General features: G+C 52.3%; 5 protein-coding genes across 7 annotated transcripts in view; 3 read left to right on the forward strand and 2 right to left on the reverse strand.

Moving 5' to 3' along the window:
* The window catches only part of LOC115384731 (zinc finger protein Rlf-like), a 14600-nt gene extending 2019 nt beyond the window's left edge, over nt 1-12581 (reverse strand). Inside the window, 8 exon segments of the mRNA XM_030086977.1 lie at nt 1-2937; nt 3713-3854; nt 6630-6766; nt 7451-7653; nt 7740-7875; nt 7972-8053; nt 9628-9782; nt 12375-12581. The exon segment at nt 1-2937 is cut by the window's left edge and continues 627 nt beyond it. Of these exon segments, the coding sequence (XP_029942837.1) occupies nt 1-2937; nt 3713-3854; nt 6630-6766; nt 7451-7653; nt 7740-7875; nt 7972-8053; nt 9628-9782; nt 12375-12557 (3975 nt within the window). The 5' untranslated portion in view covers nt 12558-12581.
* A 4073-nt stretch (nt 12582-16654) lies between these two features.
* On the forward strand, nt 16655-19332 carry LOC115384730 (zinc finger protein 593-like). 2 transcript variants are annotated; one of them, XM_030086975.1, is made up of 4 exons: nt 16655-16691; nt 16890-17104; nt 18239-18301; nt 19094-19332. In XM_030086975.1, exons 2-4 carry the CDS (start codon nt 16905-16907, stop codon nt 19218-19220), a joined length of 390 nt encoding a protein of 129 aa, XP_029942835.1. In that variant the 5' UTR covers nt 16655-16691; nt 16890-16904; the 3' UTR covers nt 19221-19332. The 2 variants fall into 2 exon arrangements, with proteins under 2 accessions (XP_029942835.1, XP_029942836.1); XM_030086976.1 differs by lacking the exon at nt 16655-16691 and adding an exon at nt 16694-16759.
* A 2492-nt stretch (nt 19333-21824) lies between these two features.
* On the forward strand, nt 21825-26203 carry LOC115384727 (selenoprotein N-like). The gene is made up of 12 exons (XM_030086973.1): nt 21825-22230; nt 22922-23039; nt 23122-23252; nt 23666-23878; nt 23964-24088; nt 24285-24422; nt 24515-24596; nt 24830-25015; nt 25093-25198; nt 25292-25404; nt 25501-25602; nt 25710-26203. The coding sequence occupies exons 1-12, from the start codon at nt 22042-22044 to the stop codon at nt 25878-25880; spliced, it is 1674 nt and encodes a 557-aa protein (XP_029942833.1). The 5' UTR covers nt 21825-22041; the 3' UTR covers nt 25881-26203.
* Nucleotides 26204-29832: 3629 nt separating this feature from the next.
* On the reverse strand, nt 29833-46009 carry LOC115384726 (nuclear receptor coactivator 7-like). Of its 2 annotated transcripts, XM_030086972.1 has the most exons (15): nt 45907-46009; nt 42226-42403; nt 41852-42009; nt 40111-40178; nt 36599-36745; nt 34771-34902; nt 34486-34670; nt 34191-34408; nt 33917-34121; nt 32850-33006; nt 32626-32742; nt 31705-31857; nt 31527-31622; nt 31336-31409; nt 29833-30068 (listed from the first exon to the last, which is right to left on the reverse strand). In XM_030086972.1, the coding sequence occupies exons 2-15, from the start codon at nt 42282-42284 to the stop codon at nt 29933-29935; spliced, it is 1905 nt and encodes a 634-aa protein (XP_029942832.1). In that variant the 5' UTR covers nt 42285-42403; nt 45907-46009; the 3' UTR covers nt 29833-29932. The 2 variants fall into 2 exon arrangements, with proteins under 2 accessions (XP_029942832.1, XP_029942831.1); XM_030086971.1 differs by lacking the exon at nt 45907-46009 and having other exon boundaries at nt 42226-42459.
* A 1086-nt stretch (nt 46010-47095) lies between these two features.
* LOC115384729 (mitochondrial fission regulator 1-like) lies at nt 47096-51478 on the forward strand. The gene is made up of 8 exons (XM_030086974.1): nt 47096-47327; nt 48432-48488; nt 48669-48776; nt 48860-48969; nt 49565-49776; nt 50207-50612; nt 50681-50800; nt 50922-51478. Exons 2-7 carry the CDS (start codon nt 48453-48455, stop codon nt 50796-50798), a joined length of 990 nt encoding a protein of 329 aa, XP_029942834.1. The 5' UTR covers nt 47096-47327; nt 48432-48452; the 3' UTR covers nt 50799-50800; nt 50922-51478.
* The last annotated feature ends 10118 nt before the right edge of the window (nt 51479-61596 follow it).

Consider the following 61596-nt stretch of genomic DNA (forward strand, 5'->3'; position numbering starts at 1 on the left):
GAAGTGGCATTTGAACCGGGGCTGAGGCTCGTCGGAGCTCGGAGCGGGCCTCTTCTTGGCCGGCTCCTTGCGGACCTCGGAGGTGCACTGCACGTCCACGTCCTGCTCCAGCAGCAGCTGCGAGCGGTTGTAGTGGTGGACCAGCTGCAGGTGGCGCACCAGGCCCCCCTGGGTGGAGAACGCTGCGTCGCAGTTCTTTGCCACGCAGTGGAAGGGCTTGCTGAACTTGTCCAGGATGTAGCACAGGTTACCTTTGGCTACCAAACGCCTCGCCCTCACCTGGGACGTCTGGTGGTCTTTCTTCCCCTCCTGCTGGCCGTCTTCAGGCCTGCGCTCCTCGTCCTCTCTGGACGCAGGACTCTCAAACTTCTGTCCATTCTCACTGACGGCCTTGACGCTCTTGGCCTTGTGCAGGCGCGGTGCCTTGATGTCTTTCTTCTTCAGCTTCAGGCTGTGCCGTGCCATGGACGCTTGTGTTTTCAGAGACGAGGCTGCTCTGCTGCCCTCCTGCACCGACGTGCAGATCATGGACTCCACGGAGGCGGGGCTGAGCTTATGGACCTGGATGTAATGAGAGCGCAGCACGTTTTTCTGCCGGTGGCTGTTGGAGCAGAGCTGGCAGACGTAAGGCTTGAAGGAGGTGGTTTTCAGGGAGGTCAGTCTCTTGGCCTGCTCCAGCGTGCGGCCGTGCCTGGTGTTGTAGTGACGCTGTAAGCTGTAGCTCTGCGCCGTCCTGAAGCCGCAGCCCTTCGCCTGGCAGACGTACGGCTTGGCGGTGCTCAGCAGCTCCAGGCCGTCTTCTTCTTTGACCGAGACCGTCGCGGCGGACAGATGTGGTCTCTTCTGAAGCAGCACCACTGGAGGCTTGGCCATGATCGCCCGATGAAGAGCCACCTGAGACGAATTTGAGTCGGTGTCGGACGCTGAAGACTCCTTTGGTAAACAGTGAGAAGACGTAGAATTGAGATCCAGGCGACTGAGCCCCATCAGGATTTCTCTGAGAGGGTCATTCTTTGTTGCTTCGGTGCTTTTGGACACAGCGAATGCTTTTCTTTCTTGGTTTGCTTCTCCGGCAGCGGAGGGCAGATTGTGCCCGGGGCCGACGGGGTCCGGCTCGGGTTCGGTCTTGATGGCTTTGGACTTGGAGCCGTGCTCTTTTTCATGCTTGTGTTCTTTGTTCTCCAGCTTCAGGTGTTCTGGGTGAGCACATTTCAGATGCCTCTGCACGTCTCTGGCTCTGGAGAAAGTCATGCCGCACTTCTCAAAGCCGCAGGTGAACTTGCTCCCGTCGAAACACACGGCCACCAGGGTCATTGTTGCTTTAGGTTCCGCGACCTCTGACCTGTGCGGCGGCGCGTCGCAGCCGGCCGGGTGGAGGTCGTCCCCGTTGGTCAGCCCCTCCGGCTCCACGGACCTGAGGCGGGCCGCCGCTTCGGGAAGCGTCTTGAAGAGTTTCCGCTTGGCTCTGCGCTGAGCTTCGAAGTCGGACTCGGAGAAGGTGATGTCGTGCGAGGCTAAGTGCTTGACGAAGTCCTTCTTGGAGAAGTGGTACTGGCGGCAGTCCGGGCCGCTGCAGGTGAACGCCGCGTCCCGGAAGTGCTGCGCCTCGTGGTGGTAGATCTGGCCCAGGTCGGAGTACGTCACGTAGCAGCCCTGCAGCTCGCACTGGTAGTTGAGCAGGTAGCCGTGGGTCTGTTTGTGCGTGACCAGCTCGTTGGACGTGGTGAAGCGAGCGCCGCAGCCCATCACCACGCACATGTAGGGCCGCTCGCCGTAGTGGACCCTGCGGTGTTTGCGGTGATGGTACGCCGAGACGAAGTGGCGTCTGCAGAAGACGCACTTCTCCCTCTTGTCCCTCATCTGGTGGAAATACTTGACGTTGTCGTCGCCGATGTGCTCGGACTTCAGGTGCACGTACAGGTACTTTGAGTGCTTGAAGACTCGGGTGCAGCCGGTCCCCGGACACGGGTACTCGTCTCTGTTCTGCAGCTTGTAGTGCCGGTCGATGTACTCGAAGGTGACGTGCTCGTCGTCGTCCACGTGCTTCTCCGCGGCCGTGCCGACCTGCTCCACGATGTGGTGCAGCACGTCCGGGTCGTGGGTGGACTTGTAGTACAGCATCAACGAGGGGTCCACGGTGATCTCGCCCGGCTCGATGTCATCGTCGTCGTCCAGGCGCTTCTGCACGTCCTCTTTCTTCACGTCCGCCGCCGTCCTGCCCTCAACGTGTTCTCTCAAGTGAGGAACCAGATCCTTCCTGCTCCTGAACGCGTCCTTGCAGACGGGACACGGGTGGTGGTTTTCCGCCGCGTGTCTCTTGGAGTGGTGGACGATCTGCGAGTCGGACACAGACCTCCTGCAGAGCCGACAGCACAGCTTGGGTTTCTGAGCCTCCGACTCTCCGCTGGGCTCTTTCTGCTCGCCGCTGGGCGGTTTGTGGTGCTGCTCGGGACCGAGTCCTCCGTTTACTACACTGTGCTGTTGGGGTTCTGCTTTGACGGCGGCTCCTTGTGGCTCCGGGCTCTCCCGTCTGTCTGCCGCCTCCTCCTCCTCAGCGTCCGACTCGGGCTTCAGCCCCAGCAGAGACGCGCAGTGGTACTTCAGCGTTTTCCAGTCCCAGAACTCGGGGTCAAAAGGCCAGTAAGCTTTCAGCGCTAGAAGCAACTCGCAGCGCAGCGAGTTGGGAATCGACCCGCTTTCCTGGTCGTACTTTTGGTCCGGGCGTAGGTAGAGCTCCTCCAGACGCCTGAAGGAGTCCTGGCAGGGGCCGAGCAGAAACTCCGTCAGCTGGCAGGCTCGCCACACTTCCAGGTCGTCCTGCAGGAGGCAGGACATCGTCTTACAGATGGAGATCCTCGTTTCGGAGTCGTCTCCCCTTGGAAGTTGCAGAGCTTTGACACAGAGTTCAACCGAAGCAGAAGTCCCAAGTTCCTCTGCCTGAGGGGGGAAAAAAACATTTTTAATATCAAACAGGGACAGAAAGCATTTTGTGTCTCATGAAAACGAGGAGACTTCAAATTCAGTATTGACAACCAGTCCAGGGCAGGTCGGAGCGGAGCGTCTATCTACACACTGCAGCTCGCTGCTAATGAGTGGATCACTTAGACTTTAATCATGGTTAGCATGTAGCATGTAGCATCACTAGTGTGTGAGTCCTGAAGCTCTTTAGCATGTAGCATGTAGCCCGGCTCAGAGCTACGTAGCGGCTCCTGATTGGACAGAATCATCTCGGGCTCTGTCTGCTCCTGGAGGTCAAACTGGACCAAGATGGCGGCTCGGTCACAAACTTTGTCCTTTTTTTACTGAAACATGAGGATAGGAAGCAGCTGGTTCTGGTTCTGGTTCTGGTTCTGCTGCAGCTGCTTTAGACCTTTAACCAAAGGTTCTCCATACATCACACCTCTGCTATCTGCGCCTCAATTGCATAAATTAGCAAGATTCTACTTTATGCAAATGAGCTGAGAGCAGTTCTGGGCGCCGCAGCAGTCCCAGCATGCAGTGCGTTTCGCATAAACAGTGAATGGGATGCTGGAAACCGAGGGATCCTGAGGACACTAGCCTCCAGCAGCGTTGACTCCGATCCACATCGATATCGGCACTGGCAACATTCTAAAATATCAGCATGTTGGCACAGAGATTGGGCCATGGTACATGAAACTACAATGCTTTAACCTCCCTGTGACCAGCAGGTGGCGCTAGTGCTCCCACTCACCTCTGTCTGAATGACCCGAACCAGGTAGAGTAAGTGATGGACCGTTTTGGCGATGGCGCCCAGCTGAAGGCATCGCTCCAGGAGGGACAGCAGCGACGGGTCCAGCCTCCTCTGAAGCTTACTCCACAGCAGAGTCAGCTCCCTGCGACGACAGGACAACAGCTCAGCACAGGCCCTGCAGCCGGGCGCCAGCAGGGGGCGCCGCCAGGCCGGCCGGGCGCCAGCAGGGGGCGCCGCCAGGCCGGCCGGGCGCCAGCAGGGGGCGCCGCCAGGCCGGCCGGGCGCCAGCAGGGGGCGACGCCAGGCCGGCCGGGCGCCAGCAGGGGGCGCCGCCAGGCCGGCCGGGCGCCAGCAGGGGGCGCCGCCAGGCCGGCCGGGCGCCAGCAGGGGGCGCCGCCAGGCCGGCCGGGCGCCAGCAGGCCAGCCGGGCGTCACCAATGCCGTATATTGTACAGCTACACACTCGCTGCCCCCTGAGAGACGGCAAATCGGAGCTGACTTCCGGTGGTGGCAAGAAGCGGATTCAGAGTGCCAGATCCAGATTCAGATTCCAGATTCAGATCCGCACATTCACTACGCTGTGGAACACCAACAAATAATATTGTAGCGTTACGACACTGAAGCAAATACTGGGAACTACTTTTTCTTTTGAGATCACTACGCCCAGACGCCATGTTTAGTAAGTAGTTCCGTCTCAACAATCTTCCATAAACAACTCAATCTGGTCATTTTGCATTAATATTCCACAGCGTAGTGAATATGTGGATTATAACGTGTCCTCCAAAGTGTTTTGGGGTTGTTGGATTGTGTATTTGATGAGTTTGACGACGGGGAACAAAAATACCATCCACTTCCATTGTGTCCGTCCAGAAAACCTTCCCCGACTCACCTCTGGATAAACAACAGCTCGCCCTCACAGAAACAGTCAGTCTGCTGTTCTAATGACTGAGGAGTTGTGCTAAATGGGCCAATTTGCCAAAATGTTGAAGTATCCCCTTAATTGTTAATGGTTGCTCATTATTTTAATTTAGTACTTTTCTTGTCGTGTGTGCGGCTATGAAAATGATTGAGGATGGGTTTTTGGCTTTCATAGTGATTTGCAGCCATTCATTGTGAGAATGTTTTCTTCCAGGGATTGTTGAAACAGAGACAAATCTTTTGGAAATTTGCCATGTTAATTCTTTTATCAAATGTTTTAGATCGCAGTGAGGACAACCCAGACCAGCCTGGCAGCAGGGGCATTACACCAGCACTGAGCCTGAACAAGAGCCTGAAGAGGGCAGTCCTGCTGTGAGCCAAGACCATCCATACTGTACAGACAGCGACCACCCGAAGAGGAAATACGACCATCTCACTGTACATCATGACAAGCTGAGGCAGGACTTCAACCATGCCCAGCGTAGAGAGAAGCGCTGCAGACTGACGCTGGAGGCCATGCTATCCAAAAGCAAGGAAAGACAAGAAGCCCTGTCCGATGATGCTCATGCAATGCTTGAAGCACATAAAGATATTTCTTGTTTAGAAGTACATATGAGTGACATGCAGCCTATTTAAATATAATAATTATGTAACCGCACACCGCACACCCACACAGTGCACTAGAATCGAGATCTTCATGAGATGATGACTGGTTCACAGATAACTGTCACCTTTTTCACTGACTGTAAATAAACTTCTATTTTTTGTTGCAATTACTGTGTTTCATGCTTACATACATTTTATACTGTAGTTATATTGTAATTATTTTATTATATAGTATATATTTATGGGGATAGCTATATGGTATGTGTGGGTATACATTATGTATTTATATGCATATATATGTCATATTATATGATGTTCTAGGATGTATGATTTTAAAACTTGGTAATAGTTAAAAAGGCGTAGGAATATTAAAGTCTTTACTTCTTCCTTCTCCTTTCGAACTATGCTGTGTTATGTTGTTTTTTCTTTTTCTTTGATTTGCATTAACTTTCTTTTTTATCATTTTTTCTTCTGTATGTACAAATTAGCTACATACCTTATACATGTTCAAAAAATACATTCATTCATTTTTTCCATGTCTTGTCTTCCTTTGGCTGTTTCACTCAGTCAGTTTTAATTATTCTAGAAATGAGTGTCCATTGTATTCAATGAAGCTCTTCTGATTAAATTGACTTCATTTTTTATTACACTACTGACTTTATTTTTTACATTTTATTCTGAAAACCCTCTGTGTATGTTAAGGTATTACATAAATAATGTGCTGTTCTGACTGCAAGAATTGCTCCTCCAGAAACTTTTTATGGCCATTTTAGTGGGAGGAAAAGAGCAACCAGTCCAAGGTCTGTGGGTCTGAGCAGCTGTGAAGACCTACTGAATCATTTGAATTGGAGAAAAGTTGTTTAAAACACGAACTTTCTTATTTGGCAGTGGTTGAAATATTTTCTCGAGCCCATGCAGTGAAACGCTCCTGCTCCAGAAAGTATGAAACATTTATTATCGACACAGTCACTGCATCAGCATGCAGCAGTGGTGACTGAGCGGTCTCTGTCTGCTGTCGCCTCATGGAGGCAGAACGTGAGACGAGGCTCAATATGAAGGATACTGGAATGGAGGCTCCGGGGTTGTTGTCATATGAGTGTGATTACTGTAGAAACAGGCTTTGTTTTTTCCTGTCTGTGAGGGCTAAACAACGCTGTGGTCGCCATGACAACGTGCCTAGGACAGAGATTTACTGTCTGCTAACAGTCAGAGCCATAACATAACACATATTGTCCCATCAGTGATGACCAGCAGCCTTGAAGTCTGTATTTACCCAGGATTCCACAGCGTCCACAGCTTCTGCCACTACCGGGAGTCAGCGCCGGTTTGCCGCTGCTGTCCGCCGAGCAGCGAGCGGTCTACTACTATACACGTCAATGGGCATCACACTCACCAGGAGCTGTACAGGCTCTGCTGCTGCAGCTGCTGGGTGAGGAAGGTGGTGCACAGGATGAAGGCGGTGTTCTCCTCCCCCTCCGTCTCCAGGTTGCAGGTGATCTCCAGCACGTCCTTGCAGTCCAGTCTGGAGATCTGTCAGGCAGGAAATCACAGAGCTGTGTCTGAACAGAGCCCGACAACACGCTGCAGCTCGCCTGCCAGGCCACTAGTGGGAGCTGTGCTGTTTAATACCATGAGCTCCACCAAACAGACCAGGCAGGACAGGCAGGACCCGCAGGAACCCGGTCTCCATGACGACAGTGGCTTAAACAGACAGAACTCTTCTAAAAAGCTGCTCTGAACAAGCAGCTAAAACAAAGCTTCGTCTTCTGAGGGGATGAAAATCTCTGTGGCGTTCCTCAGGGCTCCATCCTGAAGCCTCTTTTATTGAACACCAGGAAGAGGTTCTCTCAGTGATCCAGACTCTGAGGTCCTCAGGAAGAGGTCCTGTCAGTCTTCTTCTCTCCTCACCTGTGGACCAGACCTCCTGCTGGCACCAACTTCTTCTACTACAGGTTGTACTTCGTTTCCCACCTCTGTGTGAATAAAGTTAGTATTTTAACTTCCCCATCAGGAGGTTTGCACGCTCAGGCTTCAGATTAATTAACTTCATATCACCAGCTGAACACGCTCTGTGGTTCAGGTTTAAACTCTCAGTATTTCAAGGATCTGAAAGGGAATGAGGGATATAAACTTGAGCATCTTCAGGGTGCGTGTGACCTTTGACCTGCAGTGACCCTGACGGTCTGCAGAGGGCAGCGGACCCGGCCGGGTTACCTCCATGATGGCCTCTTCGTTGGGCAGCAGGTGGCAGAGCAGCGAGATGTAGGTCTGCCGGAACATGGCCTGGTTGGAGATGCAGCTGCACTCCGTGCACGCTTTGGCCAGAACCACGGCTTTGGCAACCTCCCCCATCTTCTCCAGGTGCTTCACCCGCATCTCCATGAAGCCCTCACCCTCCAGGCTGATGTACGTATTAACTGAAGACACAGTGAAGCAACACGTGAGGCGCCGGCGTGGAGAGCGGCGAGCAGCAGAGCCTGGGCGGGGTCGGAGGTCAGCTCACCCTCCTCGGGGCTGGTGGTCTGTCCGGTCAGCAGCGAGGTCAGGACGGGGTTGCTCCAGGCGCCGCCCTCCCCCGTGATCTGCAGCAAGGCCTGCAGGTCGGTGCTCCCGTAGCGCAGCAGGGTATCATGGGCGATCTGCGAGGAGGAAACCCGGTCAGCTCAGCGAAAAGACTCATCAGGGACCGGGTCCCGGTCCGGGTTGGACCCGGAGCCTCCCCGGGCGGGGCGTACCTGGACGGAGTGGTGGAACTGAACCCAGGCCTCGTACGGGATCTCATTCTCTGGCACCGACAGCAGCAGCTCGAAGCAGCTCCTGGAGGACAGAAACAGCTGATCAGAGCTCCAGACACACACCTGGTGGGCGGGGCCAGGGAGCAGCAGGGCTCTCCTGATTGGTCACATTTATGAGGGAGCAGCAGACGGTGTAGCTGGATGCTGATGGACCAGGGGAACGTGTGAGGAGGGTTCCTCGCCTCCAAACAGAGTGAGGTACCGGAGCAGAACCCGACCGTGAAGCCTGGTCTCAGCCCCGGACCGGGACGTTTCAGCTTCAGACCCACTGAGCGAAGCGAGCCGTCGCCACGGCGTCAGAGCTGAGGCAACGCCACAAACTGTCCTCTTTCCTGACCCAGGTCCCCGGCTGATCCAGAACCTTCCGACAGGCCGCTCCCCCAGACCAGGGCTCCACGGAGCCACTCCAATGATGCAGCAATGAGAGACGGGGCGACGGGTCTTCCAGATGTTTGCATTAGCAGCTCACAGCGTGTCACGTCACTAATCAGTCTATTTTCAGCCCGACTCGTCTGCACTTCAATAGAGAGGAGGTAAAAATAGCCTCAGCCTGCTGCATCCTGCAGGCTCCTCCTCAGTCCTGCTTCACATCAGACAGGTGTGAACAGCAGACCTGTGGTTCCTACCAGAACACGTTCCGGATCCAGGCAGACCGGTCATCATTACTTCATGTCTGACATTCAAACCAAGAGTCAAATAACATCAGAAAGTCAGGAAACAGCTCAAACGAGGGGTTTCGCCTCCAAACACACAAAACCTGCTGTTTGAAAGCAAGAGAGGGGGCTTCATGTCAGAGCCAGGAGAACCCTCACTCCTGGGATGAACGGATGAAAAATCCAGCAAAACCACATGTGTGGCTCCACAGACTGCCCTGAGACGGCCCTGGGGGGGGAGCCTCCAGCCCCAGAGGACAAGGACCCGACGGTGCACCGTGTGAGGAGACAGCAGAGAAACTGCACCTGAGAGAGCAAACCTCTGAGCCTCCAGCACACCGCAAACACCTGGAGGAGGAGGCCCAGCTCCTGCATCAGCTGGACAGCTGTAGAGCCGCTACAGAGGAGCTGTAGAGCCGCTATAGAGGAGCTGTAGAGCCGCTACAGAGCAGCTGTAGAGCCGCTACAGAGCAGCTGTAGAGCCGCTACAGAGGAGCTGTAGAGCCGCTACAGAGCAGCTGTAGAGCCGCTACAGAGGAGCTGCAGAGCCGCTACAGAGCAGCTGTAGAGCCACTATAGAGGAGCTGTAGAGTCACTATAGAGGAGCTGTAGAGTCTCACAGAGCGAACAGAGGACCGTCGCTGCTCTCAGCTGCAGAGTGGAGATAAGGACTGAGGCCTGCAGAGTTCACATCTCTGCAGCTGGAGATAAAGAGTTTCCTCTACAGGCAGTGAAGATGAGTAAAAGCATTTTGACAACCATCAGCTGAATTCTAATTTCACTCAGTTTGCAGTTACTGTTGGAATCAAAGCTGAAATATACACATTAGTGTTTGATGACATTTTGTTGAGAGCTAAAAACTGGTTGGAGATGAACTGATCTGACAGTAGATCCATCTGGTGTTGAGGACCGACAGGGACGCTGTGCTGGCCCCGGTACTCACAGAGCCAGCCTCTTCAGGACCAGGGCCACTCTGTCGGAGTCTGCAGTCAGGTGTGAGCGGGCCGCAGCGAAGCAGTTTATGGACAGGCAGTAGACCTCCAGCAGGGGAAGACCGTGCTCCATGGAGTTCCTGCTCCCGGCATAGTGCATCAGCGCCTGCAAACAACACACACACCGGCATTAGACACTGGGAGGAAGCATGTGATCACACACACCGACATCAGGTGGGAGGAGATGATTAAATGAAGAGCAGGAGGTCTAGCCGAGCGATCCCAGCTGACTCTACGGTGTGAGGCACACCTGATTGGGCCGGGGGGGACTGCGGAGCGTCTGGTCGCCCCAGACCCGCCCCGCAGCACCCGCAGGAGCGCCACGGCTTCCTGACCGAGGTGTGTGAAGCCCGTGTTGGTGGATGACGGGGTGTTTCGGTCCCGGTCACCTGTCTGCAGGTATCACGGGCTGCAGCGCTCCGTCGGACCGAACGTCCCGGGAGTCTCATTTAGCAGACAGCAGGAGCCTGGCAGGGCGGCGGCGTCCACAGAGACGCCAAATTAATCCCCCTCTGCCTCAATATACCAAGCCTGTGGAGGGGAGCAGAGAACGCAGCCCTGGCCCCAGGGACCTATGGCAGGGTGCTAATTACATCTGGACGACTTCCGAGAGGATCGACTGCTGTCTGCGTGTGTTTGGAATCAACCTGAAACAAAGAGACCAGAAACTAAACCCGACCAGACATGAAGCAGTCCTCACTGCAGGGACAACCTGCTGTTCATCCTATAGCGGGGATTTTAACCATCGACTCCAGCGTCAGAGACAGGAGAGGAAACAGACGCGCTTTAACGCCTCAGACAGAGCAAAAGGAGAGAGTCCAGTTTAACTGAGGAAGCCGTCCGTCAGGTTGGACTCCGGCTGCAGGTCGGCTTGTTAAAGACACATCTGAGTGCAGAACAAGCAGGAGGAGCTGCAGGATTCTCTCTTTAAAAACACTTTCATCATAAACAAATTTCACAGGCAGCTTCATTTGTAATTCAAATACCTGCACCGAGGAAACGAACACGACCGTCAGCTTCTATATTCAGGAAGTACCACATCACGGCTATGCTTGAGGCCTGCTATTAACGTCACATTTCTCCGTCATCGCTACAACATGTTGATTTGCAGATTCAAAACAGCAGTAAACTGCATTTTAATATGGGTGGGAATGCTAAGTTATGGAGTATTATTAATAATAATGTGTACCTTAACACTAATGTTAACACTGAACACGTTTTGGACAACATGATCAGTAACAATGACTGGAGTTTGAAATGTCAGCGATTTAAGGGAATGGCGTTTAGAAGAAAGAAAAACATGAGCTATGTAAATATAACAGATTCTAAAAGTGCCAGTGTGACGAAGGTTTAATCCAGAACAGAAAGACCGTCCACTGTTGGGGTCTGGTCACAGCTTTACATCTGAGCCAACCTGATCTGGTCCATTTCAAGAGCTCATAGCAGGAACTGGTAAAAACCCGAGCTGTGAGCTCAGGGCCGATACAGCGAAGCTTCCCTGCCTTCAGCCTTTAAAGCTACAAGTTACAGAAAACACCTGTGTCTGAAAACTTGTGCCCCAGTGCAGATTTGAGAAATCGGCCTGAGACGGGAGAAGAGTTTAGAGACAGCATGAGACAGAAGCATCATCTGAAACGTGTGCGTTTGCAAGGAAACACGTAACACTGAAACGTGTGTGTTTGCAGTCCTCCAGGATTCTGACCGGCCAGCACCAACCCTAACCCCCCCATAGGTGTGGCGTGTTCAGTCGCTCTGAACGAGGTTCAGCTGAGGGACTGTGTTAATGGATCCTCATCAGAAAATGTAGAAAGGGGAAAAGTCTGCTGTAGTAAACACTGCTGTGTTTTTACGTTTCCTCTGAGGCTCGCTGTCACGATTAAAGGTGAATTCATGTTTGTGGCGCCCGGAATATTTGCTTTTATTGAGTAACGGACCATCCAGCCCTGCTTAACTCTGTGTGTGTGTGTGTGTGTGTGTGTGTATCATGCCTGTTATCAGATCTGACCCCTGTCACCAGCGTTTAAAGGCTCACTCACACACCCACACACACACACACACACACACACACACACACACACACAGAGGAAGGGCCAGGTCTTTACCTGTGTGTGTGTTGCTGAACACAGGTTGAACTTCCTCAGTGGCCTGTCACACACATCCAGACATGGTGAACAGCAGTGTGTGGACTGCAGCTGCAGAGTGTGTGTGTGTGTGTGTGTGTGTGTGTGTGTGTGTGTGTGTGTGTCGCTGAGCAGGACTGACAGTCATCCTCGGATCAATCACCCCGGATGTCTCCCTCATAAACACTCCGGACACACAGAGGCTCCCGCAGCCCCGCCCAGGTGCATGCAGTCTGACCAGGTGTGTGTGTGTGTGTGTGTGTGTGTGTGTGTGTCCTGGACATGTGAACGCCATGAAGAGTTGCCGACATGAACTTCAGAGCAGATGAATGAGTGAACGCGGCTCCGTGGGAACTTGTCATTAGCATGGCTCGGCTCGGCTCCGCTCGCCGGCCGGACCCGGGCGGAGCGCACCCTGCGAGCGGGAGCGGGACGCGGCTGGAGCGGGGCTAAAGAGAGGCGGAGAGCCGGCAAACGCCGCGGATCGGAGCCGCGTGGAGGCCGGGGCCGGGGCCCGAGCCCCGGGACCGGCTAACGGTGCTAGCCGAGCCGCGGCGCCCGCCGCTTGGACACACTACCTGGCAGAAGTTGTCGCAGTACTCCGTGGAGGACGCCGTGGACACGTCCTGCTGCCTGAGGACGTCTTCGAAAGCTCTCAGCGTAGCCAGCAGGGTCTCCATCGCCACCAGGGTGTCCTCGGCCGTGTCCAGGGCCCAGTCGCTCCATTCGTGCTCCGCTTCCACATTATTCTCCGCCGCCATCTTCGTCCTCCTGCACGGCGCGTATGCAGCAGCCGGCGGTGCGTTCACGGACCGTGGGAGCTTTTAATGCTGGGCACCTGAGGAGGGGAACGGGGGAGGGGGGAGGGGGAGGGGACAGGGAGGGAGGGACGGGAGGCAGAGAGACGGGGGACATGAGACAGATGGAGGGAATGGGGGACAAGGGACGACAGGGGAGCAGAGGAGTGGGTTTGAGGTCAGGGGGCAGAGGGGGGACAGGAGGGCAGATGGAGGGACAGGAGAGCAGAGAGGGGAAATGTGGACAAGGGGCAGAGGGGTGAATGGGGAGGTTCAGAGAGGGGACAGGGAGGAGGATGGAGGAGGATATAAGAGGACAAGGGAGGACAGAGGGGGGGATAGGGGAGCAGAAGGGGGAAATGGGGTCAGGAGGGCTGAGAGGTGATGGGGGGACAGTGAGGTGGATGGAGGAAGACATGGGGGGGTCAACGAGGACAGGGTGGGGGGGTGGAGCGAGGAAGGTGAGGGTAGACAGGGGTGAAGGAGGTGGGTGGGGGAGCAGGGGGAGGACAGAGGGTGGCTGGGGAGAAGGGGGGTAGATGGGGGGGCAGACACGGTAGAGGGGGTGGGGGGGCAGGGAGGACAGGGGGTGGATGGGGGGACAGTGGAGCAGTGGGGGACACGGATGGCTATCAGGTCCTCGTCTCTCATTCAGCCAGTCATATGGAAACATTTAGTCTTTATTGACTCTTCTGTCCCAGCTGAAGGTCCAACCTGGACACCTCTGTTCTGGAGAGTTAAAATATTTTAAAAGTAATTAATTACGAGGCAAAGTAAGAATTGCATTACTTAAATTCTGTTTAAATATGTCAAAGTATTTGGATCTCCTCTCAATAGAACTTTAAGACACATGTTCAATTTTTGATCATAAAACTTAGAAACAAATGGACACTTGACTTCAATAAAACACGACATTCATCTAAATTATTCAAATGTTACTGTGTGATAATATAAGAAAATGTAAATAAATTTCATTTGTAACTGTAGATAGCATTGTAAAAGAATAATAAAAGAATAGAAATATGCCAATAGATGTCTGTACTTCCATTTAAAAGCTGCCTTGATTTTGGCTGTATCTCTATCACTGTGCTCCAGTGCTGTTCCTTCTTTCTGTATGACGTCATTTAGAACTTTCCTCACTGAGGAATTGCAACAAAGAATCAGTTTAAACCGACACTAAGGAACTTTTCAACCTTAAAAAAACATTTTAATATCTTGTGTGATGATACATCGACTTCCAGCCAGTTGAATGACCCTCTGTCAGCCTGAGGGCGTCAGTGTTGCTTCACTTGGACTGAGCAGCTGTGAGGAGGGTGGTAGGAACCCTGCACACTAAAAAGCTCCAGATGTGCGGACTGCTTTACGGCATGCGTCACTTCATGATAGAACATTGTTTATCCATTAGATTCATTACCTCGTCGCTATCCATCCTTCACACAGACACTGGAAACAAATGAAGGCGAGTTCAGTCCGACAGCACGCCACCGGGAGCAGCATTTTACCACGCCACGCGCTAGGCCTCATGGGAACTGTAGTATTCCTTCAGGCAAAACACTACCGCTTTGTCCACTGGCGCCGCCAAAATCAACGAAAACTGACAGTTCCTTGTGTTGCTTTAAATTCCATCATCATCTAATTTGACCCATGCATGCAAATGAGCAGTTATGCAAATGAGCTGATGACATCATTTAGAACTTTCCTGACTAAGGAGTTGAAACAATGTATGGTTTTCACGGCCTTTTGTTTTTTAAAAAAACAGAATAAAGTGCATCATGTCATACAGCAAAGTGTCTGGATCCCCTCCTGCCCTGCCGGTTTGTGGCCATTTCGTCTACTACCTTTTTGGCAAACATTCCCATTTTGTCTACTTTTGTCTACTTCAGTATTACACCACCAAAATGACATTAATTATGAAAGTTATTTAAGAAACAGATATTTTTTATGAAAACTGCTACAACAGCTATTTATTTCCCTAACCCTAACCCTAAATCCTAACCCTTTCAATGCCCTAATCCTAAATCTAACCCTTGAAGTTTAGTATTTAAAAGGGTAAGAATAGGTCAAAATATAGTATTACAGCAAAATCTGTGGAAAAGTAGTGAAACGTTGGAAAAATACGCAGTAGACGAAAGTAGACAAAATGGGAATATATGTCAAAAACAGAGTAGACGAAATGGGATGTTACCAGCCTGTCAGACCCCGGGTGTCCTGGAGATCATCAGGTTTAGGTACAGAGGAAAAACAACAGCACATGTATTTTTTTCCTAAAAGGCCACGTGTCCACGGTCTGTGGGTCTGATTGTTTAATTCCACAACATCATTGCTTAAATGTGACTATAGGTCTGGCCAAGAGGCCAGAAAAGGAGCTGTATTACGAAGTACAGTCATTAAATGTGATTTTGAGCATGTTATGTGTGTGTTGCGGCTGTACAGCATTGGGTGTGTGAAGAGCAAACACTGAAGCTGCAGCTTGATGTTCCATGAGGACGCTGCTCTTCTGTGAACAGCTGAGTCTGTTCCTGTTCTCTGGGTTTCGTTGTTTTCCCAGCCAGAACAAGCCAGCCCAGCTTGTTGCATTTGTAAAGGCAGAAACAGGTTCTGCGTGTCTCCGGGGAGGCCGGCTGCATTTTTCAGGGGCAGATGACAAAGTTCAGGACGGTGGGGTGTGATGATCCCTACTGGGATGATAAGTGGAGAGAATAATGGGCTACTGTGTGAATCTGGTTGAATGAATAAGTGCGAGGACGATGTACGTATTTGAATGGAAACTATTTTTTCTGGAGACGACAGCTACTCATTCACATGTGTGACGAACAGACACATTTATTTATTCTACTTTATTCTCATTTATGCCACCAGGAGAGCTGTTCTCTGCAGGATGTGACTGAGATAGGCGCTTTGAGATAGATAGTCTCTGAATGCTCAGAGGGAACTTTGTCATTTCTCAGCTTTGTAAATACAGCTTCTCTCTGATTATTGTTTTATTTTTTCTTTAATAGATGGGAACAAAAGTGTGACTGTTTGTGCTTCTTATTCATGATATTGACTGTTATTGGGCAACACTGGTTCTCACCTCTGCAAATGACCCTCTGGCTCTTCTGCATTTGTTCAAACAACAGAAACTCTGCTCTTCATATTACATCATGTCATAAAAACTCACTGAAACATATTTTTGGGGGAAACTCTTCTCTTTCCCAGTCAGAGGTTCCCTGAAGCTTCATATAAGAGAGAAAAAAAAGTCTATAATTCTGCACCCTCTAATGCAGACTTCAGACAACATGTCCTTAAAACCTTACAAATACATAAACACATTGAAAACACTTTCATTTGTGCTTTAGAATCCCCCACAACAGCATCTCTGAGGTGAAAAAATGATTTGCACACTTATTTCTTTCTATATTTGGGTTTCATAAGGTTAATAGAACTTCATTGATTCTAAAACTGAATATAGCCTATAATTAATTAAATAAATCGACACTAAACAGAATAAATCAAAATCAGGAAACATTAATCTAAATTATTCAAATGTTGCTGAGTCACAATATGACACAAAACACCTAATGTGATTTGTAGCCGTAGATCCATTAGTACCGTAGAAGAGCTGGATGTCAGTAGATGTCTGTTCTTCCAGTTCTAGCTTCTCTCCAGTGGTTTGGCTCGTTTCTGGAAACAGAAACTACATTCTCAGTTCAGCTCAACACCACAGTTCCATCTCTCTCCAGAGCGGTTCTCTCAGGTTCCACAGCTTCATTTCTCTCCCATATAAACAGTCAGAGCCTCCAGAATGGAAAGATCCTCCTGAACAGACCGGACGTTCTCCGTTCTCCTGGACGGTTCAGCAGAACCACGGTTCTCCTGTCACAGATCAGATTTCTTTCAAACATTTCACTCAGGAGGAAAAACTGCATTTATTTCTCAAACCGTGGCTCTGTGCGGCTCTGACAGTCAGCATGTTCACAGGTTTAGTGGTTGATGGTTCTGATCCAGGATTCCACAGCACTGAAGCTGTCGGCTCGTGGCGCCCTCTGCAGGCCCCCCGCGGTACTGACCCGCTGCTGACCCGGAAGAACACGTGACTTCTCTCGGCTCCACGTGCAGGTGAGTTGTTGTTGTGTCGCTTCGTGCTGACTTTAGAGTCAGATCTGTGATCTGGACTGACAAGTCGGGTGAGCTCCGGGTTCTTGTGGGGTGGGGGGGGGGTGGGGTAGGGGTGGGGGGGGGGTCGCTGTTAAACCACGAGCACGTGACGGTGGTTCACAGTGTCCCTACTGTCCTGACGGGTCCTGCTTTCTGCAGGGCTGCTGGGAGACCATGGGGAAGTCCAAGCAGACCGGAAACCACAAGAGTGACAAGAAGAAGAACATTTCGAAGACCTGGAAGACCAAGCGCAGGACCAAGGACCTGGACCAGATCCACTGCGACATGCGGCCTGACACTGCAGCCAAGCTGCTGCACCAGGACCTGGACTACGACGTGACCGGATGTGCCCAGCACTACTGTTTACACTGCGCGTAGGTGTTCCAGACCCCAGACCCGGACCTGAGGGACCAGGTTTTTCTCACTGTGGTTGGTTCTCTTTGAAAGAAACATATTGAGGCAGAAATGGACTTTAATTAGAATTTTTAAAGATCCTAATTTGAATATGTGGTTGAAATGTGCTGGAAAGAACTTTATTCTGTAGAACCTTTCATCTGGTGGTGTCTGTGACCTGCTGAGGCGGGTGGAGGATGATGGAGGCGGGTGGAGGATGATGGAGGCTGGTGGAGGATGATGGAGGCTGGTGGAGGATGATGGAGGCGGGTGGAGGATGATGGAGGCTGGTGGAGGATGATGGAGGCTGGTGGAGGATGATGGAGGCGGGTGGAGGATGATGGAGGCTGGTGGAGGATGATGGAGGCTGGTGGAGGATGATGGAGGATGGTGGAGGATGATGGAGGCTGGTGGAGGCGGGTGGAGGATGATGGAGGCAGGTGGAGGATGATGGAGGCAGGTGGAGGATGATGGAGGCTGGTGGAGGCTGGTGGAGGATGATGGAGGCTGGTGGAGGCGGGTGGAGGATGATCGAGGCAGGTGGAGGATGATGGAGGCAGGTGGAGGATGATGGAGGCAGGTGGAGGATGATGGAGGCGGGTGGAGGATGATGGAGGCGGGTGGAGGATGGTGGAGGATGATGGAGGCAGGTGGAGGATGGTGGAGGATGATGGAGGCGGGTGGAGGCTGATGGAGGCGGGTGGAGGCTGGTGGGGGTGGGTGGAGGCAGGTGGAGGATGATGGAGGCAGGTGGAGGATGATGGAGGCAGGTGGAGGATGATGGAGGCAGGTGGAGGATGATGGAGGCGGGTGGAGGATGATGGAGGCGGGTGGAGGCTGGTGGGGGTGGGTGGAGGCTGGTGGAGGCCTGCAGGCCGTACCTGGGATCCATGGTGGATTCAGGATGAAAACATCAGTGATGGAACAAAGTGTGTTTTGAAGAGAGGAGAACGTAGAACCTTTACTGGAGACGTCCAGCAGAACTCCAGGAACCAGCTGGCTCTGGTCAGAGTGGTGGAGCGGCGTGAGGAGACGGTGTGAACGTTACATTTCACACAGCGCGGATTCATCCAGACTGGACCGCTGGTTTCATTCTGTCACTTCATGTCTTCCAGGAGATACTTTGTGGACATGAAGGCTTTGAAAGACCACTTTAAAAGTAAAGTGCACAAGAAGCGGTAAGACACTCTGACCCCCTGACCCCCTGACCCTGAACCCCGATGCACATTGGCCGTGGTCCGGCTCGGCTCCGGAGCCTCTGCGGAGCTCCGGTCTCTTTCCGCAAAGATCCTATTTTTCCGAACGCCGCAGCCCTACCGCATCAATCCAGACAGAAGCAGGTCGGCGCCGGAAGGAAACGCGATACGTGTTCCAAAATAAGTGACTTCAAAGTAAAATCTGTCGTGTTTTTGCCTTAATATTCTATTTTTTTACTTCTTCTGGTAGAATACAGAACAAACAACGTCACGTAGTCATTATAGCTTTAGAAGAATGAAAGGTTTTGCATTTCGTCACTGCAGGAAAGTCAAATGACTCCAAAATGGCTCAAAACAGCTCTGTGACCGGAGCAGCTCCGTGTTGCCAGATTGGGCGGGTTTCTGCCAAGTCAAGCGTCTTTTTTGAACACGTCGGACGGGTCGATGAAATGATTATGTGTTTATGACGTGTTTGTTATCATACAAATACAGTTTTAACGTGCATTTTCAACCCAGACGGGGGTTTGGGCTGCTTTCTATCGAGTTAAACGGGTTTCATACTGTCTACGGGGGATAGCGACAGATCTGGCAACCTCCTCCAGCGGACTGCAGAGACACCGCAGGCAGTGGATCACAGTGCTGCGGTGTACCGGACCGGAGCCGGACTGCAGCCGAACGCAGCCGGACCGCATCCAGTGTGCATGGGGGGTGACCCCTGACCTCTCCAGTGTGTAGTGCTGTGCAGTGTGCCTCACCCTGCTGTGTGCTGTGCAGGCTGAAGCAGCTGAGGGAGGAGCCGTACAGCCAGGCGGAGGCGGAGCGGGCGGCGGGGATGGGCTCCTACGTGGCCCCCAGAGCCGTGGAGGTGAAGACTCAGCCGCTGGACGAAGACATGGACTGACCGAGTCCTGCGCTCACTCTGGACCTCTGCCGTGTTCATGGTTCTTCAGAACGCCTCCTCCCTCAGGAAGCATGGAACGTGCTGATTGATGTAAATAAAGTGTGAAACTGAAAGACGGTACTTGTGGTCTCGGTGACTGGAGGGAGACGAGCTGCTCAGCTTCCTGTTCCCAGCATTCACTGCAGATTCATTCCCTGATTTATTACCTCAATGAACGACGCCCCAAAGAAACACCTGGATGTGCTTAAAAATGTGTTGAGTGTCACGGTGGAGCAGTGGTTAGCACTGTTCATGGTTAGATCTCAGTTCAGTCCTGTGTGTGTGTGTGTGTGTGTGTGTGTGTGTGTGTGTGTGTGTGTGTTCTCGTATTTCTATCCTTGTTGGGGCCAAATGTCCCCACAAGGATAGCAAAACGTGGAACGACGTGCCTTGTGGGGACCTTTTTCCGGTCCTAAGTAGGAGAAACAGTGTTTTCTTGACCATGTTGTTGTTACTGAAAAAAGTAAAAGTGCAAAAACATTTCTTTAGGGTTAGGCTTTGTTGTGGTGTGGGTTAGGGTTAGGGTAAGGGTCAGGGTTAGGGGCTAGACATGAATGGGAGTCAATGGACGGTCCCCACAAGGATAGAAATACGAGACTGAGCGTGTGTGTGTGTGTGTGTGTGTGTTAGTCTGGGGAAACCCGTCCTCCCCTGTCCAGATGGAGCCGTCTCGGTGTCCCAGTCCTGGTCCAGGTGGGCCCGGTGACCCTGGTCAGGATGAAGTGGTTCAGAAGACGACCGGCTGATAGAACCCTTCAGCACTGAGCTGTCACACACTCTTTATGCTTTTCCTCAAATCAATATGAATTATTGGTTTAAACATGCCTCCAAATGTTGACTCTGGTCAAAGTTTGGATGTTTTCCTGCCCTAAAGAGCTCATCCATAAAAGAGTGTAATACTGGTTTATTGAAGGTCCAGAGTGGGGAACAGACCAGCCTCTGGGGCAAAATAGATTTTCTTTCATCACAGAATTCAGACTTTGTGAATGAGAACTGCAGGCATGTTCACGTTTTCTGGTTCTGGCGTTCAGAGCAGATCTTCTGTTGGCGGGAGACTCCCTGCTGAGGTTCTGGGCTGGACCGTCCACAGTGGAGCAGAGAGAGAAGGTGTGGGTCTGATTCCAGGCTGGGAGGCTTTCCTGAGGAATCATCCAGTCCTGTGACAGAACCACGACTTCCTGTTCACTCTTCACTACTGAGCAGCTGAGAGGGGAAGAGAGGAAAAGTCAAAACTGTTTCAATAAAACAGCTTTAAAAGGGAAAATGGCCAAATTGTCAAACACCGTGTTGTGACTCCAGATTAAGTGGAAAGTGGTGAAAACTCCTTTTTAAATCTTTCTAAACAGCTTCTTTTTCAGATGAAAACAGTCATGTTTGAATTACTTGATGTACAGCAGGACTATTTGTGTTTGTAATGATGTGGCTGGTGTATTGTGGCCCAGTGTTGCTTGTTTTGGTCCAAAAAATGAACTATTTAGTACATTTTGTTCCAGAATTTCAGCTGGTCTAGAAAAGGATTTGTCTTTTATGTTTTAGTCTTGAAAATGACTGTTTTTTCTGTTTTGGTCCAGAAAACGAGCTATCTTTTTATGTTTTGTACTACAAAAGTAGCTGTTTTGTAATTTTTGGTCTACAATACAGCCTTTTTTTTTTATGTTTTGGACCAGAAAAGGAACTTCCTTGTATGATTTGTTCTACAAAAGTAGCTGTATTGTATGTTTTAGTCTAGAAAAGTCTTGAGAAGGAGCTGTTTTTTTAGATTTTGGTCCAGTAAGTGAGCTGTTTTGTATGTTTTGATATACAAAAGAAGTTGTTATGCATGCTTTAGTCTGGAAAAGGAGCTGATTTTTACGTTTTGGTCTTCAAAACAACCTGCTTTTTATGTTTTGGTCCAGAAAAGTAGCTTCTATGCATATTTTGTTCTACAAAAGGAGCTGATTTTATTTTTTGGTCTTAAAACGGGGCTGTTTTTTTTTTTTTTTTTTTTTGATTATAGTTGAGAAAGTGAGCAGTTTTGTATGTTTTGGTATACAGAAGGAGCTGTTCTTTAATGTTTTAGTCTTGAAGAGTCCTGGGAAGGAGCTCTTTTGTATGTTTTTAGTCTAGAAAATGAGCTGTTCTGTATGCTTTAGTCTGGAAAAGTAGTTGGTTTTTATTTTTTGGTCTAGAAAACAGCTGTTTTTTTTTATGTTTTTGTCTTGAAAAGTCGAGAAGGAGGAGCAGTTTTTCTATGCTTTAGTCCAGAAAAGAAGCCATTTTTGTATGTTTTAGCGTGTAAAAGGAGCTGGTTTTGTTCTGGAAAATCAACTGTTCTTTCCGTTTTGTTCTGCAGAAGCGGCTGTTTTTTTTACATTTTGGCCTCGAAAAGTCTAGAAAAGGGGCTGTTTAGTATGTTTTATTCCAGAAAGGGGGCTGTTTAGTATGTTTTATTCCAGAAAGGGGGCTGTTTAGTATGTTTTATTCCAGAAAGGGGGCTGTTTTGTGAGACAAACTGGTCCTTCTTCACTGTGTCGCTGGTGTGAATGTGAGCGCTCAGAATTCCGAGCTGTCCCTGAACGTCTCTGGCGGCGGTCGGGCAGCGGTGAGGAGGCTCCGGTCCGGGGAGGAGGCTCCGGTCCGGGGAGGAGGCTCCAGTCCGGGGAGGAGGCTCCAGTCCCGGCCACAGACCAGCCCGGCCTCGGTACATTTTACAGCCTGTTTGCAGAGGAGCCAGCTGGGGACGGTTTCCGGCCGTTGTCTGGCGGCCATGCAGCGGTCTGAGTAGCCGCGGCGGACGTCCAGGATGGCCGCGGACGTGGATCAGAGAGGGACCGATGGGGGGAGCCGCAGCGCGCCGCAGGATGAGCTCCGAGCCCCGGGCGCGGGGTCGTGGATGTCCCGGGGGACGTGGAGCCTGCTGCTGGTCGCCGCTGTGCCTCTGCTGGCCTTCGGGATCAGATCGTATCAGGATGCTCAGCTCGCCAGGCGCCACGTGAGACCCGCTCCGACATCTCTCATATCTGTGGCGTTTGGAGCCTCTTCCTGCGTTTTCGTGTGATTTGACAGGGTGTGTTCCGGGACCGGAGCCAGACATGAGGCTGCTCCCCCCGGGGAGCTGGGAGGAGGGGGGGGCGGCCCTCTGTCTGTCCTCCCCCCGTCCCGCCCTCCATTATACCCCGGCTGGCACACACGCTCTGCCCCAGAGGGGCCGGAGGGGTCGGGGGGCCGAGGAGGGGGCAGCTGTGGAGCCATGTGGGTCTACGGCTCTGCAGTGGCTCCACTGCTGGAGCCTCAGCTGGCAGTCTGCCTTCAGAGGTCCAGGAGTGAATCCAGTCCAGGAATGGATCCAGTAATGAATCCAGTCCAGGAATGGATCCAGTAATGAATCCAGTCCAGGAATGGATCCAGTCAGCGGAACGCTGAGAGGATTCCTCAGTGAAGGAGAACCTGGAGCTCTGAGCAGCAGAACCAGGGGAACAGCCCAAACAAACACGAGACAACTGAAACTGAGTGAGGTTAAAGTGACAGAGTCCTGAAAGCTGCTCAATAGGTGGCTCCTGATGTCTGGAGGGGTCGCTGAGAGGTCATCAGGCACTGAGCCCGATCCCCATGGAGTCCTTCTCCTGCAGAGCCCGATCAGAGCCTCGTCGCCGTGGTAACGCTCTTCCTCTGGTGTCCCACAGGAGGAGAGCGTCCGCACCCTGGGACCCGAGGGCGTCCTCCTCTTCTCGTCCCTGGACAGCGACCAGGACTGCTTCCTGAGCCCCGAGGAGTTCCGGCCCATCGCCCAGAGGCTGACCGGTAGGCCCCGCCTCCCGCCCGGCCCCGCCCCGCCCCGGGGCTGACCCCCCCCGCTGACCCCGCCCGCTCTGCTTCCCCGCAGGGGTCACGGCTCCCGCGGACCCGGAGGAGGACCTGGTCCACGACCCCGACGGAGAGACGCTGACGGTGGAGGCCCACATGCAGCCGCTGCTGCTGGACTCCATGACCAAGAGCCGGGACGGTTTCCTGGGGGTGAGGGGGGGGCAGGGGGCTTCCTGGGGGGGCAGGGGGCTTCCTGGAGGCCAGGCGGGGGTCTGTGGGTCCTGGTTTAGCCCCGGGGGTCTGTGGGTCCTGGTTTAGCCCCGGGGGTCTGTGGGTCCTGGTTTAACCCCGGGGGTCTGTGGGTCCTGGTTTAGCCCCGGGGGTCTGTGGGTCCTGGTTTAACCCCGGGGGTCTGTGGGTCCTGGTTTAGCCCCGGGGGTCTGTGGGTCCTGGTTTAGCCCCGGGGGTCTGTGGGTCCTGGTTTAGCCCCGGGGGTCTGTGGGTCCTGGTTTAACCCCGGGGGTCTGTGGGTCCTGGTTTAGCCCCGGGGGTCTGTGGGTCCTGGTTTAACCCCGGGGGTCTGTGGGTCCTGGTTTAACCCCGGGGGTCTGTGGGTCCTGCAGGTGTCTCACAGCTCTCTCAGTGGTCTTCGGTCCTGGAGGTCTCCGGCGGTTCCGTCCTCCTCGTTCCCCGCCTCTCGGTTCCGGGCCTTCCTGCCGCCGGGTTCCGGGCTGGCGGTGGGAGACACGTGGTGGCTGATCCCCAGCGAGCTCAGCGTCTTCACCGGGTACCTGCCCAACAACCGCTACCACCCCCCCCCTCCCCGGGGCAAGGAGGTGAGTGGAGGGGCGGCCGGGGTCCGGGGGGAGACCGCCCCCCCGTCCCTGTCCCCTGACTCACGCCCCTCCCCTCCGCCCGCAGGTCCTCATCCACGCCCTGCTCAGCATGCTCCACCCGCGGCCCTTCGTCAAGTCGCGCTTCGCCCCCCAGGGGGCCGTGGCCTGCCTCCGCGCCGCCAGCGACGCCTACTACGACATCGTGTTCCGGTGAGCCTGGTACTAGTACTGACCCTGGTCCTGGTCCCGGTGCTGACCCCGGTACTGGCCCTGGTCCTGGTCCCGGTCCTGGTCCTGGTCCTGGTCCTGGCCAGGCTGTGGCAGTGTGTGTGTTCAGGAGCTGCATGTTCTCCCTCAGTCCGCCTCCTGTGACCTGGACTGACTGACGGTTCGATTCCCGCTGCAGGATCCACGCTGAGTTCCAGCTGAACGAGGTGCCAGACTTCCCGTTCTGGTTCACGCCGGGCCAGTTCACCGGGAACATCGTCCTCTCCAGAGACGCCTCGCACGTCCGCCACTTCCACCTCTACGTCCCCAACGACCGGTGTGTGGGTGTGTGTGTCTGTGTCTGTGTGTGTCTCTGTCTCTGTGTCTGTGTCTGTGTCTGTGTGTGTCTCACCCTGTCCTCTGCCTCAGGTCTCTCAACGTGGACATGGAGTGGCTCTATGGAGCCAGTGAGAGCAGCAACATGGAGGTGGACATCGGATACCTGCCGCAGGTACGCTGTCCGCCGCCGCGGTGTCTCCTCGGGTTGCCGTCGGGACGCCGCCGCGGTGTCTCCTCGGGTTGCCGTCGGGACGCCGCCGCGGTGTCTCCTCGGGTTGCCGTCGGGACGCCGCCGCGGTGTCTCCTCGGGTTGCCGTCGGGACGCCGCCGCGGTGTCTCCTCGGGTTGCCGTCGGGACGCCGCCCGCCGGGCTCGTCCGTTACAATGTGTTTGTCCCGGTTCCAGATGGAGCTGCGGTCCTCCGGTCCGTCCTTGCCCTCCGTCATCACGGACGAGCGGGGGGACGTGGTGGACGTCCGGGACGCCGCCGAGCCCGTCCACTTCGTCTTCGAGGACATCGTGTGGAGCGCGGAGCTGAGCCGGCAGGAAGCGGCGCGGCGCCTGGAGCTGGCCCTCTACCCTTTCAAGAAGGTGGAGCCGTCTGACCCCCGGGCCGTGTGGCTCCGCCCCCTGGAGGACTCACCCTGTCCCCTGTCCCCCGTCCTCAGGTGTCCTACCTGCCCTTCTCCCAGGCCTTCCAGCGAGCCGAGGCGGAGAAGAAGCTGGTGCACTCCATCCTGCTGTGGGGGGCGCTGGACGACCAGTCCTGCTGAGGTGAGGCTCCGCCGGGGGGAGGGGGGCTCCGGGTGGAGGGGGGGGGCTCCGGGTGTCCTCCAGTGTCGCAGTCCTCTCTTGTCCCTGCTGCAGGTTCGGGGCGGACTCTCCGGGAGACGGTCCTGGAAAGTTCGCCCGTCTTGACGCTGCTGAACCAGAGCTTCATCAGCAGCTGGTCTCTGGTCCGAGAGCTGGAGGGCCTGCAGGTGGGCTGGGTGGAGGGAGGGGGGTTTCTCTGGTCGGGTGGGGTTCTCGGTGGGTGGGGTTCTCGGTGCCTGGTGTGACCTGTGCGTCTCCTGCAGGCTGATGAGCAGAACCCGGCTCTGGCAGAGAAAGCCAGCCTCCACCTGGCGGACTACACCTTCCCCGTGGAGATGATGGTGGCTCTGCCCAACGGGACCATCGTGAGTCCTCCTCCTCCTCCTCCTCCTCCTCTTCCTCCTCCTCCTCCTCCTCCTCCTCCTCTTCCTGAAGCCTCCGGTTCTCCTCCGGTTCTCCTCTGGTGTTTCAGCTCCACCACATCAACGCCAACGTCTTCCTGGACCAGACGGCCATGAGGCCGGAGGACGAGGCGTCCTTCAGCTTCTCCGCCGGCTTCGAGGACCCGTCCACCTCCACCTACATCCGCTTCCTGAGGGAAGGGCTGGAGCGGGCCCGGGCCCACCGGACCCCCCCCGAGTGAGACGGCGCCTCCTGCTGCTCCCCGCTGGTGGTGAAGGCTCCACCTGAAGCTCCGTCTGAGTGGGTGGAGCCTGATGTCCAGCCGGGGCTGCTGCAGGACCTCGTCCTCGTCCTGGTCCTCCTCCAGGCTCCTCTGTGGTTCTGACTGGAGGTTTCGAATCAGATCCCATCATGATCCTCATCCCGACTCTTCCTTTTGCCTATTTCCTTATTTTTATGTCCGAAGCTTTGTTCGGTTATCGATCCTGTGCTCCTGGTACCTTTTGTTTATTTCTATCTTCAGATGTTGGAGTATTTTGGAATAATTAAACTCTGGGAACTCGGTGTGTTCGGGTCTCCGTCATGTTTGCACCTTGAGGGGAATCTTCAGGTTAACCAGACGACCGGCCGGCGTCTCGGCAGTAGATCTGCTGAGGTGCTTCGTCTCCTCGCAGAACGCCTCCGGGTCAGAGGTGACCAGGAGTAGAGCCTGTTCAGTGGGCGTGGCTTAATGCGTGACCTCTACCACACGTTCCAGTCAGGGTTTCGTACACACCACTCTACAGAGACTGCTCTACTGAACGAGTCCAGCGACATCCTGATGTCTGCCGCTCGGGGGGACGGACAGTGCTGGTCCTGGTGGACCTGTCCTCAGCCTTTGACACAGTCGGACAGCAGATCCTGATAAACAGGCTGCAGGACCTGGTTGGTCTGGCGGGTCAGAGCTCCAGTGGTTCTCCTACCTGGCTGCTAGGAGCTTCAGTGTCGGCAGCCTGCAGTGTGGCGTGCCTCAGGGCTCAGTCCTGGGACCCCTCCTGTTCCTGCTGCATCTCCTTCCTCTGGGCCAGATAATCCAGCAGTTCAGGGTCTCCTACCACCTGTTTGCCGACGACCTGCAGCTGTTCTGCTCATTCAAGCCCTCGGAAACCCACAACCCGAGCTCCTTAATGACCTGCTGGTCCCAAACCAGCAGTGTTTCAGTGGCAACAGCCTCCAACTCAACTCAGGAAAAACCGAGTCCCTCACCATCGGCCCGGACGGAACCATCCCCACTATCAGCAGCACCTCGGGGACCCGAGCCCCTCAACCAAAACCGAACTGAGGAACCCTGCGGTGATTTGACAGCACCATGTCACTGGACCACCACTCAAGGCAGCTGGTTAGAACCTGTTTCTTCCAGCTGGTTAGAACCTGTTTCTTCCAGCTGGTTAGAACCTGTTTCTTCCAGCTGGTTAGAACCTGTTTCTTCCAGCTGCGCAACATCGCTCAGCTCAGACGCATGGCGTCAAAAAACCAGCTGGAAATGATCCTTCATGCATTCATACCCTCACAGCTGGACGACTGCAGCAGCCTGTTCACTGCCTCACCAGAAAGAGCTGCTGGTCTCAGAACATCCAGAACTCAGCTGCCAGGCTGCTGACCAGCGCCACCTGGAGGTCCCACTTCACTCCTGTGTTAAAATCCCTCCACCGGCTCCCTGTTCTGCTCCGTGTCCGGTTTAAAAACCTTCCGAGCCCTACATGGCTCCCATGTACATCAGAGACCTAATCAACCCATACAGCTCGGCCCGAAGCCTGAGGTCCGCTCACCAGAGCCTGCTGGGAGTCCCCTGGACTCACTTTAAACCAGGGGGGACCGCCTGTGGAACCAGCTCCCCCTAGACCTGCTCCCTGGACATCTAAAACACGTGTTCCAGAAGGCGTCCAGGCCTCTGACAGTGTGTCGTGGCGTACCAGATACTGCCTGTATGATTTCTATCACCCTGCTTTTATGTCAGAGCAGTGTTTTACGATCTCCTGTCTATATCTTACACGATCTTTTCAATGTTCTTTTGTCTTCATATTTTGCTTTTTTGGCTGTGAAGCACTTTGTGACTCCGGTCTGTAAAAAGCGCTGTAGAAATACATTTTACTAACTTAACAGCTCCAACCAATCAAGCTGGAAGCAGTTAACCTGGTGGGTGGAGGCTCCACCGGGCCGGGCTGAGCCCCAGAGCCCACCCGCCTCTCAGGCAGCGGGCCCTGACCATGCCCAGGAGAACCGGCCCCACGGCCACCGCTCTGCGCCGCGTCGACGCAACTCTCAGCACGGCATGGAAACCCGTGTGGAATACATCCCAGCCCTGCAGGGATCCGGGTCTTTCCAGAGCGGTTCAGGCTAGGCCTCGTTCACACATCCGCGGCTGTGCGGCGCGGACCTGTCCGGTTTGCACGGTGTCTGCGTAGAAAAGTCAGAACGTCATGCAAACAGATCAGTCCTTTCACACTCCACATGCGTGGCCCGTTCAAATCCGCGCCGCGGTTTCTAAATAGAGATCAGGTCTATTTCTCTGCGCGGACTTGAGCGGGCTGTGCGCGGCGTCCCGTTGAAACCAACGGCATAAACACACACCTCGTGTCAGCTCGGCTTTCTATGCAGCACTGAGCTCATGTCTATCACAAACCGGTCTCACCAGAGGCTTCCAGGGTTCTGCTCCGTCTGTTTTTCCGCGGCTTGGAGCGAGTCCCACTGGAAACAACGACAAAGTTCATGAAGGTGACAGAAATGAAACTTAACTGGAAGGGTGCATCTATAAACTCAAAACACTTGAGGTCACCACAACTTTATTTATTTCAACCGATATGCATCCTAAAGACAGGGCCCAGCAGCCCGTTGCCGCGGACAACCCGCTCACGCAGACCAGGGACGCCTGAACACGCCGCTCCAGCGCCGCGGTGACCGCGGACCTGGGACTGAGACGTGAAAGGGACTCAGAGAAATGAGCAGTCTGAGGTTTAACTGCCCACTGTGGGATTTTTATTAGTGGAGGGTTTCCTCCTCAGCAGCACACACACACACACACACACACACACACCTGAGGGAGCAAATGCTTTGAGGAGTTGGGAGAAAGAAGGAGCTGATGAGGCCAGAGGTTCCAGGAACTGAAGACCGGCGTTGGAGAGGGGGACAGAGGGGGACGGACGCAGCGTAGACCTGCTGTCAGCCACAGTCAGTCTCTAAACTCTGAACGAGGAAACGAGGCCACAGCAGGTCCAGAGGTCCAGGAGGTCCAGGAGGCCCAGAGGTCCAGGAGGTCCAGGAGGTCCAGGAGGTCCAGAGGTCCAGGAGGTCCAGAGGTCCAGGAGGTCCAGGAGGTCCAGGAGGTCCAGAGGTCCAGGAGGTCCAGGAGGTCCAGGAGGTCCAGAGGTCCAGGAGGTCCAGGAGGTCCAGAGGTCCAGGAGGTCCAGGAGGTCCAGAGGTCCAGGAGGTCCAGGAGGTCCAGAGGTCCAGGAGGTCCAGGAGGTCCAGGAGGTCCAGGAGGTCCAGGAGGTCCAGAGGTCCAGGAGGTCCAGAGGTCCAGGAGGTCCAGGAGGTCCAGAGGTCCAGGAGGTCCAGGAGGTCCAGGAGGTCCAGAGGTCCAGGAGGCCCAAACTATCCAGTTTCTTCTTCACTTGCCAAAAATCCACGGTAAGGAGACCCCATGGACCCCCCCCATGGACCCACTGTGGAGCCCCTATGAACGCACTGAGCCCCCCCAGGTAACCCCCCTCCTGTAACAGCCCCAGGCTGAGGCTGGACCGGCTGCAGGTCTCTGGTGGGTCTGGTTGGTGCTGAGATGAGAGGTCCTGCTCTGAGCTGAATGTGAGACGAAGAGCGACTGGAGGAGAGGGGGAGAGAGGGGGTGGAGAGGAGAGGTGGAGGAGAGGAGAGGTGGAGGAAGAGGAGGAGGAGGAGAGGAGGAGGAGAGGTGGAGGAGAGGAGGAGAGGTGGAGGAGAGGAGGAGGAGAGGAGGAGGAGAGGAGGAGAGGAGGAGGAGAGGAGGAGGAGAGGAGGAGGAGAGGTGGAGGAGAGGAGGAGGAGAGGTGGAGAGGTGGAGGAAGAGGAGGAGGAGGAGAGGAGGAGAGGAGGAGAGGAGGAGGAGAGGAGGAGGAGAGGTGGAGGAGAGGAGGAGGAGAGGAGGAGGAGAGGTGGAGGAGAGGAGGAGGAGAGGTGGAGGAGAGGAGGAGGAGAGGAGGAGGAGAGGAGGAGGAGAGGAGGAGAGGAGGAGGAGAGGAGGAGGAGAGGAGGAGGAGAGGAGGAGAGGTGGCGCTCCCCTCAGCTGAACGTCCACACCTCCAGCTCCGTCACCCGGAAGTCGCTGGTCTCCGACAGGCAGCAGTTGTTGAAGGTGTAGCAGGGACTGCTGTGGCCCAGGTACAGGTCCTCGTCCAGCCACAGGCCGAAGTGTCCACTGCACACAGGACAGGACGCTGAGGACAGGACGCTGAGGACAGGACACTGAGGACAGGACGCTGAGGACAGGACGCTGAGGATAGGACACTGAGGACAGGACACTGAGGACAGGACGCTGAGGACAGGATGCTGAGGGACAGGACACTGAGGACAGGACACTGAGGGACAGGACACTGAGGGACAGGACACTGAGGACAGGACACTGAGGGACAGGATGCTGAGGACAGGACACTGAGGACAGGACACTGAGGACAGGACACTGAGGGACAGGATGCTGAGGACAGGACACTGAGGACAGGACACTGAGGGACAGGACGCTGAGGGACAGGACACTGAGGGACAGGACGCTGAGGACAGGACACTGAGGGACAGGACACTGAGGGACAGGACACTGAGGACAGGACACTGAGGGACAGGACACTGAGGGACAGGACACTGAGGACAGGACGCTGAGGACAGAATGCTGAGGGACAGGACACTGAGGGACAGGATGCTGAGGACAGGACACTGAGGGACAGGATGCTGAGGACAGGACACTGAGGACAGGACACTGAGGGACAGGACGCTGAGGGACAGGACGCTGAGGGACAGGACACTGAGGGACAGGACGCTGAGGACAGGACACTGAGGGACAGGACGCTGAGGGACAGGACACTGAGGGACAGGACACTGAGGGACAGGACACTGAGGACAGGACACTGAGGACAGGACGCTGAGGGACAGGACGCTGAGGGACAGGACGCTGAGGGACAGGACGCTGAGGGACAGGACGCTGAGGACAGGACACTGAGGGACAGGACACTGAGGGACAGGACACTGAGGACAGGACGCTGAGGACAGGACACTGAGGGACAGGACACTGAGGGACAGGATGCTGAGGACAGGACACTGAGGGACAGGATGCTGAGGACAGGACACTGAGGACAGGACACTGAGGGACAGGACGCTGAGGGACAGGACACTGAGGGACAGGACGCTGAGGGACAGGACACTGAGGGACAGGACGCTGAGGACAGGACACTGAGGGACAGGACACTGAGGGACAGGACACTGAGGACAGAGGGAGGACGGGCTCTGCAGGGACAGGGGGGACGGGCTCTGCAGGGACAGGGGGGACGGGCTTTGCAGGGACAGCGGGGGACGGGCTCTGCAGTGACAGCGGGGGACGGGCTCTGCAGGGACAGCGGGGGACGGGCTCTGCAGGGACAGGGGGGACGGGCTCTGCAGGGACAGGGGGGACGGGCTCTGCAGGGCAGCAGACTCACCTGCCCCCCCCGATGGCGAAGGCGTCCCGGTAGCCTTTGATGAAGAAGCAGTTGTCTCCGGTCCACCTGAAGCACTGGAAGACAAACACAGAGACAGTCTGATCAACACCGTCAGCACCGCCGCCAGGACGGAGCGGCAGGACGCCGGCCGCCGTGACAGCAGCAGGGGTCAGAGGTCAGAGGTCAGGGACCTTGAAGCGAGGGTGCAGCATGAAGAGGAAGGTCTCTCCGGTGCCGTAGAACTCCTCGCTGGGCCTCAGAGGGTGAGACAGGAAGGCTCCGAAGACCTGCGGACAGCCAGGCGCAGTCAGACACGGCGGGGCGGCGCCCGGGGCCGCCGCCGCCGCCGCCGCCGCCGCCGGTCCGTACCTCATCCAGGGCGTCTCTGATGACCAGCAGCACCGGGGAGTCGGCGGCCCGGAGCCTCCGGTACAGGGACTGCAGGCTGGCGCCGTGCCGGGACGTGCTGTAGGACAGCGTCCACGCCCGGCCCTCCGTCCACGCAGGGAGCTCCCGGGACAGCTGAGGACGGAGACCCACAGGCCGTGAGGGCCGGGACCCGGGACACACAGTGGGACACACCCCGGGACACACAGTGGGACACACCCCGGGACACACAGTGGGACACACAGTGGGACACACAGCTGCTCCACAGACAGAATCCGTCCTCAGGAACAGGCCTGGTGAGCCTTGTGTCCAGTGTGTCCGCCATCTTGGATGAGGACACGCTTCCTCATGTTGAGTGTGTGTGTGTGTGTGTGTGTGTGTGTGTGTTCTTGTATTTCTATCCTTGTCGGGGCCAAATGTCCCCACAAGGATAGCAAAACGTGGAACGACGTGCCTTGTGGGACCTTTTTCCGGTCCTAAGTAGGAGAAACAGGGTTTTCTTGACCATGTTGTTGTTACTGAAAAAAGTAAAAGTGCAAAAACATTTCTTTAGGGTTAGGCTTTGTTGTGGTGTGGGTTAGGGTTAGGGTAAGGGTCAGGGTTAGGGGCTAGACATGAATGGGAGTCAATGGACGGTCCACACAAGGATAGAAATACAAGACTGTGTGTGTGTGTGTGTGTGTGTGTGTCTGAGGTTTGCATGCTGATGAGCCCTCAGGTCCGGGGTGTGGCTCTCCAGATGGAAGAACCATCGAGTGTGACGGAGAGAAAACTTGGAGTGAGGCTTCCAGCAGCCAAATACACACACACACACACACACACACACACACACACACACACACACACACACACACACACACACACACACACATACACACACACACACACACACTCACAGCTCACCTCTCGGACGTGTTCAGCCTGGAGGATGTGGCTGGTCTCCAGGACCTGCTGGAGTCCCTCAGGGTCTGGCTCGGGGCCCTGCGCCGGTCTGTCCCCGCTGTCCTCCATGGACACCATCTGTAAGGCGGAGAGGGCGGAGCCGGCCGTCAGGCTGCTGTGATTCAAATGAAGGCGTGCGGCCGCGGGACAGGATGGCTGATTTGACTGCGCCCGGCCTGACTCGCCTCCCAGTCGTCTCCCGAGCCGCCGGGCTTCTGGGACGCGTCCTCCGCCTCCCTGTCCTCCAGCAGGACGAAGTCCTCGTGGTCGGGGTCGGCGTCCCCCTGCAGGGTGTCCAGGTGGGGCCGGCAGAGCTGGAGGTGGGCCTGCAGCCGCTCGGCGCTGCAGCGGAGAGCAGGAAGCAGGAAGCAGCCTCATTAGTCTCAGGACCGGCGCCCGGTTAGGCAGTAACTCCAGCATCAATGAGTGACCAGCTCACTCTGAGTGGGAGTGAGGAACAGGACACACACCGACCAGCTCACTCTGAGTGGGAGTGAGGAACAGGACACACACCGACCAGCTCACTCTGAGTGGGAGTGAGGAACAGGACACACACCGACCAGCTCACTCTGAGTGGGAGTGAGGAACAGGACACACACCGGAGCAGCTCACTCTGAGTGGGAGTGAGGAACAGGACACACACCGGAGCAGCTCACTCTCACTCACTGAGCTCTACCACACTGGAATCTCTCAGTCCTCAGGCTTCTCTGGAGACATCGCCAGAGAACATCACAGAAATATCTGATGGGACTAGATACTATTTTGAAACGCATAAAATTAAATATGTGACTTTGAATGAAAGCGGCTGTCACTCACTGCTGAGGACTGGCTGCTCCTCCTTTTAAGAATACCAGTAACAAAGTGTGAGACAGCTCCTCTTCCCAGCCCGCTCTCTGGGGAGTTTGCATGCGCGGGTTTTCCTATCCTTGTGGGGACATTTGGTCCCCACAAGGATAGGAAAACCAGCCCGATGTGCCTTGTGGGACCTTCTTCCGGTCCTAATGAGGGAAACAGTGTTTTCTTGACCATGTTGTTGTTACTGGAAAAAGTCAAAGGTCAAAAACATTTCTTTAGGGTTAGGCTGTGTTGTGGTCTGGGTCTGGGTCAGGGTCAGGGTCAGGGTCAGGGTCAGGGTCAGGGTCAGGGGCTAGTAAATGCATTATGTCAATGAGTGTCCTCACAAGGATAGAAATACAAACCTGTGTGTTTTCCCTGTGTGTGTGTTCCCTCAAGCCTGATCTGAAGTGGTTACCTCTCCTGGGACAGCGCCAGCCAGGCGTCCCTCCTGGAGCAGTGCTGGTCCGGGCCCAAGTGAAGACCTGCTCCGGGCCGCCCCCTTCCCGAGCCGGGCCGAACCCGCAGACGCACAAACCTGAGCGCCGCCGGTCCGCCCGCCGCCGGTCCGCCCGCCGCCGGTCCGCCCGCCGCCGGTCCACCCGCCGCCGGCCTCGGAGGAGCTGTGGAGTCAAACGGACCCCCGTTAACAGCAGGAAGCCTGACAGCAGCCTGCAGGAGCTGGTCTCCACCTGGGCCCCCTGGCTGGCCGGCCTGCTGCAGCTCCGCCTGCACTGCACCGCCAGCGTCTGGACCTCCACAGCAGAAGGCCAGAGGACTGCGCTCCAGCTCCACCTCCACCTCCCGCTCCAGCTCCGCCTCCTCCTGCTTCAGGCTCCGCCCAGCTGGGATTGTACTGCTGCTGCTTCTGGGAGATTTCAACCTCTGGAAAAGGTTCCTGTGTCTTCTCCTGAAGTCAAAGGCAGAGAGTGTGTGTGCATCAGGGTCGGACGGAGTGTGTGCTGTGTGAAGGGGAGCTGCGCTGACCTCTGCTGGCAGGGGTTGAAGTGGACATGAGAGATGTCCGAGAAGAAGCAGACGGACTGCAGACTGTCCACAGAGCAGGACAGCAGGTAGTCCTCACAGCCGTGCTCCCTCACCAGAGGATGAGTCTTACACGGGTCAAAGAAGAGCTTATTAGAGGTCACCAGCAGGATCCCTGAAATGACACCCTGACACACACACACACACACACACACAGACACACACACACAGTGTGTGGTGAGTACCGCGGCCGGACAGGGTGGAGTTGTGTGTTATGCTGAGCTCCACCTTGCGGTCGGTGATGTAGCTGCAGAACAGCTTCAGGTAGGGTGTGGCCTCTGGCCCCTCCCCCTGGCAGCACTCGGGTGGGAGGGCCAATAAGCACAGCTGTCCATCAGGCATGGGCACCGCCTCCACGTCCTGTCCACAATAAAATGTGTGTGTGATTAAAACACACACACATCTCACACTGGTGTGTGAATGTGAGTGTGAATGGGTGAATGTGATATTGCAGTGTAAAGCGCTTTGGGCTCTGTCAGTGCAGGGTAGAAAGGGCGATATAAGTGTAGTCCATTTACCATTTAAGAGTGACATGAAATGTTTTGATGGTTCTCAATTTGGTAACAGCATCGAGATTTAGATTCAAGGACTTGTTTTTATGTAAGACAGGGGTCTGCAGCATCCGGCTGCGACATGATAACCCCTCTATAGTGGCTCTACAGCTCCTCTATAGCGACTACAGCTGCTCTATAGTGACTCTACAGCTCCTCTATAGTGGCTCTACAGCTCCTCTATAGTGGCTCTACATCTCTATAGTGACTCTACAGCTCCTCTATAGTGACTCTACAGCTCCTCTATAGTGGCTCTACATCTCTATAGTGACTCTACAGCTCCTCTATAGTGGCTCTACATCTCTATAGTGACTCTACAGCTCCTCTATAGTGGCTCTACAGCTCCTCTGTAGTGGCTCTACATCTCTATAGTGGCTCTACATCTCTATAGTGACTCTACAGCTCCTCTATAGTGACTCTACAGCTCCTCTATAGTGGCTCTACAGCTCCTCTATAGCGGCTCTACAGCTCCTCTATAGTGGCTCTACAGCTCCTCTATAGTGGCTCTACAGCTCCTCTATAGCGGCTCTACAGCTCCTCTATAGCGGCTCTACAGCTCCTCTATAGCGGCTCTACAGCTCCTCTATAGTGACTCTACAGCTCCTCTATAGTGACTCTACATCTCTATAGTGGCTCTACATCTCTATAGTGACTCTACAGCTCCTCTATAGTGGCTCTACAGCTCCTCTATAGCGGCTCTACAGCTCCTCTATAGTGGCTCTACAGCTCCTCTATAGTGACTCTACAGCTCCTCTATAGTGGCTCTACAGCTCCTCTATAGTGACTCTACATCTCTATAGTGGCTCTACATCTCTATAGTGACTCTACAGCTCCTCTATAGTGGCTCTACAGCTCCTCTATAGCGGCTCTACAGCTCCTCTATAGTGGCTCTACAGCTCCTCTATAGTGACTCTACAGCTCCTCTATAGTGGCTCTACAGCTCCTCTATAGTGACTCTACATCTCTATAGTGACTCTACAGCTCCTCTATAGTGACTCTACAGCTGCTCTATAGTGGCTCTACATCTCTATAGTGGCTCTATGGCTCCTCTATAGTGGCTCTACATCTCCTCTATAGTGGCTCTACATCTCTATAGTGGCTCTACAGCTCCTCTATATCAGCTCTACATGTCCTGTGAATTATGTGTAAGTGAACTTGGTCCTGCCCTCCTCTCAGGTTGAGGTGATCAGTGCGACTCTGGAATCAAAGCATTCATCCACACAGCAAACAGTCTGAACGTGCTAAATGAAAAAAACCATCTGCAGGGGCGAAGTGACTTCAACAGGACGGACTAAACCTGTCCTGTAGACGACCTGCAGCTGTGACACCATCTGAATCAGCCAGAGCTGCAGCTGAAGACACAGCAGTGTGTTCTACAGTGTGTGAGGCTCTCAGCCACAGGCTGGATCTGATGTCTGCAGACGAAGAGGAAGTCAAACAGCTTCTCTGAGATGTGAGCTGAGGTGAGCTCTCCACTGAGCGAGGCACAGCGAGGCTCTTCTTACCAGCAGTTTGTCATATTCTGCCTCTGGTGAAGACGCCTGATCCGCCTCCGCCTGCTGCTCCGCCTGCTGCTCCACCTGCTGCTCCACCTTCGAGTCCAGATCCAGCTCCGGGTCTGCTGCAGCGCTTTCCTCTGTGTGGACGAGCAGCTGCTCCAGAGAGGACGCCATGATAGGGACAGTCACACACACAACCACACACACACACACACACACACACACACACACACACACACACACACACACACACACACACACACACACACACACACAGTACCTCAGAGATCAGTTCCTCTTTACGCAGGCCTGTGTTTGTGGTCACATCTCAGACCCACAGCACACATGAGGGCTGGACCCGACACCTGACACACACTGCTTCAGCAGCTCTCATCAGGCCCTGAAGGTCCTGAATGACTCGGCATTCTGTTTCTACAGGTTTCTCACAGGAACCGTGTCCTCATTTCCTCAATGAGGCTCCAGTGAAGTCCAGCCTCATTCAGTGACGTGAGGAACATCTCTCCTCCCTCACTGGATCCCTTTACTGAATCTGAGCTCAAACAGGAGATTCAGAGAAACTCCCTTCATGACATCATGAGGGGAGATAGCCCCTCCCTCTGGAGATAGCCCCTCCCCCTGGAGATAGCCCCTCCCCCTGGTAGTGGATACTGATTTTAACCTTTGTTTTTTCCACATGGAAACGCCACATCTGGAAATCCCACAGACGGGTGTGTAGCATGTGGTGTCCTGATGTAGCATGTAGCATCACTAGTGTGTGAGTCCCGAAGCTCTTTAGCATGTAGCATGTAGCCCGGCTCAGAGTTACGTAGCTGCTCCTGATTGGCAGACTCATCTCGGGGTCTGTCTGCTCCTGGAATTCAAACTGGACCAAGACCTGAATCTGTTCTGGTTTTGGTTCCACCACATTGAGTTCAGACCTTCGAGTTGTGCGATGAGCCGGAGCACGGCTCCCTGAGCCTCATTTGGCGGGAAAAAAATCAATGCTATGCAAATGAGCTGTGAGCCACACAGAGATAAATCCACTGGAACATTCCTGACTGGGATCTGAAAGGAAGCTGCATCTTCTCCCTGAGACGGTTCTGCAGGACAACCAGGGACAGACGCAGAACCAGAACCAGCCTGTTCTCAGCAGAACTCTAGAGCATCTCTAAGAACGGCTGATTCAGGACCAAGGCTGACCATGTGACAGGAGAGTCCAGCTCTGCTGAGGGGGACACGCTGAAGACTGTCCCCACTGAGACGCTGTCCCTCCACTGAGACGCTGTCCCTCCACTGAGACGCTGTCCCCCCACTGACACGCTGTCCCCCCACTGAGACGCTGTCCCTCCACTGAGACGCTGTCCCTCCACTGAGACGCTGTCCCCCCACTGACACACTGTCCTCCCACTGAGACGCCGTCCCTCCACTGAGACGCTGTCCCCCCACTGAGACGCTGTCCCCCCCGAGACGCTGTCCCCCCACTGACACACTGTCCTCCCACTGAGACGCTGTCCCTCCACTGAGACGCTGTCCCCCCACTGAGACGCTGTCCCCCCACTGAGACGCTGTCCCCCCACTGAGACGCTGTCCCTCCACTGAGACGCTGTCCCCCCACTGACACGCTGTCCCCCCACTGAGACGCTGTCCCTCCACTGAGACGCTGTCCCCCCACTGACACACTGTCCTCCCACTGAGACGCCGTCCCTCCACTGAGACGCTGTCCCCCCACTGAGACGCTGTCCCCCCCGAGACGCTGTCCCCCCACTGACACACTGTCCTCCCACTGAGACGCTGTCCCTCCACTGAGACGCTGTCCCCCCACTGAGACGCTGTCCCCCCCGAGACGCTGTCCCCCCACTGACACACTGTCCTCCCACTGAGACGCTGTCCCCCCACTGACACACTGTCCTCCCACTGAGACGCTGTCCCCCCACTGACACACTGTCCTCCCACTGAGACGCTGTCCCCCCACTGAGACGCTGTCCCCCCACTGAGACGCTGTCCCCCCACTGAGACGCTGTGTCCCGGAGCTCTTTCAACAACTGGCTGTTGTGCGATCTGCGGCCATGTCTCCTCTCCAGGGTTTATTCTCTCTGGGTTTTTATTAAAAGTGATTCTCAAACATCGTCCAGTTCTTCTGCTTGACTTTGACTGTCCCGCTTCCTGCTTCCTGTTTCCTGTCACGTCATCACGTCACTACGTACAAGGGAACGCATGGCGGAACCAATAATCGGCTATTTAATCCAATCGGCTGTCAGGCGGCGTTCATATGAGACATAGAGCAGATTATTGATGGGTGTAGACCACCTCCAACAATCGGATCAAAATACAATCGCCTCTGAGCGAAGCCGATCCTCTCAGTGTTTATATGAGCCTTTACAGGCCGCTGCTCCTACAGTCCGTCATCCGGCGCCGTGGAAACCAGGCCGGTGCTGCTTGTGAATCAGTCACAGCGACAGCGGCTGTCAGAAGAGTTAGAAAACTCAGCTGGTGACATTTTAACTGATTCTCCACTGAAAGACTTTAGAGGAGAAGCTATCTGGAGCTCTTCTGATTGGACAGAGTTCAGACTGGGCGGAGCCTCAGGGTCAAAGGTTAATGGTGTTTTGTAGAAGTGTGCTTGTTGTGCTGTCGGTGCAAAGACTGCTGAGCTCTGGCTGATGACTGGCGCCTGACAGACCGCAACAATACACTGCTGTGTGTGTGTGTGTGTGTGTACGGGTTTTTCTATCCTTGTGGGGACCAAATGTCCCCACAAGGATAGGAAAACCTGGAACGATGTGCATCGTGGGGACATTTTTTGGGTCCCCATGGGGGGAAACAGTGTTTTCTTGACCATGTTGTTGTTACTGAAAAAAGTAAAAGTGCAAAAACATTTCTTTAGGGCTACGCTTTGTTTTGGTGTGGGTTAGGGTTAGGGTAAGGGTCAGGAGTTAGACATGAATGGGAGTCAATGGAAGGTCCCCACAAGGATAGAAATACAAATGTGTGTGTGTGTGTGTGTGTGTGTGTGTGTGTGTGTGTGTGTGTGTGTGTGTGTGTGTGTGTGTGTGTGTGTTCTTGTATTTCTATCCTTATCGGGGCCAAATGTCCCCACAAGGATAGCAAAACGTGGAACGACGTGCCTTGTGGGGACCTTTTTCCGGTCCTAAGTAGGAGAAACAGTGTTTTCTTGACCATGTTGTTGTTACTGAAAAAAGTAAAAGTGCAAAAACATTTCTTTAGGGTTAGGCTTTGTTGTGGTGTGGGTTAGGGTTAGGGTAAGGGTCAGGGTTAGGGGCTAGACATGAATGGGAGTCAATGGACGGTCCCCACAAGGATAGAAATACAAGACTGTGTGTGTGTGTGTGTGTGTGTGTGTGTGTGTGTGTGTGTGTGTGTGTGTGTGTGTGTTATTCATCAACAGCCTCAGTCTGTCTGTCTCTCATTTCCGATAGAAACCTGAGGCTCCCCCTGCAGCCTCTCACTGCCACGCCCACCCTCCCACTGCACGGCCCGGAATCAAACCAGGGACTCACCGGGCTGCCGGGGCCGCCACCCGAAGACACGTCTGTCAGCAGCGTCCTGCTGAGGTCCCAAGACGTCCCTGAGGACGGACAACACCGCTCTGTCAGTCATGGAGCCCAGTGGGAGGGGCTGAAGCACACACACACACACACACACACACACACACACACACACACACACACACACACACACACACACACACACACATACACTGAGAAACACACTGAGAGACACACACTCAGTGTGTTCACATGGGATTTTTTATTTCTACTTCCTCTTGAAAGGATAAGTACAGTTTAAACAGTTATCATGTTTCACGGGAGAAATTTAGATCCAAAGTCGAGCGGTGGACATCCGTACAGGTCTAGCAGACGGGGCATCGGTAACGCCGCTCCTAAAACGGCTTTAATCGTCCAAAAACTCATTAGTTTCACCAATATTTCATCATGGTATTTCATCACACACACACACCAACACCGTGGCTTCCATAGCTCTCGTCACACTACCGCCTGGACATATAGATATCTAGATGTAGGTGTCTAGATACGCGTGGATGCCACGTAGTACATTCAAATCGAACATATATCTGCATATATGACATATCTGGACCCTGGGCTGTGGAGGAGAGGCTGAGGGACCAGGAGGAAATGTTGGTGAAACTAATGAGTTTTTGGATGATTAAAGCCGTTTTAGGAGCGGCGTTACCGATGCCCCGTCTGCTAGACCTATACGGATGTCCGCCGCTCGATCTTGGATCTAAATTTCTCCCGAAGCTCTGTTGGGATCAGAAAAGCCTTCTGTAGCTCTGGCGTGTTGCTCTGGTGTGTAGCTCTGGTGTGTAGCTCTGGCGTGTTGCTCTGGCGTGTTGCTCTGGTGTGTTGCTCTGGTGTGTAGCTCTGGTGTGTTGCTCTGGTGTGTTGCTCTGGTGTGTAGCTCTGGTGTGTAGCTCTGGTGTGTAGCTCTGGCGTGTTGCTCTGGCGTGTTGCTCTGGTGTGTTGCTCTGGTGTGTAGCTCTGGTGTGTAGCTCTGGCGTGTTGCTCTGGCGTGTTGCTCTGGTGTGTTGCTCTGGTGTGTAGCTCTGGTGTGTAGCTCTGGTGTGTTGCTCTGGTGTGTAGCTCTGGCATGTAGCTCTGGTGTGTAGCTCTGGCGTGTAGCTCTGGCGTGTAGCTCTGGCGTGTAGCTCTGGCGTGTAGCTCTGGCGTGTTGCTCTGGCGTGTTGCTCTGGTGTGTTGCTCTGGTGTGTTGCTCTGGTGTGTAGCTCTGGCGTGTTGCTCTGGTGTGTTGCTCTGGTGTGTAGCTCTGGTGTGTAGCTCTGGTGTGTAGCTCTGGTGTGTTGCTCTGGTGTGTAGCTCTGGCGTGTAGCTCTGGCGTGTTGCTCTGGTGTGTTGCTCTGGTGTGTAGCTCTGGTGTGTAGCTCTGGTGTGTAGCTCTGGCGTGTTGCTCTGGCGTGTTGCTCTGGCGTGTTGCTCTGGTGTGTAGCTCTGGTGTGTTGCTCTGGCGTGTAGCTCTGGTGTGTTGCTCTGGTGTGTAGCTCTGGCGTGTAGCTCTGGTGTGTTGCTCTGGTGTGTTGCTCTGGCGTGTAGCTTTGGTGTGTTGCTCTGGTGTGTTGCTCTGGTGTGTTGCTCTGGCGTGTAGCTCTGGTGTGTTGCTCTGGCGTGTTGATCTGGTGTGTAGCTCTGGTGTGTAGCTCTGGTGTGTAGCTCTGGTGTGTAGCTCTGGCGTGTTGCTCTGGTGTGTTGCCCTCAGCAGTACCTTGCAGGTAGTACTGCCTCAGCTGGGGGTTTCTGATGTGGGGGGCGTGGCTCCCGGCGGCCCCCCCCTGCGGCTCCGGGGCCAGCGGTGGTCTCTCCCAGGGCCGCTGGGCAAAGCGTGGAGGCTGAGAGACCCCGGGGGGCAGCCTGGACCCCCACCTTCAACACACAGCAGCACAGACTCAAGCAGGTGACGGACGGACTGCCCCCTGCTGGCTGGACGGGGGAACCGTCGCTTCAGGCACTAGAACACCATGCTGATTCCAGAACAGTCTGATCCAGATCAGGGTTCATTCAGGATGGAACCACACACACACACACACACACACACACACACACACACACACACACACACACACACTCTGAAGGGCTGACCTGGCGTTCATCTGACTGAAGTAGCCACTCGTCTTGCTTCTCTGCGACGCTCCGTCCATGACTGCTCAACTCACTGCTCCATGAAGACCAGCAGGAAGGGGGGTGTTGGGGGGGCTCAGCTTGCATCCTTCCTCCTCCTCTTATTCCCCACGCCACCCTCCATCCTCTGCTCCATCACCTGAAAGAGGAAGAGGAGCGGTTAGGGTGTTTGGAGACCAGGTGTCACATGACGCCGCGGCGCTGCCGACTGTGAGTCTTTGTGGTGAAGCAGGACTTCTTCTTCCTCTGTCACATCGCTGAACTTCCTGTCAGCTGATTCCAGCTCTCTGCTCTCACCCTCCCATCTGAAGGACAGCTGTTACTCACTCAGACACAATTCCCAGCCAATCAGAGAATTAATGTGATGCTGAAACTGATGACTTCTGACTCATTTTCAGTACTTTTAGACATTTGTATTCTACAGGAGGGTCTTTATTCACACTTTAAAATCTCAGTGTTTAGAACCATCTGTTAATCACACTGAGTAACTTTCACCTCCACTATTTTAATGAGCGGACAATAAAACGAACTCATCTCAGTTTCAGGACCACACAGGTCAACCTGAGCCCCAGTGAAGGGACAGCATGCTGCTCCTCGCTTCCTGACACAAACAGGAAGGAGGACGTTTTCACCAGGTGGTACTGCAGGCTTCAGGCTCACCACTGCCTCCTGGTGGCTGCAGGTGGTACTTCAGTCTCACTGTAGTCTCACCACTGCCTCCTGGAGCCTCCAGGCGGTACTGCAGGCTTCAGGCTCACCACTGCCTCCTGGTGGCTGCAGGTGGTACTGCAGGCTTCAGGCTCACCAGTTCAAGTTTTGTATGAGCAGGGGTGCACATAAAATTTTTTTTGTCTGGTTCTCAGGGGAGAACCTTGGGTTTTTGCTTGGTCCTCACATTTTTAAATACATTTTTTCCCCACGCCCTACAGGAAGAACAAAGTAGAGGGATGTGTGGACGATGTTACATAGCTGCTTTAAAGCTCGTGTCCGGAGTTTCTGTTCGTTTCCACTGTATGTATCATTTTTCAACAGAGCTTCAATGTGTCAGTCTGGTTCATACTACAATATAATATTAGCATAACGCAATATAAAAATTTATTCATGAGCCCCGCCTTCGTCTCATAGACCCCCATGTTATCCGAAAAAGCACCGGTCAGCGTCAGCCAATAGATTTCGAGCTTCCGCATTCTCGTGTTGTCAATCAAAGTGTGGAGCAGCCAGAGAGCACGGCCGCTCGCCCAGCAGAGGAGAGTTAGCTCTGCAGCAGATATATCCACTGTCTGCTGAACATCCACCGGAAACAGCTCAACATGGAGGATGCTGTAGGACTCGGAGGCTCTCATTTTCACCCGACAAATAATTCGCGTGCACAATTAAGGGGCGTGGCTTGGTCGCTCATGAAAGCAGAGGGAGGGGGGACCTCGAGACATTGGATTAAAAAAAACCTCTCTCTTTCAAAACTCCGGACACGAGCTTTAATTTCAACTGAACATGAAGAGAAGCAGCAACAGAATGTCTGAAACCTTCTAACTTTCACAAAATATAATGGTGTTTAAAGCTCTGAAAAATAAAAGTTCTGATACAGTATCTGCTTTTTATCACTTAAACCAGCGGTTTTCAAAGTCTGAGGCGCGCCTCCCCTAGGGGGTGCCAGAGAGCTTCATTGGAGGCGCAGCGAGCTTTTTGTCCCTGTGCGGCTGCTGTACTCCATGCACAGGACTAAACAGGACAGCCTGAAGTATTGTGCACGTCATTTTACTCCCAACAGCAGAACATTACACCTGAACAGAAAGCTCTGAGTGAGCCCCGCCCACTCTGTTGTCTCCAGAAAAGAGCTTCAGAATGCTGCTGCATGTCCTTTAACCGAGCATTTTATGGTCTGTGTGTGTGTGTGTGTGTGTGTGTGTGTGTGTGTGTGTGTGTGTGTGTGTGTGCGCGTGTGTGTGTTCCATTGCTAAAACCTCTGATAAAGACGTCAATACGCCGTTTCAAATGAACTGGTTTCCTTGTTACCTGGTGACTGACTTCCTTTAGCACTTCCTGCTGCTGCTAGTAGCAGCAGATGTTGAAATCAGACTCATTAAAGGTCTGAACGGCTTTTTGTCTGGTTTTAACATCCAGTCACCAATTAAGGGAAACTAGTTCTTCCAAAACACCGGCTCCGCTCCGGGTTCAACACACTTCTCCTCTGCGAGGGAGCTGCTGCGTTCAGGTGACTGGAGCGAGCCGCGGAAAACCGAAACTCGGTCGTTCACATGAAGGCAGCGGAGACAGCTGGACTCAGGAGACACTCAGGAGACACGAGAAGGAAGCGTGGACAATTTGCATAAAGGAACAGCTCTCAGACAGCTGTGAACCGGCTCGTTCATTAAACGTCACAGCACTAATGCGCACCTTGCTATCCCCAAATCTTGGTACGCAAATGAGCGTTACAATGTTTCATGAGGTATGCATTTTTTAATTTGGTAGCACATGCGCACCAACTGCTTATGTGCACCCCTGTGTATAAGTCACCCTATCACAGCGCCTCCTCTGTCCATGTGATGCGGTCATGTGACAGGCTGGACCAATCACATTTACATCCAGTTTGAAATCCTCATTATGGAGACGTCCTGCTCAAATCCTCAAGACAGGATTTCCAAATGCTATGGAGGACGCAATGGTAGTTTCTTCCATCTTTATGAGCAGTCAATGGGCTGATCTCAACTCAGTGGTACTGCAGGCTCCACCTCAGCACTGACTCCTGGTGGCTCCAGGTGGTACTGCAGGCTCCACCTCAGCACTGGCTCCTGGTGGCTCCAGGTGGTACTGCAGTTCATCATCTGGCAGTTGGATGAGTCTGGTCCTCCTGTCTTCAAGAATAAAGGCACCTTTATTCAAGGACTGAACTTTATGTGGCCACACGGTGGCGCAGTGATTAGCACTCTTGTCTCACAGCAAGAAGGTCCCGGGTTCAAATACTGGCCGGGCCTCGGGGCCTTTCTGTGTGGAGTTTGCATGTTCTCCCCGAGTGTGCGTGTCTTCCTTCCACAGTCCACAAACATGATGTGCTCCAGCCTCCACGACCCAGAAAAGGACAAGCGGCTGGAGGATGGATGAACTTCGTGTTGTTGGCTGAATGCTCTCTGGTCAGCGGGCCTCATGTTGGACATCCTGACAGACTGTGAGATCATAATGAAGAATCTATTTATTTCCTGTCTCAAAGCTGCACTGGCTGGAGCACCTGACCATGCAGCTGTGTGTGTGCGTGTGTGTGTGTGTGTGTGTGTGTGTGTGTGTGTGTGTGTGTGTGTGTGTGCGCGCGCGCGCGCGCGCGCGCGCCAGTCGAGAACTGAGGTTATCTTAGCTCAAACATGCACATCCTCTCAGCACCAGTCACACTGCAGGGAGCTTCCCGTGTCTCCATCAGTGTCTCCCTGTCTCCACCCTGTCTCCACCCTGTCTCCACCACCCTGTCTTCATCACGGTGTCTCCCTGTCTCCACCACCCTGTCTCCACCCTGTCTCCATCACAGTGTCTCGCTGTCTCCACCACCCTGTCCCTGTGGACGCACGGTGTGTTTGTCCCTCCCTCTAGACTGATGGAGACAGCAGGTGTGAGGACATGAAGCGGCCCGGACGGGACAGAGACAGGTAGACTGACCTGTGTGTGTCCGGGGTGGAGCAGAGAGCGGCGTGTGTCCGGGGTGGAGGCAGGCTGCGGTCCCGTTAGCTCCTCAGGGCGCCGTGCTGTTGATCTGGCTGCAGGCTGCAGGCCCCGCCCCCCAAGATGATTCCGGTGTCGCACAGCGAAGCATGCAGACAGAGGGGGGAATCATCCGGATAAGACCGGAGACACGACCGCAAGTTGATGAGAAGACTGGTCCTGCAGGACTTCACAGGGTCCACACAGTGCCTGTGTTTGTCCTGGATCTGTTCAACCTGCAGGACTCTTTGGACCGTCTGTCGCGGCTTCCTGAGGTTTGGTCTAAAGTTATACCTAATTAGTTTTCTGATTTCCAGCTTACTGTTAACGCCTTATTTTCAGTTTTGACTGTAAGGACGCTGAACTGCAGGGGCTCGTGCTTGCTCCCGTGGATCTGGTGGGTTTTGTTTGTAGCTGTGCCTGTTAATGACTGTGTTGTAATTGGTGCAATATAAATAAAGTTGGAGTGAAATTAACTCTGGGCTAAAAAGGGCGTTAAACAACAACAACAACAACAACAACAACAACAACAACAACACAATGACCAAAAAGGGGGGAAAGAACACCTCAAGACCATCATAAATGAGGGAAATGCTTCATGCTTATGAAGCTTGATAGAAATAAAAACAAACGTGAAAAAACACATCGGCACACATGATAAGAGTCCTATGATGTGAATCCAGTCTTTTTGATTCTTGAGTTTCTGGTCGGATCATCACTCTCAGCGATTTGAATGCAGAAGTACTCAGAAATGCAATGGAGCGTGGTTTTCTCAACACACGTCCTGCAGCACAAGAAACAGGCTGCATCAACAACCTGAGGAACAGGGTTTTCATTGGAGTGGCTCTTTAATGTGTCTGCTCATTTATGTGTCTATACATAGAATAGAATAGAATAGAATAGAATAGAATAGAATAGAATAGAATAGAATAGACTTTATTAATCGCACCGTGGATACATTTACAGTCACACAAGCTTGTACGACACAGGGGGGTGCAAAAAGTGATGAAAGGTGCGAATAAAGAATAAGAATTGTCCGCTGAACTCTGTGTGTGTGTGTGTGTGTGTGTGTGTGTGTGTGTGTGTGTGTGTGTGTGTGTGTGTGTGTGTGTGTGTGAGTGTGTGTGTGTGTGTGTGAGTGTGTGTGTTAGTGTGTGTATGCGTGCGTGCGTGTGTGTGTGTGTGTGTGGACTCCTGGCTGCTGCAGCCTGCAGTTCCCCGCCCCTCCTGCGGTGTCGCTGTGGTCAGCGGTCAGACGGCGGCAGTCAGCAGGGAGGAGCAGGCTTCCGGCCTAAACCTGGACAAAAGGAGCTGAAAGTCTGTAAGAGGAGAAACTTCTGCATGCAGATCCAGTCTAATCCGTCACACCTCCAGCTCCTGTAAGTCTTTATCTTCGGCCGCTGCGTGGAGTCCGTGAGGACGGTCAGAGCTGAGGTTTAGAGTGAGGGTCAGCCGGTAGCTGCTAATGCTAACTGATGCTAACTGATGAGCGAAGGTTAAAGCCTCCTAAACTGCAGAAATAAACATGATATTAACCGTTATTTGTCGAGCTCATCGTCTGTTTCCAGCTAAATCCAACCCAACCACAGCACCGTGCTGTCTCTTACTGGAGAATGTTGCTCCGTGTTGGTTTTTGTCATTTGGCTGTAAGTTGACTCTCAGTGCAGCATAAACTGTAATTCTTCTGATTCAGCACTGAGACAGACACGATGGACATTTCAGGTATTGTGATTCAAACATTTCATGACAAAAACATGAAGCTGGTCATTAAAACGCTGAGCCTGCTTTAGTTTGAGTGAATTTAAAACATGAATCATTCCCACTGAGCCTTCATCAAACAGAAACTACACAGATGTTTCCTCCCTGTCCAGACAGCAAGCACAAGACCGTCTTGGTTGATTTAGCAATTACAGTGTTTCATATTAAATATTTCAACGTGTAGCTGATGAAGTGTTATTTTAGAAAACTAGCCCTGAAACAGATGGAACTGTAAGAATAAGTCTTTTTAAATATGCCGATTAATGCGCTGACATTTGGTTCCAATAGAGTGAGAGGATGAACTTATTCATCCTCAGTAAAATCCCTCCTTGGCTCTGATCGCTCTTTCTAATCTGAGCTGGTTGTGTGGAGCTCTTTGTCACATGTTTGTGTTTTCTTCCCTTATCGTGTGTTTGGACATGTGCTGCTCGTGTCACTATTTTAAAATGTCAGGAAGCGTTTCCACAGTTTGAATCGGCTGAGTCCTCATTCAGGATCGATCAGCTGTGTGAATCCCTCACTCACCAGCCGCTCACCGCATGCTGCTGACCTCGTTTGGAGCTCAGACATCAGGCCTACCGAGGAGGCTCGGTTTGGAAAAGCGGCGCCGTCCTGCGTTGACCTCGGAGCAGATGCTCTGACTAATCGCAGATTTCCACGCCAGCCGTTGGCGGTGGCTCTGGCGTGACCTGTGATCACTGACCTGCTCCGTCTCCACGCTCCAGCAGCCCGACGGCCCTCCGCGGATGAGCCCGGCTCGCGGCAGCATGGACACCGAGACGGTAGGTCTGGAGGCAGCCAGCAGCCAGCGGTCTGCCCGTCCTCTCTGCAGGGTCGGACTGTATGGACCGCCTCATTTAGTGTGTCAGCCTGCTTTATTTAACACCGTGTGTGTGTGTGTGTGTGTGTGTGTGTGTGTGTGTGTGTGTGTGTGTGTGTGTGTGTGTGTGTGTGTGTGTCAGGACGTCATTCCGATCTGGCAGAACAAGCCTCATGGCTCTACGCGCAGTGTGGTGCGGCGGATCGGCTCCACGCTCCCCCTCAAGCCGCCGCAGCGGGCCCGTTTCCAGGTATCCTGCCGGCCGTGAGGGCGCCGTGCGCCGCCGCTCCCGGAGAGTTCCTGACGCTGTCTGTCCCTGTCCCGGTGTCCCAGGAGCTGCCGGGGCTGCCGGCCCTCCGGCCCGGGGACGGCCCCGCGGTCCCCACCCTGGCGGACATCGCCTGGATCGTGGCCGATGAGGAGGAGACGTACGCCAGAGTGAGGTACGGAGCGGACGCCGTCGCAGCGCCTCAGGCTTCAGCTCCAGCTCAGCTGGCAGGGTCCACCTCACACTGCCAGCTGGTTTATTCCTGATTTCATCAGTTTATCCTTCTTTTCCTGTATTTATCTTATCTAATGGAACGACTTTATTAATCCTTTAAGCTCCACTAATAAAACGTAGAAAGCTGAATTTTGGATAACACAGGATGAACGTTAGATACATGAATTTTATATGTGAGAGTCTTAGCGGTGGCTGAAATATAGACCAAGGATGAAGTGAGTAAAAACCCTGGTAACAGGGAGGAGGAGTTGTGATGAGGGAAGGGTGTGAAGCTTCTCTCTGCTCTGAGCAGCTCTGCACGTTGTTTCCTTGTTAATCCAAGAGATGAAGTCATTCTGAACCCCCTGCTGTGTGGATCAGATCAAATGTTGGTGCTGAAAGCTCCCAGGAGCCGGAGAGCCTCGTGTGGGCCCAGAGCCTCAGGTTGAACACCTCCAGACCGGAGAGAGCTCGTCGTACTGCGGCGTCGTGACAGTGAGCACTCGGTGGCGCTCTCAGCCCGGCGGACTGACCCTGCTGGTGTTTCTCGTCCCCAGGAGCGACTCGCGGCCGCTGAAGCACGAGTGGCGGCCCACGCCGCTGCTGGTGCTGCACCGCAACTCCTCCGTGCCCAACTTCCGCCGCGAGGGCAAACGGATGGAGGGGCTGAGGAAGCCGGGCGTGACGGCGCTGAACCGGACCACCGCCCTGCAGGACGAGCTCAGCCGGCTGCGCGCCCAGATCGCCAAGATCGTGGCCAGCGACACGGGTAGGAGGGGCAGCGGGCGGGGGGGGGGGCACGTGTTCAGGCAGGGGTGGGTCCGGACGGGGGTGGGCCCAGCCGGGGGCGGGTCCAGCCGGGGGTGGGCCCAGCCGGGGGCGGGTCCGGGCGGGCGTGGATCCAGGCGGGGGCGGGTCCAGCCGGGGAGCCGCTGGGCTCCGTCTTTCTGAACCGTGGTCAGATAAAGCTTGGGGCATTATCTGCTGTGATGGAGGATCGGCGTCCTCCTCTCTCTGACTGCAGCTCAGTCTCCTTCCAGACCGTCGGTGATCTGGTCAGTGATTGGCTGAGAGGGAATCATTTGGACCAATGAGGATCCTGGTTCCAGTTGGTCTCAGTCGGACATATCGAGCTCGGCTTGCTGGATCTCAGAGTTCAGTGTCTCCTCTTCCTCCTGACCCCCCCTCCTCTTCATCAGGCTCCAACCCCCTGACCCCCGACCTGCTGTCCCCCGATGACACCAGCATGAGCTTCTCCATGGCGCCGTTCGAGACGGCGTCCTTCCAGCCCGCCGCCGCGGCGCCGGCCTCCTTCGTCATCAGCGACGTGACGGAGGAGGAGGAGGAGGAGGAGGAGGACGAAGAGCAGCCGGTGGAGGAGGAGGACGAGGACGAGAAGGACGCCGTGTCCATGGTGTCGGAGCTGCTCCCGGACCCCCTGCCCCCGGTCTCCATGACGGCCTCGGCCACCTTCGACCTGGACCGGCCCAGCATGGACTTCCGGGAGGCGGAGGAGGACACGGTGTCCCTGTCCAAGTCCACCAGCTTCGCCGACGTCATGGACATCCTGAAGGACATGAACCGCATGAAGATGAGCAAGGACCGGTGAGGGCCGCCGCACTGCATGCTGGGAGAGCGCTGTGTGTGTGTGTGCTGACGCGGTGTGTGTGCAGGTACAGCCGCGGCTGCACGTCGCTGCGTGAGGAGGACTCCGCCACGCTGATCTCCGAAGCCCTGAAGAAGAAGTTCGTCCTGAGGGAGGAGGACACGGCGGGAGGGAACAGGAAGTAGCTGTAAGGGGGGGCGGGGCTCGCTGCTGCCCCCTGTGGGGCAGCGGGGGGGCGGGGCTCGCTGCTGCCCCTGTGGGGCGGGGGGGCAGGACTGCTCTGACGTTCTGCTCCTGCTGGTTCTCAGGCCGGGTTCTGTGGATCCTCTGCCTCCAGCCGGCTGCCTGGGAGAACATGAACCCCGGAGCTGCGTCAGACTGAACCCAGACCTGGGGGGCCGCGGGAGATCCCGGACTGGAGAGCCCCGCCGGTTCTGGACTGTCCCCCCTCACACTGACACCCCCCCCCATTTCCTTTAGTTGTTTTTAACGTTAAACTGAAACCTGGTGTCAACAAGCTCAGCAAGATACTTGAAATGAGTTTCTGTACAGGTGTGTGTGTGTGTGTGTGTGTGTGTGTGTGTTGGGGGTGGAGCTGGGCGGCGCCCCCCAGTGGGGAATCTGAAGCCTTACTGTTGAACTGTTGATCATTTTTCTCCCGTGTTTCTTCAGAGTGCCGTGTGTTCTGCCCCCCCCCCCGTTCATGTATGTTCAGTTATGACACACACACCGCCCCTCCTCCCCACAGGACGGAGAGGAGGTCACTGTTTGAAGATATATCATTATTGTGTGTTGGGTTGCGTTTCCCATCAACCCCTCTGCTCGTGTGTGGATTTGTAAATAAAGACTGTGCCGATGTTTTCCAGAAAGTCTCCTTCTGCTGTGTGGGGTGCAGAGCTGGTGGGGGCGGGGCGGGGTGCAGAGCTGGTGGGGGCGGGGCGGGGTGCAGAGCTGGTGGGGGCGGGGCGCAGAGCTGGTGGGGGCGGGGCGGGGTGCAGTCTGGGGTTCAAGCCAGTTACAGTTAAAGCTGTCACACTTTGATTTAAAAAAAGAACGTTGTGACATGTTCTTACACTGCACTTCAATTCAATTCAGCTTCATTTATAAAGTGCCAATTACAACATGGCGTTTCCAGACACTTGACAGAGAAACCCAACAGATCCACATGAGCAGCATGAGCCACTGCGGAAAGGAAAAACTCCCTTTTAACAGGAAGAACCCTGCAGAACCAGGCTCAGAGGAGGAGAACCCTGCAGAACCAGGCTCAGAGGAGGAGAACCCTGCAGAACCAGGCTCAGAGGAGGAGAACCCTGCAGAACCAGGCTCAGAGGAGGAGAACCCTGCAGAACCAGGCTCAGAGGAGGAGAACCCTGCAGAACCAGGCTCAGAGGAAGAGAACCCTGCAGAACCAGGCTCAGAGGAAGAGAACCCTGCAGAACCAGGCTCAGAGGAGAACCCTGCAGAACCAGGCTCAGAGGTGGTCTTCCTGCTGTCCCGGTTGGGGTGAGGGGACAGAGAGTGAAGGAGACAGGACAGACAGGTTCTTGTATCTACATACAGTTTATATATGAACTCAGGGTCCAGAGGCTACAGGAGGAACCATCATCAGTCACATGTAGCAATACAATGAAATTACATTGAAACGAGAGAAGGAGCAGAGCTGGGAGCCGGTTCCACATGGTAGAACCCGGGGTTCAGTAAACCTTCCACCCGCTGGGTCCGGGTTCCTCCATTAATCAGTGGAGCAGCTGTTATGTTTAATGCCAAATTAGAATTACACCCATTGGATCCAGGCTGTCTCAGTGGATCAGCTGACTGATGTTCTGTCTGCGATCCCTCACGGCTCTCGTCCACCTCAGAGACAGCCTCTTGGTCCAGGGTTCTGGTGTTCTGACTTTTTGGTCTCCCACAGTGGAAAGAGAGAGAGAGAGAGAGGGGGGGAGAGATCATTTTATTTCCATTGAAGTGGACACAGGTTCACAGATTTATACAATAAATCCACGACTCATTTTCCCAACATCACCTTACAGAACAGTTACATAATAGTTGAGAGAGAGAGAGAGAGAGAGAGAGAGAGAGAGAGAGAGAGGACGTGACCCCTAACTGTCAGCTTTATTGAACAGAAAGGTCTTCATCCTGGTCTTAAAGCAGAGACTGAGTCAGCCTCCCTTCCAGACTCTGGGAGCTGGTTCCACATAACAGGAGCCTGATAGCTAAAGGCTCTGCTTCCTGTTCTACTGTTAGAGAACCAGGAACCTCCAGCAGACCAGCACTCTGAGAAGGAAGCCTTCTCCTGGGGCAGTCTGGGACTAACAGCTGTTTAAGATATGATGGTTCCTGGTTGTTCAGGGCTTCATAGGTTAAGAGGAGGATTTTGAATTCTTCAAATTAAAAGATCCTTAAAAGTTCCTTTGAAATACTCCAGAGTTCCGTTTTGGTAACGCTTCCTTTTACAGTACGGTAATTACCATGTATTAACGTGGTAATTGCAAGGTAAGTACCATGTAATAAGGAGAAGTTACTGTAAAATTACCATGTAATTACAGGGTAACTATGTTAATGCTAATTACCTAGTACTTTTAGAGTAATTACCAAGCCAATTCCAGGCAAATACCAAGTAACTACCTGGTATTAAGTATTAATTACTGGGCAATTATAATGTATATAGCAACTATGTCGGTAATTGCCAAGTACTTACTAAGTAATTGCTAAGTAATTACCATGTAATCATTGGGAAATGTAGACTTTTTACTAGGTATTACTAGGTACTGCTAGGTGTGTTCGCTATGCATTTCCCTAGTAGTCAAGTGTTTTTTACTACTTACCTGGTAACTTCTTAGTATTTCCCAGTAACTACAACATTTACCTGGTAATTACGGTTGAACTGTAGACTACTGCAAAAGGAAGTGAGGCCTGTTTCCACACTATTACCTGGTAACTACTTATTCGTTACCCAGGAACTGCAAAAATACCTACCTCGAAATTACATAGTTATTAAAGTGGATTTGTACTGTAAAAGGAAGTGAGGTCTGTTTCCATGTTATTACATGGTAATTGCTTATTTGTTACCCAGTAAATAGAAAAATATTTACCTGGAAATTACATAGTTATTAAAGTGGATTTGTACTGTAAAAGGAAGTGAGATCTGTTTCCATGTTATTACATGGTAATTGCTTATTTGTTACCCAGTAAATAGAAAAATATTTACCTGGAAATTAAATAGTTATTAAAGTGGATTTGTACTGTAAAAGGAAGTGAGGTCTGTTTCCATGTTATTACATGGTACTTACTCATTTATTACCCAGTAAATAGAAAAATATTTACCTGGAAATTACATAGTTATTACAGTGGATTTGTACTGTAAAAGGAAGTGAGGTCTGTTTCCATGTTATTACCTGGTAATTACTCAGTATTTAGCCTGTTACTCGGAAACTTTCACATACTCCACACACTTGCACCAAAAATGCAGCAAACCCCATCAGTGTCTGTGATACAGTCTCTGAACAGCACACTGTATCTGTCAGGAGATCAGAGTTTCCATCAAAACCACCATCACCAGCCATCACATTACATTAAGATGAACGCATTATTATTACACTTCCTCACTCCAAACACCTCACTGTGACAGACATGCAAAAACAAGAGAGCTGCCAAAGATAAACATTTTAATCAAATGGAGTTCAACTTCTTATAAAACAATTTACAAAACAGTGCACATTTTTAGCAGTCAGGCACCTTTTTTTTTTAAGAAACAGAACAGATTTCTTTTGCAAAAAACAAAATACAAAAAACATTGATAAACAATCACTATAAATCAACATTAATAAGCAAACTGCTCCAGTCTTGTGAATTCACATCATCATGTGTTTTCTGCAGACCCGTCTGGTCTACAGGAACCCTTGATCTCCATCATCTCGAATACCCAGGGCCGTCGTCGCCAGGTGTTGTCACGTCGTCCACGTCCAGACTTGTACCTCCCTCGTCGTGATGGAAACGAGGACAGCACAACAGTTCCTTCTTAATGCTCAGGGTTTATTCACTGTAACACCCAAACCCCAAACGTGAGAACTGAAAACATACAAATATACATATTAATAAACAGAAACTTACACAATAAACAAATATACACATTGCACAAAACACAATTATCTTTAAACCTTCAAATATACACATGAAACCGACATTACAACCGAAATATCCACCCAAGCCTGGACATGAGACCACAGCCACCCAGCACCAGCTGCAGAGCTCCACACTACCACCACTAGAATGATCAATGAAACACCAAGAAAAAGGAAATATACACACCTCACTGACTGCATTACATTGTAAGCCGTTTGTTTTTGCTCTTTTTACATACCTTTTGGAGCGTTTTTTCTCTCTCCACGTTTGTGTGCACCACTTAATGTGGTCCTACCCGGAACTTTCCGCCGTAAACACGCTTTCTCTCATTAGAGTAGGAACCGGAATTTAATTAAATATAAATATCACCATATCACCAAGTGTCTGCAGACGTTCTGCCATAAATAAGCTTTCGCTCAGTCGAGGTAGAACCGAAATTTAATTAAATATAAATATCACCGAGTGGCGGAACTAACCCTCTGCAGACGTTCCGGGTAGGACCACATTAAGTGGTGCACACAAACGTGGAGAGAGAAAAAACGCTCCAAAAAGTATGTAAAAAGAGCAAAAACAAACGGCTTACAATGTGATGCAGTCAGTGAGGTGTGTATATTTCCTTTTTCTTGGTGTTTCATTGATCATTATCGTGGTGGTAGTGTGGAGCTCTGCAGCTGGTGCTGGGTGGCTGTGGTCTTATGTCCAGGCTTGGGTGGATATTTCGGTTGTAATGTCGGTTTCATGTGTATATTTGAAGGTTTAAAGATATTTGTGTTTTGTGCAATGTGTATATTTGTTTATTGTGTAAGTTTCTGTTTATTATTATGTGTATTTGTATGTTTTCAGCTCTCACGTTTGGGGTTTGGGTGTTAAAGTGAATAAACCCTGAGCATTAAGAAGAAACTGTTGTGCTGTCCTCGTTTCCATCATGCCGAGGGAGGTACAAGTCTGGACGTGGACGACGTGACAACACCTGGCAACGGCGGCCCTTGGTATTCGAGATGATGGAGATCAAGGGTTCCTGTAGACCAGACGGGTCTGCAGAAAACACATGATGATGTGAATTCACAAGACTGGAGCAGTTTGCTTATTAATGTTGATTTATAGTGATTGTTTATCAATGTTTTTTGTATTTTATTTTTTGCAAAAGAAATCTGTTCTGTTTCTTAAAAAAAAAAAAAAAAAAAGGTGCCTGACTGCTAAAAATGTGCACTGTTTTGTAAATTGTTTTATAAGAAGTTGAACTCCATTTGATTAAAATGTTTATCTTTGGCAGCTCTCTTGTTTTTGCATGTCTGTCACAGTGAGGTGTTTGGAGTGAGGAAGTGTAATAATAATGCGTTCATCTTAATGTAATGTGATGGCTGGTGATGGTGGTTTTGATGGAAACTCTGATCTCCTGACAGATACAGTGTGCTGTTCAGAGACTGGATCACAGACACTGATGGGGTTTGCTGCATTTTTGGTGCAAGTTTGTGGGGTAATGTGAAAGTTTCCGAGTAACAGGCTAAATACTGAGTAATTACCAGGTAATAACATGGAAACAGACCTCACTTCCTTTTACAGTACAAATCCACTTTAATAACTATGTAATTTCCAGGTAATTATGTTTCTATTTACTGGGTAATAAATGAGTAATTACCATGTAATAACATGGAAACAGACCTCACTTCCTTTTACAGTACAAATCCACTTTAATAACTATGTAATTTCCAGGTAAATATTTTTCTATTTACTGGGTAACAAATAAGCAATTACCAGGTAATAACATGGAAACAGACCTCACTTCCTTTTACAGTACAAATCCACTTTAATAACTATGTAATTTCCAGGTAAATATTTTTCTATTTACTAGGTAACAAATAAGCAATTACCAGGTAATAACATGGAAACAGACCTCACTTCCTTTTACAGTACAAATCCACTTTAATAACTATGTAATTTCCAGGTAAATATGTTTCTATTTACTGGGTAATAAATGAGTAATTACCATGTAATAACATGGAAACAGACCTCACTTCCTTTTACAGTACAAATCCACTTTAATAACTATGTAATTTCCAGGTAAATATTTTTCTATTTACTAGGTAACAAATAAGCAATTACCATGTAATAACATGGAAACAGACCTCACTTCCTTTTACAGTACAAATCCACTTTAATAACTATGTAATTTCGAGGTAGGTATTTTTGCAGTTCCTGGGTAACGAATAAGTAGTTACCAGGTAATAGTGTGGAAACAGGCCTCACTTCCTTTTGCAGTAGTCTACAGTTCAACCGTAATTACCAGGTAAATGTTGTAGTTACTGGGAAATACTAAGAAGTTACCGGGTAAGTAGTAAAAAACACTTGACTACTAGGGAAATACATAGCGTACACACCTAGCAGTACCTAGTAATACCTAGTAAAAAGTCTACATTTCCCAGTGATTACATGGTAATTACTTAGCAATTACTTAGTAAGTACTTGGCAATTACCGACATAGTTGCTATATACATTATAATTGCCCAGTAATTAATACTTAATACCAGATAGTTACTTGGTATTTGCCTGGAATTGGCTTGGTAATTACTCTAAAAGTACTAGGTAATTAGCAACATAGTTACCCTGTTATTACATGGTAATTTTACAGTAACTTCTCCTTATTACATGGTACTTACCTTGCAATTACCACGTTAATACATGGTAATTACCGTACTGTAAAAGGAAGCGTTACCTCAGTTTTTTTATACATAGATGTCCTTTTTTGGGTGTGTTGACTAAATGACTCTTCAACTGATCAATGAAAACTCTGAACATGTTCCATGAAGTATTTTAGAGCTGAGTATTTATACTCTGCAGTAACACAGGTCGCCACACGGGGGCAGCACAACATAACGAGCTGCTGGCTCACTTCTTTTTGAAGGCCCTTTCTTTCTTCCCCCGTCCTTTTCCTGAAAGTTCTGGATTAACTTTCAGACGCTCTTTAGTTCAAAGTGAGATCTGACTTCAGGCTTTACTCACTTTCACTGCACTGAACATAAAGTCTGGAGCAGCGGTGTGTTCTCCACGGGATTCATGGACTCCAGTTTCCATTTCTGCTCATATTTAAATCTGTGTCTCTCCAGACGCTTCAGCTGACTCTAAGGTTCTATGTTCTATATTCCTCTTGACAGGTTGGCCTCTTGTGTTGCCTATTTACCCCAATGTGTTTCTGCCACCAGGGGGCGCTACTGTCACTAAAAAGCCCCAGTTTGGCTCTAAACTGGTGTTTGTGCTGTATGTTCTTATACTGGGGTTGAAGTTATTAATATTAGTGTTAAATAATTCCTGACTCCTCAGATCTGACTGAAATTAATTGAAATTAATCACATAATATGTGAACTTCTAATTAACACAAAAAACCCACCAATTTAATGCATAATATTTTTAAATCTTTTAATCGTAAACAGTTTCACATCAAAAAACCTAAATGTGTGATTTGAACCATCCAACATTTGTTAACCACTGACAGTAAATACGTCTCCCACAGCGTCCCGAAGTCCCATTCTGAGGAGTCCAGCGCGTCCAGCAGGACGTCTCCATACTGAACGTTTGAAACCAGATGTAATGTGATTGGTCCAGCCTGTCATGTGACCGCATCACGGGGACAGAGGAGGAGCTGTGATTGGGCGATTCATGCAAAACTTTAACTCGTAAAATAAAATCAGCAGATAATTGGTGTGAAAATCAGAGTCTGGTCCAGACGACTCGTGATGAAACTGGAGACAGAGACCAGAACCTGTTCTGGAACCGGGAGCTTTATATGTTTATTTACACTCTGAAAATCAGCATTTCTGAATGGGTCCACTGAGACCCGGGCTCTTTTTGAAACCAACATCATCGCCCCCTGCTGGCATTTCCCCGCAATTACAGCTTGTTTGCACTTCAGCATTATCTTCATGTTTTAAGAGCGGAGCTGGCGCTTGAGTCTAACTCTCCATTATGACTGTCAACAGTTATTTAATCAACTGAAATAACTTCTGTCACTTAAAGGTCCTTTAAGGAGTTTGCACGTTTTATGCGAAACAGCGCCCCCTGCAGGCCTTGGGTGTAATGCAGCTTAGTGAAACACTCGTCCCTGTGGCTCGCGTACACGGAAGAGAGGAACTCCTTCCTCGTTCTTTTAGTAGCGCTCGAGTGAAATGTAAGTTTCTTCTCCCTGGTGGAGTCTGTGTGGAGCTGTGGCAGTGCTAGAAGCCAGTCTGTTCTTACTTCCTGGAAGATCCTGCTCAGTTGTTGCTCACTAAGCATCTGGAGGAGTAATGGCGGACAAAACGAAACTTAACTAAATCAGGCCAGCCAGAGCGCGCATTACGTCATTCCTTTTACATTCTCCCCAAAAAAACTCTGGTGCCGGACCGGCACTGCAGCTTTCAAATGACAATTTAGCGCTGTTAGAGGTACTTGTAATGAATATGTCAGGGCACATTGTACACAGCATTAAAATGTGTAACATATTTATGGTGGAAAATAAGTATTTTTAAAGTTGAATAACTCCTTAATGCACCTTTAACTAAAGTAATGGTGAATATTTGAACCTTAAACGACGGGTGGTCAGTCCGTCCTCACAGCGGCTGCTGGAGTCGCTGCTCTTCACTTCACTTCAGCTCTGCAAAGCGCTCACACCACGGTGTTCTCCAGCAGAGAGCCGTCCTCTGGACCGGCCATTTCCTCGCTCTTCTCCATCACTAGCTTGCGTGCGGCAGCCCTAGCGTTAGCCACAGGAAGCAGAAATGGCGCCTGGTCTGCCTGTCACATTCAGCTAACCAGCACTATTTATTTACATGCAAAATAAAGATTTTTTGCAACTTTAGACTCTCGAAGACTAACCCCGTGATCTCGGGCGCCCCCTTGGGGGTGTGGGGGGCAGACCCCAGACACCACTGCTTTAAGGGATGAGTCAACTGTCATTTATGACAATAGCTGAAAAAAAACTACATAAAAAACAAAAAAGAAATAGTCTGGTCCTCATATTTCAGCTCTGCTAACAGGCGCTAACAGGTTAGCATCAGCTGGAGGAGCTGGGGCAGTGTTGCCAGGTGTACGATAATTATCGTATTTGTACGATAATTTTGCCCTCTGTACGATGTACGATCAATAATCCCAAAAAAGGCCAAATATACGATAATTTGACCATTCCGTGAAAGTTTGGTTGTAATTGGTTGTAATCAGCCTGTCGCAACTGTCTGTCGGATTTTTTTGTGAACCCTGAAGGCATCTCTTTCCACATGACAGGTTTCAAGCCAATCGTGCTTTTCTAAATGTGAGCTGGCCTCAGAACAACGGTAATGATTGGCTGAATAGTCCGCTGCCCCATGAGTGAGGAAAGGAAAAAAAAATAGAAGAAGAAACGGAGCCGGTCCGCGGACAGCTGAAAAGCGCTGCTTCTCTGACTCTGCAGCAGTCTCCATAGCTCAAACAAGTTTGTTTATGAACATCGAACGATGTTTATATGTGTTTGCATTTGATAGACTCCTGTACGTCCAGTTGCCTTGTTCTATGTGTATTTTTTTTTCTGCACCAAAATTACTAGATCACTCAACAGAGTGATTTGGTCCCAGGCAGTGCTTTGTACGGTTTGAAAATTCAGTAAAGGGACATTATGTGAAAATCAGCTTATTTTGCCTGCCTAAAACAGATTCATGCCTCTGGGATTGTATATAGAGGGATATTTTGCCCCAAAATTTTTTAATATAACACAGCAGAGTCAGATTTACAACACTTGAACACAACCAATACTTTATACCACTTGAAAAATGAGTAAAGACATCACAATGTCAAAATCAGCTTATTTTGCTTGACAAAAACCGATTCCACCAACTGGAAATCACTTTCTGGAAAAATCAAGTTTTTGCACGACACAGGCGCTTTTAAGTTTGCATAAGTGCAGTTTTTGTTTATTTTATGAAGTGTTTTCATTGTGAGGACAGAGACAATGTTGTTTCACTGAAAATAAAATTTCATACTTGAAGCCAGATCTTTGTTTCCTTGTCAGTTACCATGAAAACTATTTACCTTTTAAACCTGGTGCTATGTCTATTTCCTGACATTAGGTGGCCTCCAGGCCTCATGGTTTGGCTCATTAGTTCCCACCCGTCATTGTTTATGGGGGACACATTTGCCTTACGCCACTGTGGAGCTGCTGATGAATCCATTCAGACGTTCTTTGATCCATTCCGTATTGGCGCAAAGCCGTGAGTGCCTGTTAGACGCTTTTCAACACGAGAGTGACTATAGCGCATCAATAGACTTTTTTAGTTTGATTATGACGGGTGTACGATAATTTTCCTCAAAATACGATAATTTTATGTCTCTGGTACGATAATCCTACATTTCCCACCTGGCAACACTGAGCTGGGGGGTCCACTGGGGGCCGACCCGGGGGTCGTATCGGGGGTTTGGTGTCAGACAGAAGGACAGAGTCTCCCCAGCAGCCAGTAGAGGAGGAAGACCAGCCTTCAGGACCCCCCCCCCCCCCCCCCCCCCCAGCCTCCATTCAGCTAATGCAGCTAGCAGCTAGCAGCTAGCAGCTCCCTCAGAGTCCTTGGCCCAGTTGGTCCCTCCACACCTCCTCCACACACTTCGTCCTATTTTCGATTGGTCTGTGGAGAGCTCTGCTAATGGAGCGTCAGCCCAAACCCATTAACGCCGGCCGTCACTCCAAAGTCATGCTGACACATTTTCTTCACTCTGACAGCTTTTCAAAACTTTACACCTCCACTGAATCAGAATTAAAACCTCCTGACACATTTACCGCACAACTTGAACTTCTTCCAAACAGGATGAAAAAAATCTCATGGCAAAAAAATCTCTGGTAACAAACCCAGAAACCTGTTGAAAGAA

This window comes from Salarias fasciatus, unplaced genomic scaffold (genome assembly GCF_902148845.1).
Source record: "Salarias fasciatus unplaced genomic scaffold, fSalaFa1.1, whole genome shotgun sequence".
Classification (NCBI taxonomy): Eukaryota; Metazoa; Chordata; class Actinopteri; order Blenniiformes; family Blenniidae; genus Salarias; species Salarias fasciatus.

Coding starts and splice junctions, on each gene's coding strand:
- LOC115384726 (XM_030086972.1), bottom strand. CDS start 42,284: ATGGACGGAGCGTCGCAGAGAAGCAAGACGAGTGGCTACTTCAGTCAG. Junction 40,179..41,851: donor GAGGCAGTACTACCTGCAAG/GTACTGCTGAGG, acceptor GTCCGTCCTCAG/GGACGTCTTGGGACCTCAGC. Junction 31,623..31,704: donor TCAGAGACGCCCTGGATGAG/GTACGGACCGGC, acceptor GGCTGTCCGCAG/GTCTTCGGAGCCTTCCTGTC.
- LOC115384729 (XM_030086974.1), top strand. CDS start 48,453: ATGAGCCCGGCTCGCGGCAGCATGGACACCGAGACG. Junction 48,489..48,668: donor GCAGCATGGACACCGAGACG/GTAGGTCTGGAG, acceptor TGTGTGTGTCAG/GACGTCATTCCGATCTGGCA. Junction 48,777..48,859: donor CGCAGCGGGCCCGTTTCCAG/GTATCCTGCCGG, acceptor CCGGTGTCCCAG/GAGCTGCCGGGGCTGCCGGC.
- LOC115384730 (XM_030086975.1), top strand. CDS start 16,905: ATGGGGAAGTCCAAGCAGACCGGAAACCACAAGAGTGACAAGAAGAAG. Junction 17,105..18,238: donor CACTACTGTTTACACTGCGC/GTAGGTGTTCCA, acceptor CATGTCTTCCAG/GAGATACTTTGTGGACATGA. Junction 18,302..19,093: donor AGTAAAGTGCACAAGAAGCG/GTAAGACACTCT, acceptor TGTGCTGTGCAG/GCTGAAGCAGCTGAGGGAGG.